Genomic DNA, 72,089 nt, shown 5'->3' on the forward strand with positions numbered 1-72,089 from the left:
AACAATTTTTATCCATTTTTGTAAGTTCTAAGGAGAGACTGTGAAACCCCTCATGAAGGTTTACAACCTTGACTTCGAAATGCCCTGGGACATCTGATGAGAGAGCAATGTGAGAACAGTCTCACAGGTAGGTTGTATATTTATTCTCTATACCAACATGTTCTGTTCTAAATACCTGCACAGTTACAATACAAGAGCTTTCTGAGACAAAATCCTAAAATTTCCTCCCCTAGGAAAGTGACACAGAAGCTTCAGATCTCCTGGTGTTTTGAAACCCTTTTGAAATATTACTGTGCCTGTATCTTCTTTAGCTAAACAATAAAACCATCATAATATTACATGATTAAGCGTATCTTCTATAAATTTAACAGTACTTGCACTTCATATTTCAAACCCACCACCATAATAGGAAAGTCCATGTCCATTACTTTTATTTATTAATCAATTATGGATTTATTTCAGCTGAATTTAAGGCACTTAGGCTTCTGCATGTTTCAATTAAGCTAAAACTAGAGAGGCAATCTCTATATAAAACAGCCAAACCAGTTTGTTTTCAGGGTTTTCATTTTCTATTAGTTCACTACTGATGAGAGATAAATACTTCAATGGAGCCTAGACTAAATGTATTTTTAGGAGCAGTGGTCTAGAAAATATATATAATTAACAAATTAAGAAGCCTGAAATAGTTCTACATAGCAGCCCACGATACTTCTTCAGCTTGTCACACGTTTGTTGCTGTGCCCAGCTACAACTCCTCACCAGCAGCATTTTGCTCAGTTTTCATAATTATCTATAGAGTTTGCACTAATTTGCTTTCAGAGCAGCTCCCATCAGGCACAGAGGAGAAACACTCCCAGTTTACAGGATGACATCTACATCTGTTCCTTAGTTTGTGCTCAGGGGGGCTGTGCTCTAAAAGACACATTTATGTCAGAAAAACACATCTTTAACCCAAAACTAGGGAGAAAAACACTTGAGATTTAAGTGAAAACTTGCTAAACTTAGAGCTTGATGGAATTTCACAGTGAGATAAAACTTCTAGAGGCATTAACTGTCAGTCTGTGGATCTCTTGTCCAAAGTATTTTAGATGCAACAGAAATGGACTGGAACAAATATGAGTTAATGATTACTTTAACAACTTACCGCTTTGACATGTACAAAAAAAAATATTTGTAAAACTGTGTATTTACAGTATAGACTTAAAATAAACTCATTAAATCCACAACTTTTTTGCTCCCAAACAAATATAAAAAGAAAACAATATGGCAGTTTATACCCCGTTTATTAAGACAGAGCCATCTATTACTTAATACACTGGTTGGGTAGCCATAAATCACATTATTTTCTTACTCTATTAAGATGCAAGACAGTTTGGCAACCAAATAACAAAGACAAATTAGGCAGGATGGAGAAACATTTAAGCTGCAGTGAGTTAAAGAACATCTAGGCTAGGGAGACCTAAACCAGCACAGTTATACAAGGTGCTGGCATCGGGTGACGTTCGGCATGGTGTGCTTGCCAGCCTACTCCTCGAGTGCCCAGCGGGCCTGCCAGGGCCCCTGCAACTGGAATGTCGGAAAAGGTCCAGGGACCGTCTGGATGCTGCTTTTTTGGCCACCTACCAAAGAGCGCACCACCAAAGCTACAGTTTCTGTGCAGGGATCGCATAGTTCTCTGTAAGAATGAAGGCTTCTGGTAAGAAAGTTTAGTGCAATCTGAATTAATTTGTGCCCACAGTGTCATTATTCATTTTCCCAAAACAGTTTAAATATACTTGCTGTAGGAATTTGCAATCTCTGTAAAGATATTACAAAGCAGTTCTTATACAGTTGGTGACTACATAGATTCAACTTTAATAAATACATCTCTTCAAGCTTTTGCAAAACCACAAGTACGAAAGCAAGAAGTGACAAAGCAGCCAAGTGCTTCTGTATCTTCCCAACGTTATTAAAACTGCCGTGGCTCTAAGAAGTTGACATACCTTATCGCACAGGAAGCACACACTGTGTTCAGTTTAACAGCTGCTCAGAGAAGAACAAAACCTAATTCTGCTTCCTCTTTGCCAACGTGTCACCAAGTTACAGCTCCTGCTGAGAAGTCAGAGAGGTTGCTTTACTCCATACAAGCAAGTTCAGATATGTTTCTGCTTGTCAGTGTAGCTGTGTGCTTAACATGGAAATCTGTAACACGAGCTATAATCGCAGAGTTATGTACTTTTCTTCCTACTGAAGACAAAAAAGGGTCAAGCACCAGGAGCTTCAGCTCATAAATACATTATGTTGGCCCTAGAGAACCCAGCTGGTAACAGCTGTAGCCTTAATGCAAATTTACAAAGTGAATGCTTACTCAGCTTGAAAAGCATACACACAATAGTTACCTTGATAACAATAAATACAGTATCAGGTTAACATCCTGTTGATACACAATTTTTGTAAATTGAATATTTTATAAAAATAAGAAATGGCAATGCTTCATTGAAATAACAGATTTAATTTGCTTCTTGAAACAACTGCTCTTAAATCAGTCTGGCAACATGCAAGCAAATTAAGTAAAAGCACCAGATTTCTTTTCAGTCTTTAAATGATTGTAAGGTTAAAGTCATCAAGAGGTTGTTTGGTTTTTTTCTTTTTTAAAGAGTCTTGATTTAAGACACAGTAAGAGGGGGAAAATTTCTAAAAAGCATCTTCAAGAGATCCTTACCTCATTGCAAAACATTTACTTTATGTATATTGGCATAAAAACATCAAGCCTTTTTCTTTTCAAAGCCCTCATCAGTAGCATTTTCAATTACAAAAAATAAAGCTTAGAATTCAGACATTAATCAAACGCATTTGGCAGACACAACCCATGGTCAAGTAAATGACTCTCTGTACATCGATATTGCAAAAAGGGAGTGCAATTAGCAGTGTTATACCATGCTCCATAGGAGTTAACACTTTAAAAGCCAACTAATTTGATTTCTGTCTATTTTAAAAAAAATAATGATGAAAAATCTCCCTTGGTCACAGTTCGGAGATGACTGTTTAGCAAGCATAACAACAGCAGGAAAACACACACCAATCAACTGGTCATAATACATAAATATAGATGAAGATACAAATAAAATAGTCCTTTTATTTGCAAAGCATGCCATGCATAGAGAGAAAACTGAGAAAGAATTTTTAGAATTCCAATATATTAGTGCTCACCATATTGGTGTACTTCAGTAGCTTCAAAAAAGACCATGAATGAAAACGTGCTAAGAGGCATCTTATTAACATATAAATATATATGTGCTAGATTCCTGCAAACTAAGGTTCAGCACATGTGCTCATTTCACAACAGTTTAGGAAAATTAGACTCAAAAAGCACTTTCATAATTTTAAATGTGAATGGTTTTAAAAGGAGAGACATTGTTATTTTAGAAAGAATCAACTAAGATTCAGTTCATATTTTTCCATTAAATACTGTATTTCAAGATAGCTTTGAAAAAAAAATACCTGCAGATACATCCCTCTGGTACTTCTGACATGACAGCTTCTGTCTTACATGCAACTCTGCAGCAGAGACAAACTTTATAGCATTCTGCAAATATTTTGGCTTCCACAAGGATACAAAAGTAAACAGGTTTTTTATCACAGAAACAAGGAAAGATCCTGAATTTCTAAGTAGTGCAGAACTTTAAAGTTAAATATGGACTTCAGGATTTGAGTGACTGACATCTAAGAGGCTTGACTTCATCTTATCAAACACTGTGGATACACAAACATGTCTTTCAAAGACTCTATGCTTCTGATTTAAAGACTAATTTTGTAAGCAACAAGCCTCCAAATACACCTAAAATTTAAAAGTAGATAAATGCAAAACATGGATTTGCAACTTATTTTCTTCAGAAATTCCTTTTTGACAAGTAAATTAGCTGGACAAGTATCTACTTGCCTTGAGAGTATTTTCAAGAGTTATGCCTTTAAAACTGATTCATAGACCCTCCTATATACTCCAAATATACTATATTTTCTTTTCTCCGATTCCACGGGGACATAAAATATCTGCATAAGATTTCTCACAAAATCCTCCTACAGAGTACACCCTTTCTATAGCCCTTTCTGCAGAAATGAGAATCACCTCAAAAGAACACTTTACAAGACTGAGGCTCAAAACCTCAGGCATCTGTCATGTAACCAAATTAGATGAGAATAATACAAGTGTACCTTATTACACTAAATCCTACTGTTAAATTAAGAAAAAAAAAAAATCTGTGCTCTGTGCCCATCTGTAAGAAGACACATGGAAGATTTTCTAAACCAAACCAGAAGGTCAAACAGAAACTGAGAAATCAATTATTTGCATTCTCCCCACACTAGCGTGTTAGTGCCTTTAGAACTGGAAATGCATTCATTCAGAAATACACTGCAACTTGAGTAGTCAACACTCAAGTCCAGCATAATTTAAAGTGATTCATTTTAGCATAACCACATTAGCAAATTATTCTGTATATTTCAGTGAAGCAAAGCTTTAAAACAGCTGTAGAGAAATAGACCATTCCTTTTTTGTGTGTTTTAAGGGAACACTAAATCTCTCCATAAAGATTATTTACACAAAGGCAAGAGCAAACTTTCTGAGATAAGGGTTCGGGGTTTTTATTTTTTTTCTCCAAGGATTCCACCACATGATAAAAAATTAAACGAATGTGTATTCCTGACCACATTGACAACGTCACAGCTAGTTTATGACAAGCAACTGCAACAGGTGTAAACAAAAAACAGGTCCCTACACCGGGACAAAGCTTGGTTGCAGGCTGACTGTATGATACTATTGAAAGCAAGATTTTAAGTAAACTCATCTGGCATTCAGATCTGACTGAGGGAACAGTGAGAACGACACAGTGAAGGTACACTTAGGTGCAATTTCATGCTGGTGACTTTTTCCTCTTTTTATGCTTAGAGCAGATTTTAAACCAGGAGTTGCATATCCAATGACACACATACAATTCAAAACTTAAGAGACCATTAGCACAGTTGTACACATAATTACATAAACTTAGTATTTACATATTCTAAACAAAGTTCCATTTTAACAGTGGAAGTCTTTTAACACACGAAAGAAGATAATCTACTACAAAGAATGCATAACGGGATCACAAATTTTCCACAAGCATATAAACACATGTTTTAAAGTGCTTTCTGGGTGCTTCAGATTAACCCCTCGCAGTACGAGCTTTCATGTAGTGCTGTTCCAGTCATTACAAAATTATTTAAATCCTTCCTCTTCAGGTGCATTGTGAGTTCAGGAAAAATGACGACACCGTTGATGTAAAAGTTTTAAGCTCTACCAACATAAACGTGTACATTATTTAAGTTCAGATGAAGTTGTCAAATACTTTGGTTTATCATAGCTTGGGATAAATATTTGATAGAACAAAAATTGCACCTCTCCACTTTTGAGTTTTTTTTTTACTAAAAAAATACCCCAACATAAATTGACAGTATTCTTTGGTAAAAACAGGACATTTGGCCAGTTTGCGTGTACATCTATTCAATAAAATAGCCTAAAAGTGAACAAATGCCACTGCTGTACTGTCAATTTACAGGAATAAGCATTCCTTGCTCAGTGGGGAGTATCAAAATATTAACCTTAGCAGTTAGCTATATAACAAGCTGAAACACCTTCAGCAACCATTACAGGGGATCAATTATGTTTTAGAACACTTTTTGCTTAACATTTATCCTTTACATTACAAAAACCTGTAAAACGCTCTATGCCTGCAGACAAGTCCACTACTTTGCAGTGACTACAGAAACATTATTCAGTGGTGTACACTGTCAAGTTTCTGTAACAAAAACCAGGGATACGGTGTGCTGACCAACCAATATTCAACTGCACAGTGCTTGTGCATTAACTATACTAAGTACTAAGAAAAGCCTATTAAAAATTCAGTTAACTGCTACAAGTTACGTGAATATATAAAAACAGAGCAGATATACAAGTATAACACTGAACATACTGTACTTTATTAGCACAAAGAGCCAGAACAAGGCACAGCAAGCAGAAAAATTCATCAATAGAAGGGTTAGTGTAGCATACAAGAGTAACGTTTATTGTACTTGCAGCCAAAATGTTCCCTACCTCACACAGGTCACTGCCGTAGAGAAGTAAGAAATAACATACTGTAGCAGCTGGTAAAGAAACTAGGGAGCACTCAATTGGTACAAAACATTAAACAGGGGTCAGGGCATTCCAACAAAATTTTAGTGCAAAATGTCTAAAGACAGAACTACTTTAAGTTCTATCTCCACTTAAATAAGCAAACAGAAGTTAGAATCCTGTTTCTAAGTAATCTGTTGAAACTATAATCAGTGCATATTACTTTAAAACATTTTTAAAAGCACAAATGGAAAGATATTTACAAATAAAGTGTAACAGTACCTTTGAAACCTGACATTTGTTTCAGATATGTCAGATTTTGTACTCTGATTATAATAATTCAACCACTTGTCATGTTCTCCATAAAAATATCAGTCAACTTTAAATAATTAAAATTTTTTTTCTTGTCACTATTACCTTCCATTGTAAGTTACTAGCAGTCAGGTCACCAAGTTCTTTTTTATAAAAAACCCACAACCTTATGTTTTATGGCAATAATCTAATCCTGTGTCCTGCCACTGAAGCAGCAATTCACACTGGAAGGTATTTTTAACTGTCCAAGACAGTTACTTTTGCTAACAATGCCACTTAAATCTCCAAGTGTTTATAATAGAATTACAGTACTGAGCAGGCATATTCAAGTTTTAATGATTAGGAAACCTTATACACTGTGAAAAGCATGATTCATCTGTTAGCATCAAAGAACCATCAACTCTTAATGGACTGCTTCTAATGAATTGCTCTTCATGAAAAGAAAATATTCACTAGTATTTGGAAACTTGTTTGTGAGCTAAATTAGTACTTAGAGTAGTGGAACCTTTTCAGGAAGAGAATTTTAAAAAAATACTTCAAATATTAGCAAAAATGCTCCTCTGATAAAGCCTTTCTTTATTAGCATTACATGAATGCCCCATGGAAAATGCCTCATAGTTTCTTCATCCAATTACTACAGCTATAAAAGGGAAAAAATATTTAGAAATTAGCAAAAATATTTTCATTAGGCCTTAATGAAAAACGTGCAGAATTTGTCTGCTTATTGTTTCCAAGAGGCATCAGAACTTAGTTTGATTAACAGCAGGCAGCATCTGACAGGATACTAACACTTAGCTTAAATAGGATATTGCAGAAAAGCTAGACGTCGTTGGTGTGCTCGCTGCAGTTAAACTGTAATACACAAAAAAAAGCATATTCCAGAAGCTTATTTTGATTTCCATTTACTTTGTTTTTATAGGTTCCCGCTCCAGCCATCGCACCCTGACTTTTTGTTTATAGTGATACTCCTTTAGAAAGTCTTGCAACATTGAGGGTAGAGGAAGGTCATCAATCCCATCATATGTAGTGCACCTGCAGATTACTGCCCGGCAGATATACTGCAGACTAAAGGGGAAGGTCCTGTTCAGAGATACAGTAAGTAATGGTTCAAAGAACATGCAAGAGCTGGGGTCTTTGTAGTGCTCCAGAAGCCCTGTAACAGTGGAGGAGTGAAACACACAGGGATCATGGGCATCGAAACTAAAGTTGTGATTCCACTGCTCAATGCGTGCGTGCAGCGAGCGGTTGTAGCGACGGAAGCTCACGGAGAAGAGGTAGTCCTCCTGCGCAGAATCCCTGAGCAAAAAAGTGCCTTCGGGTTTACCCTCCAGAAGTGCTTCTGCTTCATAGCGGTCCATCACCCCCCAGTAACACGGGTTACCTGTAATCTGAAGTAAGTCTGGCACGAGGCAGTGAATGTAATCGATCTGAGTGTGCACTTTCCAAGCCCCCTGCCTGCTGATATGGCCGTGGCTCTCTCCAGACATTTGACGCTGCTTCTGCCTCCGTGACTGCAGGCAAAGCGTTGTTGTGTCCTCTTCAGAGTCACAGTTCCCTGGAGGTGTTATGGTTTTGTCCCCAGTCAGCTCAGTCATACCAGGGGCTAACTTTGGTCCCAGTTTATACAATGGATTAACCTGTGCTGTAGCTTCAAAAGTATGTATTTGGGCATTGGGAGGGGGATCAACCCCTTCTTCAATACTAAGTCTACGTCTCTCTCTGAGCCTATCTTCTTCATCTTCTGTGGAAACCAAGGAAGGATCAAATGTGTCAAAGAAAGTTGAATGAGGGCTCACAGGCGCTGTGTGTTGTTTAATCAGATGCCACTTCTGAGCCAGATCGGAGCCTGCAGGAAAAGGGCATTTCTCAAGCATTAGTTCAGAGAGATGGATCTTTCTTTTGTTAGAAAACAGAGGTTTGGACTGTTTGCTGTAAGTTCTCATGGGAAAGCACAGCCCAACAGTATCTTGTAGACGCTGCCGCAGAGAACGGCTACCGACTGTCCTGCTGGATACTGCATCCATATCATGGACTGAGCTCACCCCGTACCTTCTCTCTCTCCTCTGCAAGCCGCTTCGTGTTCTACCAAATCTTTTTTCAGTATCCAAGGAGCTCTGGGTTTTGGTAGAGCAGGAATGCTTCTTCTTCCCACCCCAAGGAGCATGTCGAGAATAAGAGTCCCTTCGAGCAAGCCTGGCTCCCGTGGTGACACATGAGTCATTCTCTTTCTCAATGCTTATTTCAACAATTTGAGGAATTTCTGTGACACAGTTTTGGTTCCGCCTTGCTGAATTCTTTGAAGGACTTAAACCTAATTGCAAAGCAATGTTTTCTCTCAAAGGGCTGCTGGGTGGTTGTTGTTGAGTCAAATCAGTTATCTGGATAGCTTTCTCTTTAGCAGATGAGCAATTACTGGAGTTCACAATTATATTTTCATTTTGGCTTCCACCCTCATGACTAAAGAGGTTCTGGCACCTGTATTTGAAATTGTTCCACATCTTCCCCACTTTATCCATGGATTATGTTATCTAAATTCAACAGGAGAAGAAATATTGAAATAAAAATATAAATTAAAAACATGAGGATACATCTTCAGTTATCAATTAAGTTACAAACACAAGATGACTTAACTGAACACACTGCATTTGAAAAAGTGCCTTAGTGTTTGTAGGGTTATGTGGAAGCAACATGCATTACACCACTCTGATATTTAGAAAAATAACTATGAAGAAAATTTTTGGGAAATTACAAACATTTTATTTACAAGCAGGCCCTCCCATTCTTCTGTAGGCACGTAGGTGGGTCTGCATAGTTGTATCTATATGTTGATGGACAGGAAATACAGTCTAAAATTCTTCCTTTTAGGAAGAATTTGTAAGTCATATGTAAGGTATGACTCCCTGATAAGCTTCCAATAAGCAGCAGTAAAACAAATCCTAAATAGGAACTGTTCAAGTCACTCCAAACTATTAGAGCAGTTATTGAAATCCAACAAGTGCACTGCAAATGTTCAGATATGCCATCTAAAAGCAAAAGCTTCAGCTGCAGGTCAGATAAGTTCCCAGCTATAACTTGACAAGGTTAAAAGGCAATAGCACAAAAAAAGAAATTTAGGGGGAAAAAAGCATTTATCATTCTTAGATGAGGCAATCACCAAAAGACAATTTTAGAATTATGAAGTCTCTGACACATTAATATAAGCCATTTGAGACAAATGAAAAAAAACCAACCAACCACCCAACAGTCTGGCTTTATTACTTAAGATATAAACGAATGAAAGAGCCCAAGGAGCTTTTCTGTCTTTAGTAAGAACATCTAAAAAGAAAGCAGGTCCACAGCAGAAACATGACAGTGAATCATGAAGATACAGTAAAAAGATAAAAACATAGCAGTATGTATTCTGAAACTACGTCTTCAGAAACACAGTTTAATAATTGGAACAAGACTGCCAAAAACACAGGACTGCCCTAGGACAGAGAGAAACAGGCTAATTTTGTACTAAATAAAGTCAGGCAATGCCAAGCTAAATTAGATCTAATTAAGTTCTGAGAGAAGTGCTAAACATAAAGGACTAAAACATGTCATCTCATCTAATTTAACTCTCTCTGGAAACTGCTCTGTTCTTTGGAAACATTATTTTGAAGCAAAACTCCTCTGTTGCTGCAATTCTTTTCTGTTCACAACTAGAAAGGGATCTGAAGCAGTGCTTGAATGCACTAGGGCTCATGAAATAAAGTGGATGATCAACAAGTAAGCAATACTCTAGCAGTCCAGCCTAGAAGTCCCTTAAGGTAGAAGCACAGCTGTAAGCCCATGACTTTACAGAAGAATCTACTAAGACTGGGGAAGAGACAGAGGCATCATTTACATGAGAAACATGAAAGCAGAATGAAAGTGAAACACCTGACTGTTACAGGATCAGAAAGCAAAAGTTTTCTTCCTCACCCCATCATCTGATGATCCAGCAAACCCAGCAAGGTAGGTATCCACATCCAACTGCATTAAATGAGACCTTACAAATTTAGTGCAGATGAGGAAGGTGGGGGGGAAGCAGGGAGATCCAGTCCTAATAGTCTTTGGAGATTACTGGTGCAAGTTACTTAGAACACCGTGCTAATGACAACCTGCACAGCACCCAAGCAGTAACTAAGGAGGGAGACACTTGCAGAGCAATGTTACATATAGAAGATGCTACAGAGTTTCATACTGTGCAAGCAAATCAGCAAGGAATGTCTTCCCAATTAAAAAAAAAATAATTCCTAAATTTTTTTTTTTTCTGGAGTTGTCTGGATCAAACTGAGGGACTGGGGGAGTTCTAAGCAGAACTAATAAGTCAGATCACATACAGATTTGTAGGAACCATTCAAACACATATCCTGCCATGGCAGCTATGGCAACAACCATAGCTGTTGTTGTGTCTCAGAATATCCATGCTGACCATGGCAGAGCACATGTTAGCTGGCTGCCAGTCTGCCAAGACAGTCTATATAAGGTGGACTGCTACACTTTTTCCTCACATGGTACATTTTTTTTTCTTCCTCGTCAGACAGATGTTTAAAATTTTTGGGAAGGGAAAGGAATGAGAGAGTATATAAACTCCAGTCCCTTGGCAAATCAGGCTAGAAACTGTACACATCTTTGTGACAACAAACTGGAGTTACTTTTCTAACCAAACAGTCACATGCTATTTGGCAGTGTCTTTATTCTAGAATTGCTCTTTATTGCTCTTCCTTCGCACTATTAGTCTAAAATGTCTTAAGACTGTTTGACAGGTGGAAAGTTGTCTACATGTTCCCAGAAGCTTCAAGAACAATTAAAAAAAAAAAAAAAACAACAAAACCCTCCACCGGCAAAACCACCACCATACTGGCTTGACAGACTAATTTTCAAAAGTTAAATTTAAATTTAAAAGGTTAAGTACTTTTTTCACACTCAAGAGAATACAGATACACTTCTTACCCAGAAAAGCATATGAGTCACTGTGTCTTGTCTCAAGTATATACCTCACCATGAACTTGCTACATGCCTTCTCTCAGTTGTGGACATGGTTACTACAAAGGAAAGAGAAATTTTGTTAGTTGTTAGAATATTTTTTAATTTAGATATTTACTATTAGTCACAAATATCAAAGGGTACTTTATTTATACCTGAAATGTGTGCATGGAACTGCCTGTTCATTATATATTTTTAGTGCATATTAACAAACACAAAGCTTCACAGAACTTTTTTTGTATCCATTAACAACATTTGTGAAATAGAGTCATGGGGAGGACCCTCAAACAAAACATTTGATAACCAAGAGCAAAGCCACAGCATCTGGATCACTGAAGTGCCAGGCACAATGGGCATACTCAGGTTTGTGCAATGTTTTCCCCACATGGAGGTCTCAAGTCCAAAGCAGTGGTTTCCAAGCTGTGGTTGGCAGTGCTGTCAGATCACCTCCTACTGTCTCTTCCTTGTTTCCAGCTGCTACATCACATCAAAAGGCAGCTAAAAATACACACTTTTCTAATATTACTTTTCCAGGTAAGCAACTGCTGTACTTGCCACAAGGATGTTATATGATTGTGAAGCAAGAGCAGTATGAACCATGATTCTAAAAATGGGAAAGTGGAATGCAAGAGAAGTTCTTTATTTAAAGAGCAGGTCAGCACTTCCCTGAAATAATCATTGTTTTTCAGAAATCCAGGAAGAGCTGAGGGATTTAGCATGCTCACACCACTGTCAGACATCTAACAGTAACAGAATAGAGGAGAATAATTTGCTTCTTCATGCTAGAACCAAGCCCAGAAGAGCAGTAAGAATTAACAGAAAACACTGAGAACTTATGTTAAAGCTTTACATGCAGAACAGAAAGAAAAACATTCACATAATGCATATCTAGTAGAAAAAAAAAAAGCTATAGGGTTGAGCAATCACTAAGTGAATTTTAGAAGTTAGTATTCCTAGGCAGAAACTCCAGGGCAGTGTCAGAAAAGTACAAATATTATTAGTTTCCATTCACCTCTGGAAGCACTAAAATCACTGAAACATTTTTAAAATTAGGCCACATTACTGCTATTGAAAGATTCCATAAAAGTAACCTTTTCAGAGAGCAACAGTTACAAGTACAAAATCTTTGTACGAAATGAAGATTAAAGCAAAAGTACAGTTCTTTTGCAACTTCAACATTTACTCTCATTTCTTTTTTTCTGCAGTATGGTCCGAGCAAGCCTACAAACACAAGACAGTAAAACCTACTATAACAGGTTGAGAGCAAGGCCTAAATAGAGCAAATGGAAGGGAAAGTAACTAGAATAAGGGCTATCCAATATTCAACAAAGCCCTACTTAAGACACTAGGCCATTCAGGCCTCTGAAGAGACCTGCATTCCAAATAAAACCAGTGATGTTGTTTTACTGGATACAGGTGGCAAAGGAGTTGCATGCTAACCATTTTACCTCATTAAAAATACAAAAAATCCCACATGGATGCTCACCTGGAAGTGTCATGCTTAATGGTATTAGTGTTATGTACCACCATTCTTCCTCAGTTCTGGTCAGTAACATGAGCAGTCAATGCACCACCTATCTATCACATCACCATTGCTATCCAGCTGACACAGCCTAGAAAATCTGCCCCTGTGGCTCCAAGAGGGAGTGGTTGCTTTGGGAACCAGCCTTTCCTAATGGAAAACAGCACTTTGATTATGGGCGACTGTCTCAGTCAAACCTCTCAACCTTGTGTTAGATTTAAACTTGAGTCATAGATAAAGTATTTCATATTCAATCTAGTAATTTTAAATTAGTTTAAATCAATGTGCAACAGATGTGTGGTTTCACAGATTTCTTGTGGCAGCACTAAGCTTGACAAAACACAATTGCTTCTGAACTGGTCCTAAGCCATCCCAGTTTTACAAAGAAGCACTGCCAATAGTTATTCTAACCTAAAAAGGAAATAAATTCCATTCCACCAAAATTCACGAAGTAAATGCAACAATTTGTAGATTTCCTAAGAAAAAATTTTTTAATTATTTTTCTAAGAAAAATAAAAGTTCTAGTAATGTTCCTGAAACAATCTCTTTTAAACTAAAAATTATTTCTGCCTACTTTAAACTGGCATTAGTTGTCTTGAAAAATAAGAGGTAATAAGCACTCTATAGGGACTTCAGAAGCAATGAACACTATAGCACTATATTCCCATTTGCTGTAAATTTAGAGACATTCAAAGCTATGAAGTTTGCATGAGCATAGTCTTCAAGTATTCTGAGTGCACAAATGATGAAACTACAAAGAGAGCTAGGAAAACCATTTGTGCAATATGATATAGGAAACAGCTACAATCTGTCTATAGTCCTAATATAACATATATTATTGGATTACTGTGAAAACTCAAGACTCTTTCCAGAAGTGTCACAAGATCTATCTGGAGTTTTTGCCTGTTACTGCCTAAAAAGAGTAGCCAAAGTCAAGGTCGTGCTTTCCATAACAGAATCACAGAGTCACAGTATATCCTGAGTTGGAAGGGATCCACAAGGATCATCAAGTCCAACTCCTGGCCCTGCACAGGACAGCCCCAAGAATCACACCACATGCCTGAGAGCATTGTTCAAACATTTCTGGAACTCTGTCAGGCTTGGTGCTGTGATACAATACACTCATTTCACTCTCATAACTTACCTAATTTAAAAATTAGTCCATATGGTATGTTATATTCAAAATATTAACTCCTAAAAATGTACCATCTTCACAAAAGATGATACACTGCCCAAAGTATGACACCTTACAAAACAGGTATACTATGATTATTTCACGAACAAGAATCTACAAGATTATTTGTTTTGGTGTTTTCATAACATGATAGCTTCAAAACATTAAAAGATAACAAGGTCAAAACATTGAAGGAAAACAAAACCAGATGGTTCTTCAAAAATCAATACTCTGAAAGGAGAGAGAAAAGAGAGGAGAGAGAGAAATCTCTCTGCTCCTTGCACACTGTTTAGTTCAATGCTAGCAGGCAAACAGGCCAACATTCTGTGACACTGGTACACACCACCATGGACCACAAAGGCAGAAGCAAAAAGATTGGAGGGAGACTATACTTCTATTTGTATCATCCCTTACTTTAAAATTGTTCACTTAACAGTGACGAGACTGTGTTATTAAAGATTTTGCTTCCATTAAGGGATGCTTGCTGAAGAGGTCACTGTTTATTTGCACACTGCCAAATGTCCACGACAAGCTCCTGTTCCTAGGGATGCACTAACAGAGCTGCTCACATCAGCACTCCTCAACCTTATTCAGTCAAAATGAATAAAGCTGGCAAACCCCTACCCTTTCAAGTAACCCACTCAAGGAAGGAACAAAGGGCAATACTAAGGATTACAAAGCCATTTCCTCCCTTCCAATACACATTCCAGAAATAATGAATTACTACTGTAATACTAGAGATAACATTTCTTTAAAAAAAAGGAATATGTTTGCTTAAGTGGAAATATATATTTTTCTACACACACAAAAATGTGCTCACTGCAGACAGCTCAAAGAACTGATTTAGAGGGCTGGAAGGAAGAGGTGGCTTGTATTTTTTTAACTAGACAAGGTAAAGGGGCCCATAGTCTCAAGTGCTCATGAAAGCCCTATTAGGATAAAGTACTACTGTTTTCTTCCTAATAGGCTTTGATAAACTGGAAGTGCAGTTGCACAGCAAGACAAATCTGAAGGTCTGAACCCCCAAACCAAAAGTCAAACCTGCTGAGAAGAGGTAAAGAACACCAAGCTGCAATCCCAACAACACAAAATTGGCCTAAGTCAGCACTGCAACCAGAAGAAATGGCATCAGCCTCTTCCTGGCCACCTGTGCTGGTGCAGGAGGTGGTCTGTACACCATATGGCTGCTCAGTCAACCAGCTCAAGGATCTGATCCAGACTAAAATGAATTATCAGAAAAAGTCTCAATCATTTACTCCATCTGGTTTATGACTTCTGTATAAACATTCAAGTTAACACACAGAAGGAACAGATGAGGAGGGAGGAAACAGCAGCCAGGGCAAGGCTGCTTCCTTCCACAGCAGCATTAGTTAGTTCTGCTGAAGTTATTAAACCCTTAGATGGCTACTTTGAAGAGAAATCTCCATTTGAAGCCTATATATTAATCAACTATGGGGCTCTGGCTGCAAAGAGAGAGATTAAGACTATTTAAGCTGATGCTTTGAACATTTGCATTGAAAGTTCAAGCCACTGAAAACCCTTACTTCAAAAACAAAATGCTGAGTTGGCTTGATGGTTTGAAACTGCTAAAACACAAGGAATGCTACAAGTTTCAAGGACTTAAGCTGGAAGACTGTCAAATCAAAGAAAAATAATGATATTTTGCCATTGTTCCAACCTGAAGTAAGAAGTAATCTCCACCCCCTCCTTGGTACAGATTCACAATGAGCAAAATGCAGGACAGCTAATGTTCTGCCAGTTTCTTTCCAAGCAGCTACACGTTGGTAACTTCAGTTCAAAAATACTGTTCCAAGCCATTTTGAATAGTGGACTATGTCCTTGTAGCCCCTTTCTAGGCTTTGGTGTTCAAAAAAGACAATGTCAGGGCTACATGTGTTCACATTAGACTAGAAAATACTGTTCAGAAAATCTAAAACCCCTGAAGCAGCTAAACCATCAATGGAAGAACAGAATGTGAATACCACTGAACCAAAAATAGAGACAACTGTTTCTGAAGTACTCCTTTCCCTGTACATGCACAAGTCTAGTGGGTAATGACACAACCATCATGAACAAAGCTCATCTTTCTAATGAGGATCACAGAGCTACACACAGCAAACATCAGTTTCAGATACTAATACAGAAATAAACCTATACAGATCTACCAAGAACCCCACATGCTGGTAGATCTCTATGGTAGAAACTCTGGAAATTCAAGAAAATGGTATATATTCATTCCAAGTAAAGAAACCTTCAAATAATTTAGGCAGTATCCTGATGGCCACTTATCATAACGTGTAAATCCACACAAGCAATAATAAACAGAAGCAGTTTCCTTTAAATTGCCTCCCTACACCCTAATCAGGCAACTCATAACTTCACCTTACCATTTGAAAAAAATAAAAGAAAAAGCATTAAGTTAGCAAAGTAAGGTACCTGCTGTGGAAGAGAACTCTAGGTGACTGGCTGTAATAATGTTTTCTGTGCTGCTATGTTTAACTCTATTCAAACAGAAGCTGCCAATATACTTTTTTTTTTTAAATTCATGTGGGCAGCCCTCTTGATGACCTCTGCAAAAGCTGTAAGTACTCTGAGAAGTTAGGGAGCTCTCCCCTAGCAGGGTAGAATTTGTTTCTACCTAATGAAGCTTATCCTGCTCTATAAAGTTCTAAAATATAAATAGGTCTCAAATTGATACAAAGAGTGATCTAATGGTTATTCGTATGTAATTCCTGGGAGTTCTGAGTTAAGAAAAAGCATACCTTAATAGCTATGCCTCACTAAAAGCAAAGGAAATTGGAAGCAAAGTTGAAAAGATGAGTCAAATCACATCCCACACCCTTGACTAGCTCAGTAGAAACATCCAATTTAAGATATTTTGTAAACAGAGCATTTCATTCAATTGCAAATGGCCTATTTTGCAAACACAGTTGTTCTGTTCTGGGATCAATTTATACTGGTTTAACAGTCCTATTTCTTCTCACTACATTTTTTGAAACCTCAACAGCCCGCCTAATGCCTCTCTCTCACCTTGCCCCCACCACCTTACAGGCATCTCCTTTGCACAGAGCTCTTCTCATGCACCCAGACATTTCCCATATGTCCTTTCTACCTGACCAAGCAAAAGATCATATTCTCCAGTACAAACTAGCCAGCTGCCACCTCATAAAACTGACAAAAACAAAGTTGTACTTGTCTTTCTCTAGAGATGTATCTACAATGGTGACTGCATAGGAAAAAGCATTATTGCTATTCACGCAATTAACAAGACATAAAAAGTAGTCCCCCTTCCTTCAAATTTGAGTGAAATGGACCCAGAAGTTCAACGGTTTCTAGAACCACAACAATTGAGAAGAGTGACAGCCCAAGCTATGATTTCTTAGGAATTGCTACTAAAAAAGTTAACTGAAGACTAGATGTTGCCACACGCGCTTAAAAAATTTAAATCTCTCACACTATGGATTGCTCAGTGCATTAATTTGCCATTTCTGATGAAAATAAACTCAGTGAGGTTTAATGGAGAGCACCTGTGTATTTTGTTCACTGCTAATACTACTGGAGCAAAGGACTTGATATTAGCAACAGCATCCACACATGTAAAAGACAAGAAAATCCAGAAAAATTCCACAACTAAAAATGAGATTGTCTTTGTAGCACCGTTAATTACTTGAAATGTTCAAAAAACATGAAACATTTAATTGTAAACTGTAGTTCAACTACATTAACAGATCACCTGGAACCTGATCAAACTCCCTTGCACCACTACAATACTGGAAAGAGATTAAACTTCAAGCTACCAGAAGGAAAATTGTCGGAGCAGCCTGGTGTGTTATCCAGCTACAGCTACGCTCTACAGCAAGGAGAAGGTGGGCTGGCATGGATGGCTCCAATAGCATCCACAAACTTATAAAGTGACCTTCATAACGACTTAACTCCCAACTTACATTCTTTCATGACAGAAGTTTGGCACATAAACTCTATCACTACAGCACCACTGGAAGTCTAGATCAGTTTCTGTATAAAATATGCTTTCATAAAATAGAAGCGTATTTGAATAACTGCAGAATGAGACCAGGGGATTTAACCTGCAAAGCATTTGGCAAGCAAGGAGTTAAAATCCTGCCCAAGACTACCCCACAGCTGCTGTCAGCAGTCAGGCTTTTCAAGAGAAGCTCTGGGCTGTCTTGACAAGACTAATTGGCAGCAAGCACCTGGTTCCCTAGGCTGGGCCCGGGTAGGTAAAAGAACATAAACCCTGCAAAGAAGGAGAAGCAGCTGGAAGGCTGCCAGTAGGTCTAGCCTGTTTCATGCTGTTTTCACTTTGATCCACAGGCAACTTTATCCTAGACTATACCCAGTTAGAGCTATGAAACATTTTTCTGCAGCTTTCTAGCCAAAGAAAACCTGTGTTTTGTGGTTCTTTGCTTGCAAGTTCTGCCACTGAGCACCCACCAAGCCTTGCTGTGCCGGGTCACACTGCAGCACAGCCAAATGCAACATCAACACTATTATTAAATCGCAGTGGAATTGAAATTTTGGTTTTCAAATGCCACCAAAAATCCACTTAAAGGTGTTACTGTAACTTTAAAATTACAGACTAATATGCCAGAAAATCAAAACTAAGACTGTCCTGGTTATTCTGTATATTGAACACAAAGCACGTGCAATGACAGCTTATGAATAGCAAATTACAGTGCAACTTAAAGACAGTAAAAAAAAAATAGTTAAAAAATCCCCAACATTTTGAAAACTAGCTAGAAGTAGGATGCACGAGGAACTTTGAGTGGGAGTTCCATAAAAGTGAAAAGACACTTTAAACATATTTTGACCTCTGCTAAGAATTATGAATTTCAGTGAATGTGAAGCTTTCTGAAATTGTGCCCTTGGTTTTTTTCACATTATTAAAACTCAAGTAGAAAAACTTAAAAGTCTTGGCCTTGCAGGCTCAGCCCTTGAGGTAGGGAGATCTTTCTTAGGAGTAAGGGACAAAAAAACCCCAAACAAATCCCTTTGTTAGTTTAGCAGAGTTTATATAATTGAACCAACAACTGTCTAATTATATATACACAAAAATGAATATATATAAAATATATATAACATCAATATACTTCAGATTTTTTTGTACAAGATAGTATAAGTATAAACATTAAAAAGTCAGAACTAAATTTCTTCAAAGCAAAGTATTCAGCAAATACATTAACTATGCCTCTGCTAAGTTTCATGTTTTAGGTGCTTTACTGTTAGCTTGCTAGTCAAGAATTCCAAAAACATACAGTAGCACCAACATTTCCATATCTTAAAAACTTGGAAATTTAGAAGTGTACTTGTACACAGTCTCAGTATGAAAGACATTTCAATCAATAAGCATTTTGGCAGAATTATGGTATTTGGGAGAACAAGAGATTGCAATGGAACCGCCAGATAGTCAAACCAGCAGTATCACTAGATCAAACTCACCCCGAGTGCCGCAGAGAATGCCACGCTGGTTTTACTTGGACACATCATATAAACAATTGCAACATTCTTTTAACTGGTAGTGATGCTAAACAGTACCAATACAAAGATCCATTAGCAATCTTTAAAAGAAAAAGCTCAGGGTAATGAGATTATAAATTCCCATGTTTAGAGTTACCACTCTAGCAACAACAACAAAAATGTTTCTCTCTGTGGAAGCACAGTAAAGGATCCAGCCCTTTACAACACCTGCTCTCCATTTGTATTCAGAGACAACTAATGAGTAAATCTAGAGGCTCTCTTGGTCTCTACTCACAATCAGGGAACCTTTAGTGTTTTTAAATTAAAAAAACAACCAAACAAAAAAGCCCAAACCCACCCAACACCACACTCTCCTTGTGCCATGCAAAACAGGAATGCCCATGATTCAAAACATAAGATCAGGATGTACCATAAAAGTTTCAAGCAAAAAATCTGACTTTTCACATGCTCAAAAATGTAAGACTGACTATGCATAGAATATGCATTAGAGACACTGAACAAAAATTGATAAGAAAATCAGGTCTGTCTTCACTCTTAAGAGCATCTACTGCCTCAGTCCATTACAACTCAGGTGTTAACTGGATTATTTCATTACTATCTTATCTTTATGGAGCTATTGCATAGTAAGATGAAATAAGAGTAAGATTGTCAAGATGCAGCTACATCTTTCTTCTTGATCTTACATAATGCTATCAGTTACATCAAAACTATTTGAATAAAATGCTTATTCTAGCAAAGAATCACCCGTGCATGTTAAGTAAGTGATACCCCACAGGATGAGAATTTTTTGAGAAAAATACATGTTTTAAGTTAGCTCCTAAATTCTTCTGAAAATAAAATATATAAATGTTTTGTCTTATGAAGTCATCTATCCAATGAAAAAGATGACTCCGGTTTTCACTAATGATTGTTGTGCCAAGACCTAGTCATAGACAAATAACCCACTGGTTAGCTAATGTGCATTCCTATTAATCAATAGGAAAATGGCCTATCTAAAAAGACAACTCACTAACCTGTGATACCACTCTAATACCCACATGCCCCAGCTCATTCAGTATTGGAAAGCTGCTAAGTATCCAAGGGCTCCTATCTCATATGGATAAATATAAGTTATAGGCTGCAGGAGGTCCAAGAAGACACAGCAAAAGAACAGGCTAGAAGAATGAGCCTTTACAACAGCATTACCAGCTGTATGCAACTAATAAAACTAATAATGCTCTTTTGCCCTTAATCTGATCTATGAAAACAGAGATTCAGTTGCATGAATGGTTTATCTTGCTTGAGCAGGGAGGTTGGACCAGATTACCCACTGTGGTCCCTTCCAACCTTCCCATTCTGGGATTCTGTAATGGTCTAAGACACTGCATTTCATGCAGAAAGAGCCTGCAGCACCACATAAAACTGAGCAAACCTAAATCAGACAATGATTACCAAATGATGAGCTTGTCAGAGAGCAGGTATTTTAAAAAAAAAACCACAAGCACTAAAAACCACACACAAAACCAAACAAATCCCAAGACACAACAGAGACAAAGGGAGCGACTGCTGCTATTTCACCATATCAGTTTGAGATGATAATTTACCATCCCTTGCATGAAAGGAACAGAAGAGTACAGTTCTTTCTAGGTTGTTTCTCATTAACAGAATTTAGCCACAGACAGGACACCCTAAGGGTGATACTCCAGGATAACTAATCTACCATTACTTTGCTGCTATGAAAAGGGTTATTCTTGCTTCCCTCCCATCCCTTTGCATCAGTCGCAACATTCATCTGACCTCCATTTTCACCATAAGCTAGTTAATGGAAGCACCAGAAAGATAAACTTCAGCTAGGAAAAAGAAGCCAGAAGAGATAAGTGACAGCCTGAGGGCAGGAGAATCTCCTGGGTCTTATGCAAAGAGGGAAAGGGAGAAGAACCATGTCTACCAGTAACAGCGAGCTGTTAATACTGGTTTAGCCCCTTCTGTGAAATCCACTCCTTAATGTTAACCTAGGATCTCCTTATATTCAGAAACATGTTTTATTAAATGAAAGATTAAATAAAAAACATAATTGTGCAGCAAAAAGATAAAATGAAGCTTTGAGACTAAGACTCATCTAGAAAAACACTACACTTCAGAAGACCCTGGAACTGTAACACTGTTAACAGGAAAAATTATTAATGTAAAAATATAAGAACTATTAATCTTCATTTTTTCAAAAAGATGGTTCAACTGGTTACTTAAAATACCAGATATTTTCTGGTATTTTCATAAATATTTTCAAGAAGACAGGGACAACCTGTTCACTAAATGATTTCAGGAAGCTGTGATCCTTAAGTATCCTCCTTGATGAAAAAGAATTTGATTCTTGATGTAAAAAAATAAAATTGTCATTGGGAGACGGCAGTTTCCACATCTAGCTACTGTCACACAGTGATCAGGGCTTCCTGATGAAAAACACGCATGGTGATCACAAGAATAAGAATTCCAGATTCTCATTCACAGATGAAAACTAAGAAACTTTCTTGAGATACCCATGATTACTCACAGCTTGAGCACATTTTAAACCATCATATAAAGCTGAAGGGTCCGAAAAACTAAAACCAGTTGTGCAACTTCACACAGATCTCAAACTCTTCTGCTACAGATTGGTAGGAGTCTGCCACTTAGGCAGGGGGAGGGAGGGGAAAACCAGGGAACACTGTCCAGTGTTCAAGTGTGCATAAGGCTACAAATTTCTGATAGCACTGGCATCAGTGGCACACAGACATACAAAACTAATCTGTAGGTATTATAAAATCTGTCATTATCTGAAGAAAACCAAAGATTTAGCTTCACAAGAGTTCTGATAATCAGCCAGACTGGAACATCTTGCAGCAAAATCTGTCTGTTCACTCCTATACTGAACAAACATGGAAAAGAAAATCCTGATCCACGAGGTACTAACTTCCCAAGAAGTTCACACCACACAGGGGCTCTGCTGCTAGTTCAGAGAAAGCACAGCAATGAAACTCAGTGAGGGTTATCTCACTTCAAGTGTCTACATAATTGACATGGATTTTGCTACAGGGGAAATGCATTTTAAAAAGTATACTTTCAGCTGTACAGTGTCAACACGCAAGGCCATCTTTCTTAAAGTCTGAACTAGCCACCTCAAAAACTGCAAAGAAATTCAGCCTACCTGGTGGACTTATTCTTCTTCTCAACAAAAGGGACATGCTTCTGAAAACATTCTTTTGCTTTTTTTCTTCTTTTAAAATAATTTATTTATTACCATCACCTAATGCTTCCCATTATCAGACCACATTCAATGGTTATCAGGAGTTTTCTGATTTGGTCTGAATTTCATAGGCTAGGTAGTTACCTAAAATAGTTCTTCAAAGTCGAAGTAGTTGTAGAAAAATGTCAAAAAAATTACATTTTGGCTATCTTTAAAAAAACCATCTGTTCATCTAATAAATTCAGGAAATGTGGACTTTGTGTAGAACACCTTCTGTTACCCTTACAGAAGTTCAGCCACATTTGGTCCAGCTTCGAACTCCTAAAGAAAAAAAACTGTTTAGGTTCATTGTCTCAGTAGCCTTTTGAGACTTAATCTGTTAAGGGATCCCATGGAGCTTTTCCTGGCTTTCACAGCAATCAGTACTGAAAAAATGCATATACCCTACTTGTATGAAGTGACTGAGCACTACAACCACAGTTACACATTAGTGTGATGAGTGACATCCCTGTGATGCTCGGAAGTAACAAATCTGTTCAGATACAAGAGAAGCCAAACTTTACCCAGCATGGATACTTCAACTTCTCTGAAAAACAGTCTTAACACTGTCAAAGTCACAGTCAAGGGTACTCGTGTTGGTAAGAGTCTGAAGGTATTGCAGAGCTGATGGGACAGGAAAGAAAGAGGAATGAGTGCACCATTCTGGAGCTGACACGTGCCAGGGCTATCTCAGAGATTTCCCACCTGGCTTTAAGCCATAAGATCCCCCTCAGCCCCCTAATTAACTTGGGACAATTGTGTTCCCAAGCTCTGCACAGCTTATTGCAGTCCAGAGGTATTTCAAACAAAAACCCTGCTGAGCACACACACAGTGCAGACAAGTCTCCAGGGAACACTACCAAAAAAAAAAAAAGCCCAACCAAAAACCACTGCCATGTCAAGATCATAAATTTTCAGAAAGAGAATTGGCTCAATTCTAACCTATTTTCATGTAAAATTAAAACAAAGCTCAGTCAGAGGCTGCCCACTGACAAATTTCAAATAGATGTTCCAGTTCAGAGGTGCACTACAATGTTTCAAAGAAGAGACCGACATAAAAAATTGGCACAATTATTCTATAGTTTTGTTTATGAAAACAGACAAAGAACTTTGGCTGAAAAATTTAAACAAAATTAAACTCAAGGCAAAGAAAAGGCATAAAGTATTTCAGTCCAGAAGATCAGAGATCAAGAAAGTTGTAAGCAACTGAACATACCATCTCTTAAAATGTTTCTAACCCTTCCTATTATCTACAGAAGAAACAGATGACAGAGGAACACCAGTGGGAACAATGACTCATGTTTGAACTCCCATTCTCACTTAAGCAGCAATATATTTCTCTACAGAAGTTTACAGCTGTGCAACAAAACAGGATACTTTGTCAATGATACAGAACCAAACCATTCCAATTGCCCATTATGAGTCTGCAAACTGACAGGTGAATAACTAGACACTCTTGGAGTTATTTGTGTAATGGTCAATGTCAAGTTCAGTGAAATGACAGAGCAGGATGATCCAGCAACACAAATAAAAATTTTTCTTTCTAAAAATTCCCACTATTTGTTTATTCATTAAGATCAGGTAACATTAACACTCTATGCCATTTTGTTTTCTCCAGAAAACATTTGAAGGTAAATCCAGGTGACCTTTGCAAGCCTCAGAGATATTACAGTCAACTGGAAAACTTCACAGCCTTGACCTTGTACAATGGTATACTCCATTCTAAGAGTACCAAGTGGAGGCAGTGAACAAGAAAGTGAAACAACACGGACATATGCAGAAGACAATATTCTCTAAAGTTAATACTGAAAACAGAGGACTTTTAGGCCCACAGTAAGCAGGAGCTAAAGTCCATAAGGACCAGATAAGATCCCTCAGAGTCTGAAGAGGGGGGAAAAAACCCCACCTCAACCATAATAAAATACAATGAACAGGAGAGGTTTTTCTTCACTCTTCTTATTCTCTTCCAAGCAGTCCTGGACATTCTATTTAAATTCAGATGATATATAAATAGAACCCAAAACAGCCATGACCACTAACTCTTTACATCCAGTTACCATTTTTCAACTCTGACTAAAGGCAATTTCAAGCTATTTGAAGTCTCATGAGAAGAGCACTACATGTACCCGACTTAAAAACTGAAATACCTTTGAATACAGCTACATTTGGTACAAAGTTACACCTTTGTCTAAATACCAGTTGGTTGTTGTTGGGATTTTTTTTCAGCTTGTTTGTTTTAAAGAACAGGCTATTTTAGTTGGGAGGGAAAATACTGATCATCTAGTCCAAATACCTGACCAATTCAGGGCTGACCAAGTTAAAACACATTGTTAAGGCCATTGTCCAAATGCCTCTGAAATACTGACAGGCTTGGGGCACTGACCACCTCTCTGAGGTGCCTGTTCCAGTGTTTGAAGAAATACTCCCTAATGTCCAGTCTGAACCCATGGTGGAGCAGCTTTGAACCATTCTTACACATCCTACCTTGATCCCAGAAAAAAATCTCAGCACCTCCCTCTCCACTTCCCCTCCACAGAGAGCTGTACAGAGCAATGAGGTCACCCCTCAGCCTCATTTTCTCCAATCTATACAAGCCTAAAGTTCCCCAGCTGTTCCTCACAAGACATTCCTTCCACCCCTTGCACCAGCTTTGTTGGCCTCCTCTGGACATGTCCAAGGACTTTAATGACCTCCCTCAACAGATCTGCCCCACAACAGATTTCCATGGTCATATGTCCTTTCTACATGACTAGTGGGGAGAAAGATGCAAAAGCAAAAATAATTATTTTACCAGGCTGGCACTACGTTACAGCCCAGGGATCACACACAAGTTTGGCATCACGACCACCTGTGGCTGTGCTACTGCTGACACACTGCAGCTTCACTTGGCAGAGTGCACACACAGAACCCACCGCCCTCACTTTATTATACACTCCTTTGCTGCTGTTCCTCATCCAGATGGCTCAAGTCTATCTTCTTTCTGTTCACTCCCACACAACAAGCAGAGTGCATGAGTACACAGTTTACTCCATCTCCTTGATTCCTGCACACATAGGACAGGTATGCTTGTGCAAAGCCTGAGTAGCAATTTTACATATGTTTATTTGAGCCCCAGGCTTAGCTCCTGCATAGAGGCATTTAACTACCTCAAATGTTGAAGTACAATCACTTCCCATTAGAGCTAAATACATGGTTCAGCTCCAAAATTAGTAAAAAGATAAAATACACATGCAAAGCCAAATGAGTAGGAAACAAAGATCAGGAGCACTGGATTCAGTTATACTTAAGGGATTTGCAAATGGTGCTGACAGGCCTACCTAGTGAGATTTTGTAACAGAGAGGTACCTTTGTACATTGACATTCTCTTCCTGATTTGGCTTTCATCACTGTCCCAAATTAAAGACCAGAATTTTTTTCTACATAACTGTATCTGTAACACCGTAACTCCTGCTATATGCAAATCACACAGGTTTCCAACAGCAAAGACCTAGACTATTTTTCCATGCTAGTAACAAACTCAGCTACATTTGCAAAATGTTTCCCTCTGGATCATTCCTTTTACCATGATGTATTTATAAAAGAAAAGTGCACCCTGAGCATCAGGAAAACTTACAGTGATTAATGAAACCACAGAACTAAACATCCTTCAGAAGAGAGGTATCAGCTGAGTACTATCACACGCTATGGAATGACTGAAGTACGTCATCCTGATGCCTCAGAGCACCCCTGTTGCCTCTTCAGCCCCTCCAGGACACTAAAGGAATGTGCATAAACTAGCAATGCAGAAGAGAAGAAATTCTGTTAGGTATGTCATCTATGATGCCAGTGTATTCTTAAATCAACAACTGCTAACTTACTGTCCTCTCTGAATTCAGAATAACTTGAAAAAAGACAGGGTACCATGCTTTAGAGATGACAGCCTTACAAGTTGGCAGGAAGCTTGGAGGCAGTAGACTTTAAAAATGCCTCAACATTGACCTGTTTCTAAGAGTGAAAACTAAAAGACTTACAGAGAATTGTTATCTATTTTACAGGTAAGCTGTACCCCAGTAACTTTCTCACTAAATTAAATCAGTTTTACACTTCTTTGGGCCACAGCTCACACTACATCTACAAATTACCTAGGTAACAGAGTTTTGAAAACCTTACTAGCACCTACTCCTATGTTTGCCTTTGGCAGAAAAAAGTTTTTTGACTCATTTTTATGTTCAATTAATCCACAGTCACATTCTTCATAGAAAGGCTTCTGGAAAAACTCAACTTGCTGGAAACTGTAACTATAATTACTGACCCTCTTCAAGTCAGCCAAAATTAAATTGCGAAGTAGATTTTTTGGCATTAGAGCTATAACTTAATGGTACAAAGAAAAGCAAGTCTATGGAGTAACAGAAGAAACCAAGCCCAGCATTTGTGAGAAACCCAGAAAATGAGATACAAGCAGTGAGTGTATGGGGAAAAATTGAGAATGGACTCTGAACAATCTTTTTCTATATTTGTACTGCATAACAAAAAGGACAAAACTACTGCTTTGTTCATCTTCGTGGTATCAAACTTCTGTCAGACTCATTAATATTAAAAAGGAGGAATATAATTTTATGAAATTTCATAGTAAGAAACAAGTTATAAACTGTAACTGCATGGCATTTTATCTCCTTTCATAACACTATTCATTTTTCTCTACAATTTTCAGGATTGATTTTCTCACTGCTCTCTGGGATTATGAGGAAAGGAAAACCAAAATTATTAGTGCCTCTCTATTTCTCATGAAAATGGAAAACACCATGGCAGGTGTCCCATTAAGAAACTTAAGTGAAATTATATATGCCTCTGTCAACGAAACTGGAAAATCAATATTCTTTTCATTTATTACAGGTTTTAAAGCAAGTGCAGGGATGACATATTCCTCCACCATGCATAGATACACTGTTACTATGCCATGTTAACTTTATTAGCATTGAGACAATCGGCTTATCGTGGTGCAAAACTGACTAATATATGATATTTGACTGAAGTTTGAAAAATATAGAATTCATGGGCTATGTAGATATTCTGCAGCATTTGCTTTTACTGATACACAGTCAAAATAAGGGAATTATTTGCATAACTGAAACAAAATGTGATTTTGTAACATGATAATTCTTGAGCCTTTAAGCAAAGTAATTTCTATTTTAAAAAGCATTTACAAAATAAACTGAAGATTTGCAGTTACTCCTATCTGTGATACTCCAGGACAATATCTTCTACCCAAATAAACCGTATTGCTGAAAACAGAGATGTAACATTCCTACAGAGCTCGCTACCAACAAGGATTTCCAAATATCACAAATATGGACAGTCTCAGAAGAAACAACTCATGGTACATTACTATGCTATTTTTTCCATTCTTAAAATTCTGATCAAAACTAGTTGTGAAAAAAAAGCTAAACAGCAGTCACAAAAAAAATACAACAGTCATCATCAGATGTGGGGAAGCGACAAACCAAACAACACAAAGCAAGATTTCAAACTTTCAGGCCACTGAGGAGTTAGCCCCTAGAAGCCAGCTTTTGAACTAGTCCTGAAAACGAGTTTAAGTTCAATCAACAAAAAGTCAGTTTTGTCTGAATTATATACAACTCCAGAACAAAATGTTTTTCCAAAACCAGTGTCATACTGAATCTAAGTCCAAATCTTATTCTAAAATATAAGATGACTACTACTTTTTCAGACGCTAATTCCTCTACTGGTCTGGACCTTAAAGACCCCTAACCCTATTTATTCTGTTCACAACTGTTAGACAAGTACCAAAATAGAAGATTTGTTCAACGCAGTGGTCATCAGTCCCCCACATAAGCAACTCTGAGCTACAGATGAGTGTAACTACTTGATAGTTTTGAATGTTAGTCACATTCATTCCGACAAAAACACTGAAAATCCTTTAATAGACACTTTAATCCCAAAGGAGTTTGAGAGAACAAAACCATGTCATATGCACATAAGGACTAACAGTTCTAATGACAAAATGCTAAATCCTCTAAAAGATGCTTCAAACCCCAAGGAATTTGAGAGAACAAAACCATATCCTCTGCACATGAGAAGTGACACTGGTCAAACAGATTCTTGAGGCAAAGCAGCTTTCTCACTTCTTATAGCATAACTGTTTTAGCACTATAAAAATTAAAACTTCTGGTCAATTCCCAGATTTTATCTTTTTAGTTCCAGTAAAGGCAAACAGGAGATTAGCAGGTCAATCTGAGAGAGTCCTTGTATTTATTAAAATAATTTTTGCTAGAATAATGTTCAATAGGCAATAAAAATACCTCTGTAATATACACTATGGTATGGATTAACTGAACTTGGAAACATTTTAATTGAGACATGAAAGCCATAGAAGATCTACGAGAATTTATTTTGGAATTGTTATACTGGAAGACTAATTGCTAAGTTATCTTTATGAGAAAGAACAAAAAATGAAATTTTCCTTCCCAAAGAGATTAAGTGAATAGGGATTTTAAAAAAATTTAAAAAAAAAAAAATCAGTATTTCTACAATTTTACCAGATCACATTACGTTAAGCATCCAGTATAAAGGTAGATTTTCTGTAAAAGACCATTTCAAACATTCTCTTCTAAAGAGAACTAAGTTAATGAAAGAAACAATGTCATAACCAAAGATGGGAGAGGATCTTGTTAATTGCCAAACCAGGCTATATGCTAATCATGTCAGCAAATACTAACAGGCAGACGACACGCTCCTGAAATACAGTAATGGGATGTAACATAAGAATAGTCCTGACCATCACAGGGTACACCTAATAAAAAGCTTGTCTTTGCTGCTCAGCAAAGAATACAATAACACGTGACCTATTTATTAACACATTCCTGATATCCTCTCCCAGAAGAAGGAAGGTTTGCAATTCAGAGTTTTAAACCCAGAAATAGTACCTTTGAATTCTACAAGATTATTCCATCAGTAATTTTAATCTCACAATTTTAACATAAATTATTACACAAGATTTGTCCTACATTGGTAAAGGACAAGAGTTCCTGTTGCCAAATTTCTTGCTTCCATAAATAAGGTGTCCAGATCTTAAGGACAATAAACATAAGAAATTTCGTCAGTGGATAAACCACATATATTTTTGAAGATAAAGCAGGTCTGACACTGAAACTCCAATCTACCATCATTGTGACAATATGCATTAAGACCTCAATATACTATTAACAAATAAAATTAAAGCAAAATCAAAGCAGATTATGTTTGTTGCCAAAGTTTTAAATAATGTCAAATGTCCAAATGGATTAAGCCACTGGCGAGAACTTGCAGAGATACCCAGTGAGATCTTGGCAGCAGAAACTTTGCTCTCTGGATTCAAGAGACTTTCCTTACATTAAGAGGGTGGCTAGATGAGACAGACTTAAGAACAAATAAGTCACTGCAGTCTGAAGGGACAACACAACACCATTACCCGTCCGCACCCCTATACTCTTATCACACATCCCAGTACACTCTTAGCACTCAGAGTTGGCCTCCCTTAACAACCCATTAACAATTAACCCAGAGGAGAAAAGAGATAAGAACACTGTGGATTAACTGAACCAGTAGAATAAAAACTGAGAAACTGTGTCAAAGAATCTGGGGACTCCAAGTGCATAATAACACAGGTGCAATTTAAGACAGGTCAAACAGAAGCTTTATTAACTATGATCAATTCACACCATCTTTTCTGGTTCTCTGCCAAGCGATTGCAGAGACCCATCCTATATACTGTTTCAGAAAAAAAGGTAAGGAAAAGCATTCATTTCCATGTTAACAAAGCCAGGTACCCACCCCTGGAGGGGATGGACTCCTTAAGTCCTCTGCTAAACACCCACAATTCTAAGGAGGACTCAAGCAGTAAATAACATGACAATATGGAGAGATGGTTCTTGGTGGAACCCACAGGAGTGGCACACCCACCACTAGGTATTATCCTAGCTCCTAAGTAGAAAGGTGGAAACAACCACAGACTGCTAGCTTTGTGTTAAAAGGAATGTTCTTTTAGTAAAGAATGTCTTAGCCAGTCCTCTCAATCTTAACTGTTAAAAATTTTACCACCACAACTGTTCGACAGCTTAAAAATACGTAGTTATTTTCCTCTTCCAAGCCATGAGTAAGACCAACAAATGAAAAATTATATCTACCAAGACTAAATACTGCAAGACACAACTGAATAGAAAATTTAACTCACTGAGCAAATTTTAAATTAAAAAAACGTATTTTGATAAAATTGCTGGGTTAACTACTCATCTAGTTCATCTGAAGTAAGCTACAAACCAGTTTTAAAATTCTTGTATATTTAATTGACTTCCACATTCTATCCAAGTGAGATTTAACATATGCTTAAAAAATAGTACTTAATTCACCACTCCCCAACAAAAATGTAAAAATTAAAGACTTAAGAAAACAAAGCATCAACTAAGCAGTGTGTTTAACCAAACATCACACAAAGATACAAGTCAACTGAAGATTAAAGATAATTTGCAGACTAAAATTAATTCACTTTATCCATATGCCACTTCAAAAGAATAAGATCTCTTAATGCACTACTGGAATGATTAAAATGCCTCTTTCTTCACAGATGACAAATGCAAAAGCTCCTCTAAAACAAAGTTTAGTACTAGGTATTTCTTTCATAAGCGAATCAGTCAGTAAATCAGGCTCTCCTGCACAGGTCTTACTGCAAAACCAAAAACTCAAGGTTCAGAGGCAGCGTATATAGTTAGATATAAAAGCATATGTACCTAAGCAGACAAAATTCAAGATATCAGAAGTTAGAGACATCTCAGAGATGGAAGCCTGGTGTTCAAGTTCTTTTCAAGAAACAAGGTACTTGCAGGTCAGCCCTAATAAACATGTTCATCCTTAGCCAGCCAAGCTCCATGAAGAAAAGCAATCACTACAAGATAAATTTTTGTTATTAAAGGCCAAAAGGTCTAAGACATTATCTAGAATCAGTTTTTATCACAGTCTTGATCAAGCCTAATTCATTCAACTGCAGTCCTTGAGTCTCTACCAGCCTAATGGGAATATTAGGTGGTAAAGTGCCAGACATTTTTTATCCCAGAATTACAATTCTTAATCCTATGATTGACATTTGGGTCTTGAGCAACAAGGCCCAAGTTATTTCATCTGGGAGCCAGGCTGATTGTTAAATTACTATCAAAATTCATTCTGCTGAAGAAGAACAAAAACGTTATCAGATTTATTACTGCAGAAAAACTATTTTCTACTGCTTCTACCCTACTTAAGTTTTCACACAATCTTTCAAATATCACCTCTGTAAATGTATTCCAATCAGAAGTCACTGAAGCACTTACAAACACTGTAAAAGTTTCTGCCTGCAAGAAACTGGTGCTCACCATAAGTATTGCAATATGTATTGCAATATAAGAGTATCTTAAGAATGCTCTGGGCTTCTTCAACAACAATGAAAATATTTGTTACAAAAACCTTGACTTTACACAGAGTACTTATGTACTGCACTGAAATTGTTCTTATTCTGCTGCAGTAAAACAAAAACCAAATTCCTGACTTCTTTGATTCTTCAACTACTGTAAAGACCCAAACTTTCACAAGAAAGGAGAACTGGTTTAAATACTTCAGCTGATAACGCAGAACATAATCAAGGAGTATCCAGCTAGCCATGAACACACAGTATACAGCTACATAATGAAAATACTCCAGAGTCCTCAAGAAGTATTACTTATCTGGGCCAGCCTCCACCTCCCCCTCCTTATCGCAATCTTTCAAAGATAGGCTTTAAACGTTTTGCAGCTGTCCAACATTAAGGCTGAAGAATTCAACAACCACTGCCGTGTAAAAGCACAGGGTGAAAAGCAACTACCACGTTATCCAAGAATTCAGGATCCATTACACAGCTAGAAGAGGTTCCTGACTGCAAACTTTTTCAGCAAAATCTGGATAAGGTCCTGAGAGCAGATAAACATGTAAAATTATTCTTTCTTCCTTCCAGATAATTCTTCAAGTGAATTCCTATCATATAAACTAGTGCAGACTATGCATAACTGCATTGAGTTTTAGCCAGCCTCTCTCACAGCCAAAAATATCAACCACCACCACTGCACACATTTTCTTACTGAGATTTTTCAGAAGGTCTGCATAATCTTATAACTACAAAGTTAGTGAGCCATTTCATATTTCCTGAAACTAAACTACACATTAGATGATTCACCAATTAGTGTATTCATGGAGCTTTAAAAACCAATCAAAATCTCATTTTTGTTGAAAAATTTAACAGAAATGTCCAGCTGTATGCATGGAGAGAGCATGTGGGCTCTTCTCCTTTATTTAACTTAACTAACAGCTATGTTAGCTGGTGAAAAATATTCAGTGTGTCAAAGTTAATTTATCAAGCTGACAAAGTATAAGGGCTCCAGAAGGTATAGCATACATTTACTAAATTTTAAATACATTTTAACTAGATATAGCTCAAAGATTAAAATAAGCTGTCCAACAACCAAACCACACAAATATGTTATCACTTCAGGGCACTCCTTATTTAATGGAGCAATTGCATGTTTGTTTCAAACTCATGCATAGGTCAACATATCAGAAAAGTTGGAAATCCTTCAGACCCCAAACCCCATAAATCAAAATGCATTTTTTTAAACTAGACAGGTAGTTTTGCAGGACAGACAGCTTGTCAGTACAATACAGGCCATGATCAGATGGACGGGAGGCACTGCATGTTGCTCAACACAACCAAACCTTGTGCCTTACTGAAGCCTCTAGGCACAAATACCACAACATAAAACTAAGTGCTAATTTCCCCCAGGGTTGAAGAAACTAGGAAGCATAGCTCTTGGGGAAAAAAAGGCAAGGAAATCAGCCTAAAATAGACAGCTACTTAAGGATTACTCAATATTTTAGGAGTTTATGACAGAGCCTTTACATCTTTCATTCTACAAAGTCAGGAACGTACAGCTTAGTAAACAAAAAGGTGTCCTGTTTAGATTTTACATTTCTTTGCACTATTTGTAGCAGTAAACAAAACACCACCACTTTAACAAAATCTTAAGAATAGCTAAACTTACTGTAGGAAAGTTACATGGAGTGATTTGAATCCATGAAGTACCAACCAAAAATTGAGCTACTTTGCAACAGGCTATCACAGGACAAGGTGGTTTACAACTATTAACAGCAAGCATCACTGTTGTTTGATTAGACTAAAACACATCTCTTAACCTAAAACATAATGAATGAGACCAAAAATTGCATGGTACACCATCTCGGGTCATTAGTCCATCACAGAACCATGGGAATTGCCACATCTAATTTGATGAACAATCACTCATCTCTCCAGAACCTTGCTGCAGAGTGACAGGTTTCGCATGTTTCAAAGAAGATTAAAAAAAAGCCCTTTCTGCTAGAACACAGTTGATTTCTAATCCCTTCCATCTGCTCTCTCTTTCTTAGATGTACCTGCCATCATTAAAAGAGCAATAGAAGAGAAATTCTAGATATTCCTCCAAGGACTAACCCAGGCATTTTTCCAATACTCTCATACATATGAAGTCATGTCAAGCTATTGCTACCCAGCTGTCTGAACTTACTGGCTGGTTTATATTGCTAATGCAATTCCAAAACGAGATTAGATGGAGGATATTTAGACCAACTAGAAAATCAGAACAGATTTCATCAGCTCAGTCCATCAGGTCTCAAAATTGTTTTGGTTTCTCTTTTTTGCAGTTTGCTTTGGACTGACAAAGATTTCACCCTAGAAGTATAGTTAATTCACTCCACCACACTTACTCATGTACAAAAATGTAAAGAAATAAACCTCTTCTGACAGAGACTCTATTGCTAAGGCTATTGCTTTGATACCAGGTCCACTTGAGTATCTTGGTTTACAGATTGACAACTGAATGAAGTAGGAGGTTGCTAACTTGGTAACTTGCCTCCTTTCAAATCTCTCACTGCAGCAAACTCATCAACTGGGGATATTCAAGGTAACGGGGGTTATGCTTGGGCTGAGAGGTTCATGGCATCTTCAGCAGGAAGCCTTTAATGCCACAAACCTGCATGACAGGAGGTCTTGAGGTGCATGGACCACATCTCGATTTCCATGGACATAACATTCCCAAACCACACTGGCATTAGCTCCAGTGAAAAAGTGTCCTTGGTTTGCATGGTACTGCCAGGGATCACACCTCACATGATGGGATATGGTACCCCATACAGCATAAAATTTACAGCTTACAATCAGAAACACTGCAGAAAACTTCAAGAAGCTCTCAAGAGGAGACAGAAGGGGGAAAAAATGAAACAGAGAAGCATTCTGTAAACATTCAGGGAATGGAAACATAACTCCTGTACATGCTGCATTCGTAAGAATAGAAGATCAGATGATACACAACCCTGATGAAATAAACATATCAGAGACAGAAATGTATTCCGTGGGATTAAGCTACTGTGGTTCAGTGCAAGTACTGAAGTACAAAGTTAACAACAGCAGCAGAAATAACTCGATTTACTGCTTCTACAATTCCAAGAATCCATTCATAACTCCGAGTCAGACACTCATAACGACCACTTCCAAACTTTTACGAATGCTCACGGGAGACGCGGCCTGATGCTCAGCGCACCCCCCTCCGCAGAAGGGGTTAACAGGAGCTTTTGCGCCCCAAGGGCTCTTCAGTGGCAATTTTTCCAGCGCGATTTCCATACGGAGAAACGCGCGTGCAAGCCCAGCACGGCGGGAGACAGCCGGCCACCCCCTGCTCCTGCACAGCCCCACAGTCACCTCGGGAGCCGACACCGGCTGGGGGCAGGTTGGACACCCCCACCCGGGGGCCCGCGGCGAACGCTCCGGAGGGCGCCGGGACCGAGCGGGGCCGCCCCCACACACCGCCCCCGCCTCCCCGCCCGGGCGCCCTTCTCCGGGCCGCGGGCACCGCCGAGCTCTGCCCGCCCCTTCCCGCGGCTCCCTTGGGCCGGGACACGGCGGCAGCTCCCGCCCGCAGCCGCGGCCTCAGCGGGCGGCGGCAGCGGGGCCGCGGCCGCCTGTGTCCGCCGGGGGGCGAGCGGAGCAGGCGGGTCCCGCCCGCCGCGCCCGCGCCCCGACCGGAGGCAGCACCTACCGCTGCGCCGTCCCGGGGGGGGCAGCGGCGCCTCAGCGCCGTCCCTGCGGGGGCAGCGCCCGCAGCATCCCCGGCCCGGGCCCGCCGCCGGTGCCGCTCCCGGAGCGACCGGACCGAGCCCCCTCCCTCCCTCCGCCCAATGGAAAATAGTTCCCCGGGCCCCGGAGCGGAGACACCGGGAGAGACACCTCGCCGGCCAATGAGAGCCGGCCTGGCCCCCCGCGGCGCCAATGGGAGCGGCTGGCCGGAGGGGGCGGGGCGTCACCCAGCCAACCGGGGCGCGGCGCTCGCACTGACCCGCTAGGATGTCTCCGGTTGCCTTCATTGACCACCATCTTGGAGTCGGGCGCGATGCCCGACCTGTGCAGCGGCTCGCCGGGAGGCGGCCATTTTAGGTCCGGGCGGAATCACGTGTAGGGGTGGGCGGGGAAAGGGCGGCCAAGCGGAGGCCCCGCCCCGCCGGGAGCCGGAATTCCCACGGGACGCTCGGCGTCAGAGCCGGAACGGCGGTAGAAAGATGATTTCTCCAAGCGTAACTCCCGAGGCGGCCGGATGCTGCGCTAAGCGATGGCTCCGAGAGCTGCGCAGGCAGGGACCGCCCCGGCACTGCGTTTGGAGCAGTCAGGAGGCTCCTTGTAGGATAAAGGGAGCAGCGAATGCTCACGCGTGGACACCCTTGGAGACACGGATGTTTTCGGAAGGGAGTAATTCCCCGTTCCAAACAGTTTCCTCTGCCTTCCTCCGTAGCAAATCCATTGCTTGGCTAAAGTACAGGTGAAGTAACATCTGATCCCACCGGGCAAAGGAATCACTCGTTGCTGCACCGGGGCAAAAAGACACCCGGTATTCCAAGTAACAGAGCACACCGCAGCTTTCTGTATTTGGCAAACACACACTGGGACACCACAGAGCGGAGGGTGGACAGTTAGATGGGAAAAAATATCCAGATGTCAAGTTGAGAGGGAAGGGACCCTGAGTGGTACCGCAGTGGAAACCCGCAGCAAGCAGGGAATGGCGGAGGACAGTTCTCTTTGACATCCTCAGTGACCTTTGAGGAGGAGATGGAGTGTGCACTCAGTAAGTTTGCAGGTGATGGTAAAGCAGGAGCACTGGAGGACAGTGCTGCCATTTAAAGGGATCTAGAGTGGTTGGGGGGAATGGCCTTACAGAAAGTCCATGAAACTCAGCAAGGACAAATGCAAGGGGATTCAACAAGTCCAGCACTTGGGAAGGAAGAGCCCTCTGCAGCAGTACAGGATGGGGACTGCTGGGCTGGGGAGCAACTTTGCAGGAAAGGATGTGGGGTCTCAGTGGACAACAGGCCATGAGCTAGCAGTGTATCCTGGCAGCAAAGGAGGCCAAGAGCATCCCAAATCATACCACCAGAAGCACAGCCCGTAGGCCAAGGAAAGTGATTATCTGTTTCTGCTCAGCTACATGTGAAATAGTGTGTCCAGTTTTGGGTCCCCAAATTCAACAAAAACCTCAAGAAACTAACAGTGGAGACTACCAGGGGAAGGTGCAGTGCTTGTCCTGTGAGAAGAGTCTGAGGTAACCAGCATGGTTTACCTTGGAGAAGAGACAGCTTCAGCACACAGAACATCCCCTAGCATATACATTACCATCAGAAATCCCAAAGATGAAATAATACACTGTATAAGCAATTCTGCACCTTGGAAGAGGATGAAAAATATAATGAAACATACATAATTGATGTTAGTTGCATTCAAAGTGATACTGATGAGGCCAATGTGTGAATTTACATTTGTAGAGCAGGGTAGCACTCATGAAGGATTCATGTGCACCCCGCACAAATGCTGCTAAATTGCCACTTGGCAGTCCTACGTAAACAGCACAAGAAAGAATGAGCTAACAAGTAGCAACAATAAGCAAAATAAATACAGAGCCAGCACAGCCAGCATCTAGTCAGCCTTAACAGTTCAACATGGGGAAATGCAAGGTTCTGCACCTGGGCAGCAGCAGCCCCAGGCACCTGCACATGCTGGGAACTGACCCAGCAGCTTTGCAGAGAAGGACCTGAGGGTTCTGGTGGGCACCAAATTGAACATGAGCCAGCAATGTGACCTTGCTGCAGAGAAGGATAACAGTATCCTGGACTGCATCAGGAAGAGTGTTGCCAGCACGTCAAGGGACTCTTCCCCTCTACCCAGCACTGGTGAGGCCACAGCTGGAGTATGGTGTCCAGTTCCGGGCCCCCCAGTAAAAGGAAGATACGGAGCTATTGGAGAGAGTTCAACAGAGGATCGCTAAGATGATTAGGGGATTGGAGCACCTCTCCTGTGAAGAGAGGCTGGAAGGGATGGGATGTTCCAGCTGTAGAAGAGAAGGCTCAGAAGAGGATCTTATCAATGTATATAAATACCCGAAGGGAGGATACAAAGAGAATGGAGCCAGGCTCTTTACAGTGGTGTCCACTGGCAGGACCAGAGGAAATAGGCACAGACTGAAACACAGGATGTTCTGCATGAACATTAGGAAACACTTCTTTATAGCAAGGTGACCAAACAGTGGAACAGGTTGCCCAGGGAGATTGTGGGGTTTCCGTCTTTGGAGATATTCAAATGCCATCTGGACATGGTCCTGGGCAGCCAGCTCTAGCTGATCCTCATCAGGGTGGGTTGGACGAGATGAACTCCAGAGTTCCCTTCCAACCTCTACCATTATGTGATTCTGTAACATTCACTATCACTGTATCACCTGAGAGCTTTTGCATCTAAAGCATCTTATCCTTGTGCTGGTTTTGGCTGGGATGGAGTTAATTTTCTTCATGGTAGCAAGTATAGGTCTGTGTTTTGGATTTATGCTGAAGAAAGTGTTCGTAACACAGGGACTTTTCATTGCTGAGCAGGACTTACACAGGGTCAAGGTCTTTTCTGCTTCTCACACCACCCCACCAGCGAGGAGGCTGGGGGTGCACAAGGAGCTGGGAGGGGACACAGCCAGGACAGCTGACCCCAACTGACCAAAGGGATATTCCATACCGTATGGCATCATGCTCAGCATATAAAGCAGGGGACCAGAAGGAAGAGGGGGGACATTTGGAGTGATTATGTTGGTCTTCCCAAGTCACTGTTATGTGTGATAGAGCCCTGCTCCCCTGGAGATGGCTGAACACCTGCCTGCCCAGGGGAAGTAGTGAATTAATGCCTTGTTTTGCTTTGCTTGTGCTCAGGGCTTTTGCTTTACCTATTAAACTACGTTTTTCTCAACCCACAAGTTTTCTCACTTTTAACCTTTTGATTCTCTCCCCACCTGACCAGAGGGGAGTGGGGCTTAGCTGCTGGCTGGGGTTAAAGCACAACAATCTTTTCTGCAGTTATCAAACAGTGACTCCACTTGTATAAAAGTTACATGAGTCATTTTTAACTTCAACTTTTAGGCCGTTTCACTTTTTAATTAGCTCTATAGGAAAATGTAGGATTTTCATTTCCAGTGTGTAGTAAATAATTTTATGCAAAATACCTAAAATCTTCTCAGAAGTATAAGGTTTTAGTAACATAAACCCTTATCATCTCTTTGTAGAGCAAGTCCTCTTGATGTTAGCATTTTTGTTAGGATTAAGGTTCAACAACAGTCTTCATCTAATGAAAACACCTGGCATTCTGGCCTGCTACTTGGGCAAAGAACCAGTAACTGGATAGAGGGAAATAATCAACCACTTTGTTCTTTATACCATGTTTCATTTTGGGGATTTGATTATAGGACGGAGAAAAGAAAGAAAATAGTCTTGCTACTTGCTATAAACAAGAAGAAAAATTCATAATACCAGCAGAGCTAGGCTGGAACCAGAGCTTAGCAGGATGGAGGCTGTGCAACTGGTGGTTATCATGCCCAGGCTTCACCAGCCTAACCCACGCAATTGTGGGATTTACTTTGATTTTGTGAGGGAGCATTGGTGCAAGGGACCAGCACTGAGACCTCATGTGCATGACGCTACTTGCTGTGATTTTTCTATACTAGTGTGCCAGTGTGGACATCTGAAAAGCTCTGTGAGTAAGACTGAGAAGAATATGAGAAAGCCATGGGCCTTTGTTGGTGCTCCAGACTATGAGGATGCAATGAGCCTATTGGAAGAAATTAGATCACGTTCTTTCTCAGGATGTGCACACCCTCTTGAATGAAAATCAATTATCTTGGAAAATATTTGGGCAATTCCTTCTTTCATAAGTCATTTCATTTTCCTGATGGAGGGGAACGATGCATTTATTGTGGTAGGACAAGGGGTCGCTGTGAGGAAACACCACTTGGAAGAAGGTGATCAGAGGCTGGAAACTGAGCAGGCTGCTACCTCCCACACTGGCTTGCTTTCATCTTTCAATGTTTATTTCCCAGGCATGCTGCCAGCCTGGGGTGTGTGCTGCCAACAAACAGCTCAGCACTGCTGGGCATGCTGTGCACAGTGCCCTCAGCCTGCAACTCCTGAGGGACACTGCCCACTGTGCTCTCAGCCACAGTGGTTAGTTACTTCACCGGCCTCGAGCTGCCCCATTAACATGTGTTTCCTTAGCCCAGTTCTGCTGAATCGTTGTTTCCCAGTGTGTCCCTGGCTGATCTGCTTCTGTGTTGAAAATTGTCTGACCCTGGCAACTTCTGCTGCTCTGACCCTGAGCACTTTCTCCCATTCCCTTCTCCAGAGTTTATCCTCTCTCCATTTGATGCTGCCTCCTTACTTCCAGGCTTTTTCCCTTCAGAGTGGAACTAGATGACACTCCTCTCTCCTTCAGCCAGGCAGAGAAGAATAATTAGTGATGGAAAATCTAAGATAATAACAAGTTAAGAGAGCTGGAGCAAAACAGTAACCACTTTCATTGTCCTGCTGAGGAAATCTTGATGTGGATAAATCCTGTCAGCAAATGACACCTTGAAGCAAAAGACTGATGAGCACTAGATAAACCACAAAGACTTGGGAACAGGGACTTGCAATAGGGACAGAGACCTCTGCAAAGCAGAAGTGGACAATCCTGGGAAAGGTAGAGCAAATGCAGAGTCTTGTCTGTGTCTAATCTAACAAACATAATCCCAACATGGTACAAATTTAGGATTAGGAACGGAGGAACCCCCATCAGCAGGCCAGCCAGCTCCATGTAGCTGGTTTCACCTACCGAGTACTGCCCTGCTTTGCCTTCGCTGACCTCTAACAGTTTTGCTTGCATGTGAAATGAGCCACAGCACAGTGATCTGGTTGTTCACAAACAGACTCATTGCTAATTTTGCAGGACCAAAAGTTCTATCTTGCCTAAATGAATAGAAGGCAAGTTTGCACTTAAAAAACCCATGAGAACCTCAGATATCAGAAGAGAAATGTACTTTGGAAATGTTGACCTGAACATCCAGCACGCCTGCCCTGTCCAGAGACTGCCCTTCAAAGAAAAGGCAAGGTTGCTAAAATGACTAGACCAAGCTGGAAGACATGGGTGCAAATGATTTTAATCTGGGCTAACTGAACATGACTAGAAGTAGAGGGGCTTGAAATAAGGATATCCTGGTGTAATCACTGTGGTGGAGGAAGAGCTCAGAAAGTTACTTGCTTTCTCATTCAATCCTTTGCTTTCCTCTGCCTGCTTGTCTGCAGCTGAGCTGGGGAAAAGACCTAAAGCCTTCCTGTTTTTTTTCTGAAGCTGAGTCATTTGGGCAGATGAAATAAGAACATCTATGATGCTCCTTTCTCCATCGTTCCATACCTTGAATAAGCATTGACACCAAGGCTGAAACATCACCTTTCTGGTTTGGTTTCAGGTTCCCCACTTTGCACAGATGTTAATAGTGATTTGTCCTGCTGGAAGAAGGACAGCCAGGCTCCAGGACAGCTTCAGGCAGGCAGAATGCATGCAGTGACTTTCAAAAGTACTCTGACATGTCCAAGCACCACCCAAGACTGTAGTATGTGGTCTTGATCTTTCTTTTACTGAGTAATACAAAGCAACTGCTAGAACCGGTCCCTCTTTTGCTTATATGTTAGTTCATTAAGTAGCTTCCAATCATCCCAAGAGTCGAGAAGTCTGTTCTTGCAGGTGCAAGGAAGGTATCATTTAAAAATATTTTCCTTTGAAATGGATTTATTTGTGATCTACTCTGGTGCTCTATTACTAATTTATGAACTGACATACTTTAGTTACCAGTAAACAGTAGCTACCATGATCTTAAAATGAAAGAGTCTGGAGGTTTTAAGAGGAAGGTAGACCCTTTACAGAAAGTCAGTGCTTAGCATTTTCTGAAAACCAGGTCCCTCTTTAAGATATTTCAAACTGAACACATAAAAGCAAAGAAACCCCATATCATTAGTTCCTTTTGAAAATTTTAGCCAGGAAACATTTTTTTTAGTGCTGGTTGTGGAGTCATTAATTATCATTGCACAGAATGTAATAACAAACCAGAGCTTCCCAATGGGCAAAAGCAAACCACTTCTTCTCTAGTTCTTTTTTTTTTTTTACAGCAATAATAAAATATATTATTATGAACTTCCCACCATGAATGTTCTCCAAAGCAACTTGATATTAAACCCCAAATCATCTAAATGGATGACTTTTTACAGATTGTTACAGCAGGGCAAGCCAGGAATGTTATTAGAGTGGCCTGAGGCACAGTACTGTTCCATGGAAAACGAGGAACAGTTAAAAATGTAAAGTGTTCCAAAATTCATTTTCTCAAAAGGGATTTGTGGCACTGCTAACATTAAAGCTGTTCCTATTCAAGCAGCTATATTCCCGATGAGACCTTTGTTTGTGCCTGTTTAGTCTGAAGGATCTGGTTTATTTCACCAGGGCAGAATACTAATGTGAGCTGGTGGTTCTGTTGTCTGGACTTGTTTCATTTTCCTTCCTTCCTTCAGCAGCAATGCATTTGCATAATTTTTTAGGCTCCAGCAAAATTATGAAAAGATTGGGTTGAATGCCACCCAGATGCATTCCAGGTTGGTATTTTTGGTGCTCAGTCCCTGTGGCTGCACACTGTACTGCGGAATTGGCAGACCACACCTTCCGTGATTCCACATGGAAGACTGTTTTTCAGCACCTGTAATAGCACTTTTCATTGGCAGAATTCACTGCTAGTTAGAAAGAGGTGAAGCAAAATGATGTGTAACTCTGACATCTGACACCAGCATCAACAGGGTTGTGTTACGTGGACCAGGATTTTTGAATATAGGTATGAGCAACCTAAAAGTTGCTTTAAAATATCGCTTTGTTCTCCAGATCTTGAGTATAAACTGAAGCAGCTGAACAATCCCCAAGAATATCTGTGCAGGCTGTATTCTTCTGTGGCAGTGCCTCCTAGGAGGTAGTTTGGGAAACATTCTGGTTGGTGGCTTCACTCCACTTGGAGATTTCCACACTTGCAGCAAAGAAGTTTTGAACTTGTTCCGTGTTTTCAAAGTACTGAAGATCCGTGATGTAGGATTTAGGTCTTAGATCTCTTGCTCTCATAAAAATCTGATTTATATTCAGTAATGTTTTGTGTTAGTGGCTACTAATGTGATTTCTGAAGGCTGACAGCCAAACTTAAAGAATGGAAGAAAGTATTGGAAGAATGCATACAATGTCAAAACAAGTGAATTGTTTATCTTAAATGATCTTGTGTCTGAGCATGTGCATGTGTATGCATAAATATAAATATAAATATAGATTATCAATCAGTAGCAAGCTACTAAAAAAAGAGAGAACAGATCTCAGATTTTCTTTACTCTCAGTCAAGAAACAGAAAATACAGTGTGTTTATTTCTTTGGGTTTGGGGTTTTTTGTTGTTGTCGTCAAGGGAAGAATATAAACTGGGAAACACAGCTAAAGCCATAATTGAAGAGAGCTGCACAAATGAAAATTATAAGAAAATGAGAGTGAAAGGGATAGAATAATAATGAACATAATAAATAAAACTCGGTTTATGTTAAAATTAACGCCTATTTCCTGTATCAGAGTTGTCTGGATTTACTACAGATTGGATATTAAAAGATATTGTCCTTAGAGCACAAGCTCAATAAAGACTTGAAGCTTTCTTTTTCTTGCAGCAAAGTCACAGAACAACAAAGTCATGTAATAGTTGAGGTTGGAAGAGACCTCTGGAGGTCATCTTGTCCAAGCCCCTGCTTGAGCAGTGTCAGCTAGTACAGGCTGCTTAGAACTGTGTCCAGTTTAGTTTTGAATATCTCTAAGGATGGAGATGCCACTAGCTCTCTGGCCAACCTGTGCCAGTGTTCAATCAACCTCAGAGGAGAAAAGCATTTTCTTGTGTTCAGGTTGAATTTCATGTGTTTAAATTTCTACCCATTGCCTCTTGTCCTGTCTCTGGGCACTACTGAGAAGGTTGCCTCCTTCTTCTTCTTTCCCTCCCATTAAATATTTGTACACATGGATGAGATCCCCCTTCACCTCCTTTTCTCTGGGCTGAACAGTCCTGCCTCTCCCAGCCTCTCCTCCTACAAAAGATGCTCCAGTCCTGTAATTATCTCTGTGGCCTTGTGCAGGCTGGACTCTCCCCAGTAAGTCCCCATCCCTCTTGTTCTGGGCAGCCCAGAACTGGACACGCTACTCCAGTAGTAGGCCACCGGGGTGTGGCCTCACCAGGGCTACGTAGAGGGAAAGGATCACCTCCCATGGCCAGTGTTCCTCCTAATGGAGCCCAGGATGCTGTGGAGTGCTGTTTTCTGGGCACACACCTGCGCTCCCAGCTACCTGTGGGGCTGAATCTGCCCAATGGCCTGAGCCCAGGATTAGCAGGCTGCAGTGTGCTATGAGGAACAGGTGTCCATACTGAGGCCAGCAGCAATATGGTGATCCCCAGGGAGCTCAGGCTGCCTAAGGAGGAGTGAAATGGGCTAGATAGGAAATGGAGAGGGCCAAAATTCTTGACAATAGACAAATTAAAAAAATTGAGAAGATTTTAGATGTTAATTTTAAACCTAGAAGAGAATTAGATTGTCTTAAACATGCTATATTTTAAAAATATTTCAGTGAGGGAAAATTTTATCACATGTTCAGCTAACCAAATAGTAGTTAATAACCTTCTAAATTAGTTTTCTAAGCCTTATCTCCTAGGTCAGAACAGGGAGAAAAAGGGGAGCAGAGGTGACTAAGTTTAGTCAAGTTACCTGGTAACAGAGCCAGGTAAGACAACTCCTGGATCTCCTGCCTCACACACCCACATACACATACATACACACCGTGGTTTGTTACTGTAATTAGCACTGAACAAAGCACATCTGTCAAGCACATACCTCTTGCCAAGCCCGCACAGTTGGCAGCAATACACCACCACTGTGGCTTTACTTGCTCAAGGTAAGGCAAGGCACCGCCTCCTTTACCCCTGTGTCATCCTGTTCTGTTGGGGTGACAGTGAAAACAGTGAGCTTTGGGGCACTGTCGGTGTTTCCCACAGGCATACCACACTGTTGGGGATCTTTCCCAGTTGCTATTCTGGACTTCAAATGCATTCTTGGGATTGACTTTGGTTAAGTCACCCAGGTTGCAAAATGGGCTCAACAACAAACTGCGTGTCTCATCAGACCTTCATTTCACCAAGTATTTCCGTGAGTGCCATGCTTCATTGCCAGCTACACAGACCACTTTTGCATCTAGGATGGAGTCTGCTTTCGGGAAATGTCCATCAGGATCAACATGGACTCCAGGAATGCAGACATAGACATGTCTGAGAAAGCAAGCAGCAAGTTATGGTTGTTTCCAAGCCTCTTCTGAGGTGAGAGGAGGCCTCAGGGGTACATCTCAAAGTGTAAAGCAGTGACCAGATTAAAGGAGATTTAAAGCACAGATTAAAGGAGCCCTTATTAGAGAACACATTAGAAGAAGTAGGACAACTAGAACATTTTCTCAGGATGTGCTCAGAACCACACAGGAATTGTTTCAAAGAGCAGTGGCTTATGACTAAAAGACAGCTTAAAGTGTTTTTGGACATCATATGTCTCATCTTTACCACAGGTTTAGCCTTGCATGGGCAAACACTCCAATTCCAGCACAAGGGGCATTTCATTTCTTACTAAAGGATGCTATTTAAATGTTGGCAGTTCGAAGCAAGGGTGCAGTGCTAGATTTTTATGCTCTGACTCTTATGACCCCTCTTCTCCACCCTTTTTGCATTGAAAGCCCATTGGGGTTAACCCGCATGTATTGGCTGGGTGGGAGCACAACTTATGGTCAAATACTACTGGTGCCAGTGCTTATTTTCCTAAGCAATCCTCTTGTCTCCAGTCAGGCTATTTCCATTAATAAAGACCATTCTTGTTGTAAAGGAATGTACTAGTAGGTTTTTTTATTTGTAACTGGCAAATACTTGGCCTTTCGGCTGGCAACATCCCTAAAGTGTATGTAGCTGTATGACTAGAATAAGATTTAAAGAAACTCAAACATTCATGCTGATCTTGCCTTAAAACTTAAATATCAGAGTTTCCTATCTTTGAAATATCTAACTCCCACCAATTCCAGTGAAATAGATATTAATTACCCTTGAGAATTTGAACTTGGAGCATAGCAGAAGGCAAAATATAACTCACAGAAGGGCATAATAGAAAAATAATTGTATTATAAAAATAACTTGTAGTGCTATTGCAGTGGATATTCTGCACTTGGATTTCTCCTTTAAAAGGATTTACAAGGTTTATAAATCTGGTTCTAAAATGTTTTAGAACTCAAATCTGACATAGATAATTTTTTTTAAATTGCCACAACCACATGAATGGGTTCAGCTGAAGAGGTTCAACTTACAAGAATGAGTATGATTTTTCTGAGAGGCTCTATTTTCTCCTGTGTGTATTTGATAATATAAGCTACAGAATCACTCACATGTTCCAGTTAAAGACTATACCTCTGCAAAGTTCTAAAAGTAGGCTCTCAAATCAGCCTGTTAGAGACAACAAGCCATATTGATTCTTACTGGGAACAAGATATGTATTAAGCTTTGATGTTAGCTACCACCTGTGGGAAACATTAAAAGAAATTGGCAACAGTCAGAATTTAACTCTGTCTGTCAGGAAATGTAAGCCATTAGGCTAGTCCTAAAATCTAGGTGATTTTGGCCCACTAAGTCAAATTTTTATTTTTAGGCACAAACCACTGTAATTATAACCAGGCAGTTTATACCTGAAGACAGACAATGAACTGTCCAGTTGCCTAGATGACACATAACACTTCTTGTGTGCTTTTGAATGAGATGCTTTTTGATGTACTGAATCTGGATATGCTTATCTAGTGTTCAATAGAACATAACAGGTTTTCGGATGCCTTGTAATCTCACTTTGTGAAATTAAAACATTCAAGTAGCTTTCCACTTTCATCATCTGTATTATATCTCTTATCAACCATCTCAAGGCTCTATATTTTAATCCCTGGAAAGACTGCTACATCTTATGTTCCTCAGAATCTCCCCATGCCACCCAGGTAAAATGTAGATGGTAAATCTGAGCTGCCCATTCAGAGCTGGACCCGGCTCCATCATTCCCTGGATTTGGCCTATGCTTATTGAGTGAAAATTACTGTAGTGCCATCTAGTGCTACTCTGCTGATCCTTGCATTTGCTGTATAGTTTCCAAGGACATTGTTCTGGATTCATTACTTATAGCTCTAAATACTCTGAAATCTTGAAAATGCAATTAACTTCTTTGGCAACATTAGCCATCCCCCATTTTTTTTTCTCAGGCAAGACATGATATATACTATATACATTTCTATAACAGGCTTTCCAGCAATGCATTAAAATTGACTCTGAGTAGTGTGACAGTGTGGAGTGGGGAAAGAATTGGAGATTATCTTGCGAAGACCATGTGTTCCTGTATCTTCCAAATGTGCAACTTTTAAATATAGGAATGCAGAAATTGCTGAGGAAAATATGCCTAGAGAAGGGGAGGAATCCTTGCTTGCAGAGATGATTTTGAAGCATCAAACCCAACCCAGTTGGTGAAGAAACTATTCTTTTCCCTATATATATAGGGTGTTATCTCTGTTGAAAAATCCACAGGGATTACCACACCCTAGGAGATGAAAAAGACTTCCAAGATTTTCTATGCAACTCTGTTAAGTAAAATGTCCCTTGTTCATGTAGCAATTGTCCCTGTTAACTCGAACAGGTCTCTAGACTGGGAGCACTAGAGGATTTTGGTACTGATATGGGACAGCTGCCCTAACAGTAACTGCAGTTGAAAACCAGTTACCCAAAAAGCAGCATCTGGCTGTCTGCAGCCTGAAGTAGTGTGCCTTGAGACACCTAATGCCATATTTTCGAAGTATTTTTAAAGTATTACTACAAAGACAGTCCTAGTGGGAAACCAGTGGGAAATAAGCACTTGGGGGCTTGTGAAGATCCTGCTGGGTTCCTGTCTACATCTGCAGAAGTTTTTAAATCTGACCTCAAGACACCTTGTGGTCAAGTAAATGTGCTTTGCTAAATGTGATGCCGATTTTGTGAGCTGTGGTACAATGTGACCTGTGGCCTGTGTGATTAAAAAAGTAGCTGCTTTTGCCAGATGTTCCACGTGTCTCCCTAGGCCGCTTATTTAGAGTGTTGGCAGCATCTACCCCCAAGCAGTCCAGCACCCCCGGGGCCAAATGGCTATTTCTGTTTTCTTGAAGAGCTATAATGTCAAAACATTTATCTGAAGCAGTTTGAGGCCATGCCCATGATAGCAACTGGGGAATGAATAATTTCAGGTATGTAACAGGTTCCACTTAAACCAGTAAAGCCTATTCTATGACTTCTTTCATCTCACAATCATTATATAGTTCAAGAACTATACTGGGCTTGTTCTTGAAAAGTCCTACCCAACCTTTTCATCACACCTTCAATACAGATCTAAAATTAGACTCTGTTCCTGAAATGAATATATTGCTCTTCAGTACACAAGCTACACATTGAACAATACATTCTTGTCTTAGTGTTGCATTAGCTAAAGGTAAGATGGGAAGTTTTAAGTTTTACCACACCTAAGATAATCAAATAAATAATAGAAATTGTTTTCCAAGTAGTCTGCTTTAAAAAAAGTTATAGCATTTTATTAGCTAACAGAGCAAATTTTGCCTGATAGCAGAACTATAGGTAAGAGAGTAAAATAGGAAAGAGAGGGAATATTATAAAACTCTAAAGAAATATTTATCAAGAATTTAACCCAGCACACAAATCTAGAAGCATTATTGCTATTTTATATAAATGTCTAGACCTTATTTTATTTGAGTGAATTCATGCCTATTTAATAGGCAGGGTGGTGCCAACAATTTTATAGAAAAGCCCCACACGTATTTTTCCTCTGGAATGTCTCCAGGCAAGTCACACTCTTAAAAAACAATTTTTAGCTCTCATTCTGCAAAGGCTTGTGTATGTGTCAAGTTTTACATGTGAGAAGAGCCTTATTGATTTAAATGGAGCTACTCACAAAGTAAAATGTTAAGCCTCTGCACAAATTTCATCAGGTTCAGGATTTCTGTTTGAAATACATTTACATATTCTCAACCTTCCTTTTGAAAGGGCCCCTACTGCCTGTTGTTCAGTTTTTGTGTATCCAACACTCTGTAGCTGTTCTAGTATTACTCCAGCCTGAATTTGCTGGAACATTTCACAGGATCCTGCAAACTGTGCAAGAGGAAACTGCAAGAAGGAAACCTATACAGTCTATACTTTGCTCAGATCAAGACTGCAATACATGATCCTTTGAACAGTATTCATAGATCTCTGTGAGTTAGTGAGAGATGGAATTTGATCCAATAAAAAATGTCTCAAATACACTCAGCAGGAGTAAGGATGCCCCCACTCCGCCCCATGAATGCCAATAACTTTGATTTTTAAAAAAAGTTTCTAGTGCTGTTCCTGAAAAATAGTCAAATGTGATTTGAGAATGACACAGTTTAGTACCATCTTCTGTGGAAGGAGTCCACAGAAGGTAATTTCAGAGTCTCCACTGCTGTCCAACACTTTCTCAAATTGCAAAGGGGTGAAAAAACCTGATGTGAGAAGACACTTTTCAGATTTTGCCATGTAAGTTCTACAGAATGACAGCAAACCTAATATCTTCCTGAAGTCTTTGAGGTGACTGTATAAGCTATTTCAGAGGTGTTCACTGTCTATCTTGGATCATGCTCAAGTTAGAAAACTGAAAGCGGTGATTTATAATTACCGTCTGAGTGGCATCCATTTGGAACATATCACAGGAACTGTGGGAAAGACTGATACGGTTTAATTTAGGAATTTTACTCTCCATTCTGTTAACTCTGATAAGACTTTCAATTTTAAGACTGTGCTAAATATGTCTTAGCAGTAAAATATACCAAATGTGCAAATGAACTATCTAAATTTTACCCTTTTTTAAAGGTTAGGATTACATTTCCATTTTACCTAGAAAGGATTTCACACATTTTGTGAGCACAGCATATTACACAAAATTGAGCTGATTGACAGTGTCACAGCTAAAGACATTACACAACTGTCTCATTCTTTTAAAACGTCAAATAGATATTCTGCTCTGGTATTCTTCAAACTGTGTGAGAGATTTACATATAACAGGTATATTTCACTGTCAAGCAATAAATATATCTTAAGAAACAATATCGAAACAGACAGCTATAAATACAAATATTACCTTCTCCTAGGAGTTGTACAGAGGATACCAACACATGACTTCTGAAGTGACATCTGTCTTCACATTTTTACCACATATGAGGTGGTATTTGGCATATAAAGTTCTCTCTGATACTGTTCTGACTGCTAAACCTTTGACCTGACCTGATTTCTGTCTGAGGCACTTTTTCTTATCTGCTTTCTTTTGCATGTTTTGTTTTGTTGGTTGATTGGTTGTTTTCTTTTTTCCTTGTTTTTTTTTTAATCTCTTTGTGCTGCTTTTACCCTTGGGACAGAACTGGTCTAATTTGTACCTTCATGGATGATCCTGAACGTGGTATCCAGCAACAGAATAGGGAACGCACCACTGCTCCAATACAAGTGCTTTTCAAAGACCAGGTACCTGTGTGAATAAATGACCTTTCTCCACTCAACCTGATGAATGAATGTAACTAAACATTGACTTCTATATTAAGCATGTATTTAACATGTAACAGTCACATAATGGGTGTGTGCATATCTACATGGAGAGGTCAAAACATTCTGTTCTAGGAGATATTGATGTTGGACATTAGACAGTAATGCGGGGAGGCACTGAGGTTTAGGGTAGAGAAAGGAAGGAGCAACTGTGTAGGAAGGAGGCTGGAGAGAGGAGGATGAGAGTGAAAACCAGGATGTGCAAGGAGAGCGAAGGGTGAATGGACTGGAAGAGAAGCAGCAAACAACAGCAATGGGCCAGGCAAATGGAGGCTGGTGCAGAAATAGCAGAGCTCAAAGTTTGGAGTTCAGGACATGGTTGTCTCCAGAAGGACTAGGCCCTTACCAGTTGTTGCTGTGCATCTCTTCAGACAGTGGGAGAAACGAAGGTGTTGGAAGGCTATGGCTGTTACTCCCTGATCTCAGCCTTAAATGAATGCTTTGAGGAAGAGTAAGATTTTAAAATGCTGAGGGAGAGAGAAAGAAACAAGGGAAGGTGAGATCTGAGTCGAGCCTCAATGTGACTTGTGATTTTATTTCAGGCTGCTTGCCAACACATATTTTACTTATTTTTCTGGTTGCTATTGGACAATATTAAAATGTGTGTCAAGTTGTGACCTGTCAAAGGTGTTCAGAAGGTGTTTCAGTCCATAGCAGGGAAAAGATTTTGTCACTCCCCACTTAACACTCCCCAGGTTAAATATTTAATGTGGCCAAGGGCTGTCTGTGAGTGCAGTGGAGAATCCAGCTGGAGCAGAGAGGCGTGGAGGTGGTCTTTGATAAAGAGACCAGATAAAGTGAGAGCAAACTGGAAACTGAGCTGTGCAGAAGTGTGTAAGTGTAAATGCCATCTGTAGCCTAACATCACACTGAAATCAAATACATTTCTAATGAACTCTTCCAGCCTTCAGAAAGATTCATATACCATGATGCCCTTCAATATGGCAGATCAGTGCCTGGGATCCTTTTCTCAGCTGCTGCTGCTGCTGCTCCTCCAGTGGGATGGCAGGCTGTCTGATTTGCACTGACTGAATAGTTGAGGCACAGAAGTTTGGAAACCCTACTAAGCCCCTGAGACCTTGACTACGGCTGTGATGGCAGCAGGAAGCCCCTTTCAAACTCTATCACCCTGCATATCTTCTTTGTCCCTTAATCCAGGACCTTTAAGAGAAGAGAAAATTGGTGAATGCTCACTAGATCCTGTCACTAAGCTTCAGGACTTAAGGCTCAGGTGCAAAGGTGCTGCAGCACCCATCTCCTCAAGGCGTGGGGTCCTCTATCAGCCTCCACTGCTAAAGCAGGAGACTCTCAGGGTCAGTACTGCAAAGGAGCTCTGCTGCAGGGCTACGGAGCAAGGGAAGGATGGAGGGAGCCATTTTACCCCTTCTCTGTTCCTTGTTGTCAAGTAATAGTGCATAGGCAAGTCAGTTTTCATAACTCGCTATGGGTTATCTGATATTTAGTAAGAGTTGCAGGGTTTACTTTGAAAAGAATTGACATATTGCAGGATTGCTCTGGAGCCAATCACTTGCAAAGAGTATCGCATTTCACATTGCTGACTAACACACCCATCTCTCAGTGGCACTGTTTCCTATCCCCTCTGTTTAACAGCCAGATTCATTTTCATCCTTTATTACCATTTCTTTAGTTTTACACAGTTCACTGCTGTAACTCCAAATAATCTCCATCTGGAATATAACTTTGGCTCTCTTTTTTCATATTACTAATTTAGTTTTGTCGATGTTTCAGTTTAACTCTGCCTTTTTTGGGGGATTTTTTTCAGTTTTAGTAGTGAGTTGCTGGAAGGTTGTTAACCAAGTTTCTGGGTGGATTGCATTAGCTTCTCATTCTTATTTAAAGGTACCAAATGCTAAAAGTTAACAGATTGTGTCACAGCAGAGATTTCATAATTTTTTTTGAAAAGCCAGGAATAATGCCTGTAATGGATTCCTTTTTTGTCCTCCTAATGCTTGCTGTATACTTATGATGAACTCTATCAAGATAGCAAGTTCAGTTGTGTTCCCAAGTCTCTATAACTACCTCTTGGTAGTGGAATGCCTTTCCCCCCCTTTCAATATTTATGTAGTTTCATGTCTCAATAAGTCTAAATATATTTCTGTTTAATAGTAATAGTGTGTACTTTATATAATGTTACTTGTCTTTCTGGTAGATTGGTTTCTTTCTATTATCCTTTTCTCTTTTATCCCTACAAATGTAAGAGGTGTGTTAGAACAGACTTGCCTCTTTACCAAGTGCTTGATTAAAATCAGTTAAAGGCTCCTCTTTATGATTTCTGCACATGCAGAGCAGAAATCAATGAACTCATTCAGGACCAGGCTCTGTCCTCTTTTTCACAGGAGTAGATCCAGAGATCTCTGCTGACTGCTCTGGAGTTATAGTGCCTCAGTTTATGCGACCAACATTTCTGCTTTAATGTGTAGCCAGCAGCATAGTTCTCTCATTGTCAGGAAGATGCTAATTCCTATGAGTGTTTAAACTTTGTTTTCAGAATGGTTAGAAAGTGGGCATATCTTTTTTCAGCATTCTCTGAACTTCCATTGATAATAAGGTGTTTTACAAAGTACTGCAGAAATTCATTACACCATGAATAAAGACAAGTGGTTTTTTTCATTTTCCCTTCAAATTTGAATGCATTTGAAATCTCTGACTTTCTTGGTCTTCCTTTCCCACTGTGTAGAATTATGGTGCTATTGCAGCAAGTTGATGCCTATTGGTGCAGCAATTGAGCTCTCTCTGATCTGAGGGATTATCTGTAGATCTCTCTTAACATTTTTCCCCTTGCTTGGACCTAAAATTTGGCAGATTCCTACTCTGCTCAGGGGCTTTCTGTAATATGAGTGAAATGCATTTTATGATGAAGTGAGCTAAGAAAAGGACACAGAAATTATTCTTTTTCTTTTCTACTCATTTAGCTCTGCTGTGCAATTTGATATTCTCTGGCAGAAAAGAAAAAAATCCTCAGTTTGCTGATGTGACTTCTATGATCTGCAGTAAATATTGTCAAAACTGAAAAGTTTGGAAAGGAGTTTTCACTCTCCTTGAATATTCAATAGATTACCCTTATCCAATACTGTAGGTTTCATTCTAGGCTTCTGCATGTAAGTTAAAGAAATTCTGTCCCAATAAATGGAGCTTCCCTTCAGCAGGAGATGCACACAGAGAATCCTTCCCACTCACTCCACACAGGTAAGCTCCCCTTCTTTTGTGGGGCCAGAGCTCTTGGGCTTACCCTGAGGGTTTTGGAGAAACTGGAGTAGGCTGCCTTGTGGACCTCTTTGCATTTGCCATTTCAAAAGCCAGGCTGGGTATCTTTCTACCAGAAGTGGTGGGCTTGATTTGTGAATTCCAGCTGCCTCTATTATGTCAGAATAAGACAAGATGATCTGCAATGACTCTTTCTGGCTGCAGGGCTTATGAATAAATGAAGTGTTCTTGGGGAGACCTCTCCATCATGAGGAATGGTAAATATGTTCATGTGCACAAAAATCAGACTTAGAGAGGCTTATATGGCCATCAAATTATAATTTCCGAAGATCGGCAAACTTTGCTTTCTAGTTTTTTTAAGGTAAAGGTTTTCCATAAAATTCCTTTGTAATTTGAACACATCTGATACCTCTTGCTACATTTAGGAAATCTGAAAATATTTATAACTTTTGTGTAGTAATTGCCTTCTGCTCCTTTCAGAGCAGTACTGACAGCACTGTAACAGCACTGACCCTGTGGCTGCAGGATTCCCATGTGTCATTCTTTCTGTCACAACAGTTTTTTCTACCTCTGAAATTTTCTTCAACTCTTCTTGACCGATCTCATCTACAATAGAGAGACACTGAAAAACAGTTGCAGATTCTGGTATGATATGTTGGCTTGCTAGAAAGATTTTCTCTTTTTGTTGAGATATTTACTAAAACTAATTAGGTTTTAGAAAACATATGAGTTGCATTACTTTTTTTTAAAATTGCAATGATTTCAAGAAAGTATCTTTTTATAGCTTCTAGGCTCTTAAGGAGCATAAGTTTTCCATAAAATAATGTTTTATTTTTCAAAAAGAGTTGGTTTTACTCCAAATGCCAAAAGCTAAGACATTTGAGAATGTGAAAATTCTTTTCTATTTTCATTGGCAAAAAGTTTCCATTTCTGATGATATATGATCTTACAGCTTTGTAAGGTGATATGAGCCTCTATTATTGCTAACATTTATTTTGTTTTAGAGGGAAAGCCAGCAGGGAAGACTATGGGGCTTTGCAAGAGAGTAGAGAGCATTATAACTACATTAATTATACTGGCACCTCTAATACTTCTTCAAATAAATTTGTCTTAGTGTTACAGCTCCATTACAGTTAAATGCCAGTCAGCTTTTCAGTGTTCTAACATGGGTTTTAGGATTTAGAATGGCGTCATATGAAATTGTTTCTAAGCCCACTGTGTTTTTCTTCAGTGAAGCTCATTGTTTAGATAATTGTTTACTTGTCTACTTGTCTGTTCTTAATCATTTGCCCTCAATTTAAAAAAACATCCAGCCCATTAATTGAACTAACGATGTTTGCTCAACTGACATAGAACTTCAATAGTTCTTTTTAAATGTACAGATCCTTGAGAGTGACATAGTGGCAACATTTAGGTGCACTGTTGTTTCACACGCCCGAAGAAGCTCACCCACGTGTAGTTCAATCCATTTGTGCAACATGTTGTTTCAGTGTGTGCTTCCTCCCTCCTCCCCTTGCCTATCCACACAGTAAATGGAGGGCTCTTGGTCATGCACTAACAGTGACTATGGAGGAGTTTTTTGCAGGTGCATTTGCCCTCTTTGACCACCTGACCTTTACGGTCATAGAGAGCAAATTCCACCTTGGAAAGCTAAGGATCTAGAAGAGCAAAGCTATGAATAAATTAGCAAGGCCACACAAAAAAAAAAGGAGATGAGTCCTAGAGCTCACCTCTTTGAAATTTATTCCATAGATTCCCAAAATCAGTCTTTCATACTGATTCAAAAGGGACCAAAACAAAGCTCTGAGTTTGCAGAAGTCTTGCATCCTTCTGAAGTAAACAATTCTACCTGTCTCCAAATCTCTTTCCTATGGTCCTGCCCTATGTCCCCTCGCTCCTCCTGCTCCACCTCTATTCCTTCAGTAAGTCCTGTGATTTTGCACAGGTCCTTGTGTCTCTAGGCCTGTTCATGCCCTTCCCTGCAGGAGGGAAAGAGCTTTTTGAGAGAGAAAAAAATGTGTATGTGTGCTATAAAAGGCAAGCCTGGTCATAAGGAAGCCATTCCATAACTTGTTATGTACAGAATTTAATTGCAGATTCAAACCCTAGGTTAGAGGAGAACCCCAGTAGTTTGACAAAGCATGCATGACTTGAGGCACAAGTAAACAAATCCCACACTTGCTAGTTTTATTATCCTTCCTCTGTACACTGCTCTGTGAAACAGTGAATAAAGATGTGAAAGTCAGCTAAGTGACTCAGAAAATAAGCTTCCAGAGATATGAAGGCTGCAGAATTAGCCTGGATATATCCATGACTTCAAAGAGTGCCCTCAAATTCACTTTTCACAGTTTGTCCACAAGCAGTCCAGAAGCCACTATGCAGTCAGACTGGGGTCTGGCACAGCCCAACTGACTCGCTTTGCACTGAGAAGTGAGATTTTATCCAGAACTCATGAAACTCCAGAAGTGTGCATGCCACATACACCAATCTAGCTACACTCTCAGCCTTCCCTGATACTTCTGTTTCAGGTATGTCCACCCAGTGTGACTAGACTTAGATGATAATATATCTGGGCAAGCTCAGTGCCTCTTCTGGAAGGCAGTAAGTGAGAAATAGCCTGGTTCTTCTCTCTTTTCTTCTGGGAGTCCACAGCCCATCACAATGCCCATCAGAGTGTTTCTAAATACTGCATAGTAGCATATCTGTTCCAAGGCTCAGTTCTGGGTAATAATTTTCAGCTTTTATATGTAATAAGCCAGGTTTTTTTCTTTTTTCTCAAGAGTTACATATTCTTCTAGGCTTGTCATAGTGTGTACCACAGTTTAAAGAATGCTTGGTTACCTTATAGGCATGCTGTCTTGCCTAATCCTTTGTGTTGTGTCTTCCACCAAGACCAGCTGAGGTGGAAGGTTCTCAGTCCACCCAGGCTGGAGGAAGGAAACCAGAACATATTGGGATCCCAGTGGGAAGGTGCTACAACAAGTACAAGAGGTTATCAAATTTAGGAGTGCCCAAGACAGGATTTGTCATGAATGATGAAACCCACCAAGCACAGCAGATGTAACACAGGACACATAAGCCTTGATGGAAAGCAGAGAAGAGGCTGCAAAAGAACTGAAAAGGCCTTTGACTAATTGGAGCCTCCCTGTGTCCATTCTTTGTAGTCCAAGAGACGGTAGAGAATCAATATAGGCTTGCTAGCTGGCCAGTTAAAAAAAACCCCAAAACAACAAAACCACAACACAAAACAAACAAACAACAACCCCCCCAAAACACCAACAACACAAAAAGATGTAAATCCCAGACACCCGTGCAGTTGACTGCTGCTACATGTGTGATAGCTTTGGCTACAATTGTAAAATATGGAATAAAATTATGTGCTTATAGAGCAACGATTAAGATTTCAGGTTATTTTAATTTTATTTCATTTCACTTCTTTTATGAAATTGTTTGAGTCACATGGCATGAAGTATATTTAAATAATTTCTGGAAAGAAACCCATAAATACAGAAAACTGCAATGAAGCACTACATACTTCTTATCACACAATAAACTTGAGTTCTCACAAGAGTCTACTCATGCTTAAATAGTTACAGTCTTTAGTGCCACTGAAATCTCATAAATTTTAATCAAACCATCCCAAAGCCTTTGATTGCATGAAAACAGTCAGGTGATATCAAAACCAGCACTTTCACTGTAGTTTACATACAGATTAAAGACAAACTTACAGTTCTTCATTGCATGTGACAGCTCACGACCTTCTGGGTTTCCTTTCATGCACAGAAACATGGACAGCTTATAGTCCTCCTAAAAATCCATTTAATTTAGGCCAAGGAAATCTTTTTATTCTGTGCAGAAAATACAAGCTTCAAACTTCAAATGTGTCCCATTTTCCCAGCTATACAGACATCTTGGGAGTGATCAGGATAGATCTGAGCTAGGCTTCTATGCCATTTTAGATGACCTAGGTTGTCCAAGATACCTGCACTGGTCTGGCAGGTGTGATAAGGACTTACAGGAGATCTAAGCCCTTTTGCAGTAGCAGCCAGAGACTACTCAGGATCAAAGAAGACACTAGATGCTCCTAATTAGGCAACTGAACCTCAGTGGTTCAGCAGCGGATGCTCAGGAAGGAGTCTTTCTTTCCTTGAATTGGCCAGAATCTGAACTAATAAATCTGGAAAGTTACTCCTGAACTTTGAATACATCCTTATCAATTCTAACTAATTTTTTGCCAGCTACAATCTTGTTGGGTGAACAACTTGAAATAGAGGGCACAGAAGGTAAGATGCAGCCACAGTCAACCCTTTGTTATACTTCTATTTTTTTTTTTTCACTCATGAACATTCATGTTGCCTGTACAGTCTAAAGTGCTGAATTCCCTGAGTGCACTTACCAAACAGTCTGGGTGTATGAGGGGTGGGGGGAATGCTACAGACATCTGTTGTTGTGATGGAAGGATTTAAGTACTTTGCTCTGACTTCAGTTTCCTGATGACAGGAGTGGAAAACAATTACCATTTTTCCAACTGAATTCTAAGTTTATTGTCTTGGGAACATTCCTCACAGATGACAGAAAGAGAAGAAATTATCCTACCAGATGTACTTCTAGCTATTCCACTACTTATCTCTCCTGCCACTTGGAAGTCTGTTTATTTGGTTTATTTAATATTACAGCTTACTGTTTAAAATACCATACAGCAGGACTGGAAGGACTACTATGTTATCCTCTTTTGTTCAGCTCTTATCTAACAAGGTCATTATTTAATGACCGTAGGCACATATAACCTTCAAGACACAATATGGCAATAAACTGTCCTCTTTTTACTATGAGCTTTAAAATCTGCAGGATGACTGACAATTATGAACATCTTAGGAAGTGGTGTATGAGATCCTTTTTAACACTGAATTCTGCTATCTATGTTCTGTGTTGGAAGCATGGTCTCTCTGCCAGGAGATTAGTTAAGCAAATAAACAGGAACATATGAAATATTTCAATCTTAAGGCTCAGTTGCATCTTCTTCTTGCTAAAGGATACTCACCATTAATAACCTCTCCCCTCCCCTTCTGTTTCTGCATTGGATAGAAGAAACTAATTATTGTCTTTGAGATATCTGGGCAGCTAGAGGACTTCTTAAGCACTTTACAATAAAGTACAAACTCTCACCCCTGTGATTCCTAGATGGCACACACAATTGAGTGAGGAATGTATCTTTCACAGGACCTTACATTCTGTATTGGTCTGTACTTTAATAATATATGTGATAAAAATATTTAAATAGGTTCACTGCATTTAGTTTTTACTGTCCCTTTAATGAGACAAAACATTACATTGATTAAACCCCTTGCCATGATCTGTGTATGACACAATTCAGAATACAAGTGCACACTTCTGAATTAGCTCAGATTACCTTTGTCCTGATGAGAATGAGTGCAGTGGTCCAGGATAGAAGTGAGAAATGCGTGGAAGGAGGCATCACAGTCATTGTCCAGGATAGGTACTCACAGGTTGGTAGTCAGGCACAAGGAAGTTCCTGCCTCCGCTGCAATTTGCACATCCAGAGGCAGCCAAGGAATGCAAGCTCTAGGGTGGAAGGTGGGGGGGGGGGGGGGGGGGGGGGGTGGAGAGGAAGGTAGGCACATCATTAAGTTGATAGGAAAGGTCATGCATATCAGTCACTCCATCTAAGCAAAGTAAATACAGGTTTTCCTGAATTTTGACATCATTAACAAGACTAGAAATATATAGCTGGAAGGGATTTCCTGGTATCATTCACTCCATTCCCCAGCAACAGCACAGAGTGACACCTGTCATGCTATTCCTGACAGATGCTTATTTTTTGACAGCTTCCAATTAAAGTGATTCCACAATGACCACAAGCAGCATCCTCTCATGCTACTTCGTTGCCCTTTTAATTAGTTTTTTTTTCTAATTGCTAATCCAAATTACTCTTGTTACAAACTAAGGTAATTATTTCTCAACCTTGTAGCTGCACTGGCCATAGCCAACTGTTGAATCAGCTTCACAACAACTGAAAACATACTCAGCAGACTGCTATATTTCCTCTTCCCTCAGTTTCCTTTTTTTTCCCAGCCTAAATTCCTTCTATCCTTTCTCAGAGCTCAGGATTTCTGAAATGCCTGTCAACTTTTCTCTCAGTTGTCTCTAGTTTTTCATTCTTTTAAAAACACAGTCCCCAAAATGGGACTCTCTATTCCAGCTGTGGAAGAAAAATAGGGTACCAAACAAACCCCCAAAAATATCTTCTTTGGCTTATGTGTGGTCCTATTATTGAAACTTCCCAGAACATCGTTTGTCTGTTTTGCAATCCAATGTGACTCATGCTCAGCTTGTGACCTGTGTAACCCAGAGTGCTTCACTGCAGAGAGGACTGTGGCAAGCCCAGCTAAAGGGTCTTGAGCTGACTGTGGGGGACAGATGGGGGTTGATCACAGGGTAGATCATGTCATGTTGTGACAGCTGTGAGGAAAGAGGGCCTCAGGGCCTGTATCCACAACCAGACTAGGCACAGCTCAAGTATAATGATGTCAAATAGTTTGTACAGGGACCTGGGTGCAATCAGCCCCAGAGGAACACTTGTTTCTGCCGCTGGTTTTCTGAGTAGATCCTTGCATTGCACTGCATTTGTCAGATCATTTAGTACGATAAAAATGTACTGAAATAAATGTAAATGGAGTCCACAGGCAGAGGGCAGTGGGGAACAGAGATGTCAAGCACATGCAGGTCAGTTTATATAATTACTGGCTGTGGGTTTCGAGACTGTCGGGCCTATTACTTTTGCCCTCAGTGTGCTGAAAGAAGACCAGAGAAGGGAGTTCACTTCACTAATGGTGTGCTTTTCTTCAGGTGTCTTCTTCTCACTTTGCTTCTACCTCCAACTTAGTGGAGGATTTGTCCCACCTAACTGATCTAAAACTGGTGTCATGTCTAAGCCCCTTTCAGTCTCCTCTGGAGTCTAGGAAAAGAAACCTACCTTCTGAGCCCTGGATTCACCCCATTCCAAAACAAATGTTTTAGAGACAAAGTATGAATCGTCTTCTGAATGTGTTGCCTCTCTCCATTGACCAACAAGGGAGTAACTAGGTCAGCCTTAGGCCAGGTGTCAAATTATTTGACAGCCACAATTATTTCCTTAATGGTGGGCCAGACTCTCTAGTCCAGCTGATTACTTTTCCAGAAAAGCCCTCATGATCTATTCCATGCATAATAAATTCACTGTATGTATGAGAATCCATAAAGTTTAGTTTAAATGCTGAATATCCTCTCTGTTCTCTGTCTTAGACACATCCTCTCCCTCTAGTTCTGGTTATCTATAGCAGATTGTCTTTTCCCAGCCGTTCCTGGCAATACCTCAATAACCAGCAGCTGGGTCACATTCATGGAGTCACAGAAACAGGACAAAGCTATCAGTTAAAAATTGTATCTCCTCTCCCTGGCTTTCATTTGACTTGGCGTAAACTGACAAAGGGATGTCATTTTTTTTTGCCTGCTCACATTTCTCATAGCACGTAGAAGGAAGTGTATTTTGCTATCACAGCATTTTTTCCCTTTCATACTTGGCTAGCCACACTGTGCATTTCACACAGATCTTTTCACTCTGCTGCTGCAAGTAATGGTCCCGAGGCACCAGAAATCAGAGACTATGCTGTCTCAGCTTTGTTAGAAGCCTTAGAATTATATGCCAGAACAATACACACCTTACTGACCTTATTAAAACAAATATATTGGTAGCAAACTCGTGAAATGCAAACTGTTGACAGAAAGGTTTTGCCGGTAGATTTTTGGAGAGTAGAACATGTAATAATAGATACATATAAAAGTGGTTTTGGTTCTGTTTCTGCCAAACTTCATGCAGTAACTGGAAGAGCAACATAAATCCATAGAAAGAGGGATAATCAGCAGCTAAATGTGGAATGCAAAGGGCTGCTTTTATGGCTCTGTCAGAAGCTGCCACTAATCTAGAACAGGAGCAGAAAATAATTTTCTCCATCCAGACTATGCTTGAAGATTTATCTAATATCATACTTATTTCCATGAAAAGTACGGTGCATTTGCCACTAATGGACACAGAGATGTCCATTTCTAACACTGAACTGATCTACTAGTTCCAGTGTAACATCATGGGAGAGACAAGGGACTGGAAATCACGAGCACAGAAAGTCTTTTCTATATCCTGGTCTGCTATATTTGTATTTTGTAACTGGAAAAACATAATTGTGTGAAATTAATAAGGTGGTGCTTCAGAGCACCATTTGTTTATATTATGGCTGAAACATATTTGTAGTAATGTTCTGTACCCAGTGGTGTAGAGTTGGTCTATATTTTCAAACACTAGATGGTGCCAAGGGTCCACACATAGAGAAAAGCTGACAAAAAATATTCCATTTACTGGCAATACTGGCATAGTTTGGTCTCTCTGTAGTTATGTGAATTAGTTCAAAATCTATTGTTAAAATGTCTCATTACCTAGGAAGTGACAGGAAAAAAAATTTGTACAAGATGATACCAACCCAAGTAACCCAAGTCACACATAAATTAGTGTTGGAGTCCCCAGAGAGGACAGCAAGTCAGAAATGAAATTTCAATACAGGAATGTTATCAGCATGGTCAGGTCCAGATTCAAATAGTTCAAAATCTTTTCTCTTACAGTGACTGGTACAAAGTGCTTCAAAGAAACTTGGCTGTGATGCCTACACAGTGCTGTCTCTGTTTCTTTTGTGTCAGCATCATGTATATAAACTAATTAAGTTATTTCTGGATGACTGGCCTGCAAGACTACAGGTGCCTCATCCCAATAGGCTTACACATTCACAGAGTGAGGCCCAGTCAACAGGACTTAAAAACTAAGTGCTGTAGCACACCGCAAAGCTGACTGAGCAAACAGAAGGCACCGTGTCTCTGTTATTTGTACATCTTGCGTTTACCAGAACTATGCTGCCTCAACAAACTTGACAGACAAACATACCCACCATAAACAACAGCATATCTATGCCCAACATATGACGATGCTTACAGATACAACAAAGCTTAAGGAATTGTGAAGAGTGAAGACGGATCAATAATACAGAATAATCTGGGTGGCATGGTCAACTAGACACAAACAGAAAATGTAATCAAATATAAGGTCATAAATCTAGGATGAAAGCATACCCCTCATATTTAAGACAACGGGTGAAAGCTGAGCAATCTGTCCTGTGAAGATGTGACATTGGAAAGGATTTGACAATGAGTAATGTGGATTGTCTACTGAGCATTCAGCTTCTGCTCTGATTCTGTAGCCAACAGTGCTAATGCAATCCATAAATGTACTTATAAATCAAAAGTGAAGGGGCCTATTTGACATTAGTATGATTCATCTCCACTAATTTCAGTGTGGACACTGAGAAGTTTTAGAGAAGACTCACAATTGCCATTAAAAATTGGAAAGAAGCTTGTAGTGAAATATTTCGGGAATTTGCTTTGCTTTGCTTATGAAACAAACATAAGTTTATAACTTCTTGTACAGTTACTCAGAGAAGCCCTGAGTACACAGGCGAGTCCTACTGACACATGACTACAATTCATGTGATCTGGGAATGAGCACAAGCTGGAGAGCACTACTGCATTTGTGGGCCAAATGCAGCCTTGTTGCCCAGATGCTGAGCAGTTCTGCCCTTAAGCACTTCTTCACAGCCAGAGTCTTGTTTCCTAACATTGTCATAGTAGATCATCTGCCACAGACTGAAAAGCTTTAAAAGGCTAACTTCAATTTCTAAGTGTCCTTGCAAAACCACCTACACAGCATTAAACTCAAATCCAAAGCAAGAAGTCTTTAAACTAAATGATCCTTCTGCAATGCTCAATAAGCAAAACTTTCCCACTAGCAAGCAAAACATCAAATAAGTGGTTTTAATTTAGCCCTTTTTTATAGGAGGCAAGAAAAAAAGGAAAAATAAAACCAGATCCACTATATGGATATGCCTGAATAGTACCTAATGCTAGGTCAATCCCATCACTCCCAGTATGAGGTTAGAAATAGATCCACCATACTTCTTCTCCAAAAGCGATCAGGAATGGATGAGTGTGCTGGTTTAAAAGTTAACCAGCAAGGCAAAATGAACTCAATTCAAAAGAGAGATTTATAAGTCAGAATAACAATTTATTAAAATAATGCAATAAGTACAATTATACAGACAGACAATTGGTTTTAACCCACAAAACCCAAATGTACAAACCCAGGACCCTGGGGTATGAACAAAAGTGGTGTACCTTGGCCCACCCCCCCGAGTCCAAAGCAAAGGGAGACGGGATAAACCTGCTGGTGGGAGAGCTGCTGCAGTCTGGTCAGAAGTGGTGATTGCAGTCCAGTTGAGGGTGGTGGTCTCAGCCTGGTTGGGAGCAGCGGTGGTCTGCTGTCTTCCTCTGGGTCCCACGAGAGAGAGAGCCCCAAGGCTCTGAAACTCCCAGTTATATACTCTCCAGTTCAGGCGGGAGTGCTCAGTCCCTCCCTCAGAGCAGGGAATTCCATAAAAGGGCATGCGGATGCTCAGTCCCTCTTATCAGAGCGGGGAATTCCATATAAGGATATCAGAGCGGGGAATTCCATAAAAGGGTACAGGAACATCTTCCCACCTTGCAGGCCTCTACTGACAGCAGTTTTTGGGAAATGGCATGGAGGCCACAGAATACACAGCCCTGGGTCACACCCATCCAGGGATGAACTGGTCCCAGCCGTTCTAACCAGGACAATGAGATAAACAGCTACTGCTCACAGATTGATGTTCAGGGTCAAAAGAATGTTCATTCTCTAGACTTGGCAAGATGCTGACAGAAATAAAGACATTTTATGATACAGACATTGGTATTTTCGACGTACAATACAGTATTATTATAGATCCATAAAATGACCATGGGTGTCAGAACTGTGTTTCCTAACTCTCTAACTTAAATTTAAACTGGTTATGTGATACAGACCATGTCACAATTTTCACCTCTGGAAGTGTGTTTTACATACATATTCACCCAAGAAACTCTGTTTATGTACCGAGTAATTAGGAGTCAAGCTCAGGCTAAGGAATAAAGAGATATTTAACCAGATCACAGCTCATCTACCAGTTTATAACCATTAACAAATTTTATAAGGTATCCATATCTGAATTTTCCATTTGAAAAGAAGTCTTAGTATTTACATGCTTCATAGTGAATTTACAGGGTCTGATCTATTGAAACTGTAAAGTATAATGAGGTCCTCAGCTAGAAGATGTTAGGAAAAATAAGATTTATTTGAAAGTACAGAAAGTGGTCTGAACAATTAATAGGAGGCAAATACACTCCGTTTCACTCTATTAGGATGAATGGCATTTTGCCTGGAATATGAGTCATGGAGAACATTATATTCTGAGTGTAAGACATGGCTAGGCCAGAAGGAAAATGGAATAGTAATCTGGAGGATAAATTTCAGGAAGAAATAACTAGGAATACACTGAGGTGATAATATTACTGCATTAATAACTACTTTAAAAGCTAAATTTTATCTTATCACTTTGACAGCCATTCAAGTTAAAAGGCCCAAGGATTCTGCTGAGAGAATGAATCAGATCTTAAAGCCTGGCAATACAGTGAGTGAGAGCTCAGGACAAAACATTCTCAGCCTGGGAGACCTCGCTCTGAAAGAATTTTCTGCAGAGGTTAGATGAATCACGTTCTGAGCTTTCATGAGTCATTGCAAAATCTTCATTAACACTTGCAGACCTGAATAAACATTTGCAATAGTAACTGAAACTCCCAGCTTTCCCACAGAACAATGAAGGATTAGCAGAAACAGCCTGGTCCAAAACAAAGCTTTGAAGAAAGTGAAATGTGAGGAAAGCCAGACACTCAAATTTGAAACATTATTCATTGCTTCTATAAAGAATCCCCAGAATTATTGGTGGCATACTCATCTTCTCTGGTCACACGTAGACATTTTATTGGTACTTAGACATTTTGGCAAATGACAGTAGCAATGCTGGCACCTATCACCACGCACAGTAGTATCTTAGTTTGTGGTGGCAGCAGTTTCCATTTGCCCTTTTTTTTGTGGACTAGGGTCACTCAGACCACATCTACACTGGAACCATATGGTACTGTTGTTATCATCACCATTAGCTCTGTTTAAAAGGAAGGACACCAGAAACAAAAGGCATGTCAGGACTGAGATGAGGAAAGCTGTGGGCATATCTGAGTGACAGCAGGACAAAGCAGACAAACTGCCAGTGCACAATCCCTACATTTTATCTGTACTGCTTGCCAAATGCAGCCCTATGCAGTGTCATTAACAGAATCCAGTCTTAATAAATGTAATTTCTGTAGAGTTTTTGCAAGCCCTGATTTGACACATCTATTACTGACATTACACAAGTCCTGCTTTGAGTCATTTTTGGTTGACTGTGGTGATAGAGCCTGCATCCAGAGCTGCTGATATAATTTCCATAGAACTTTCAGAAAAATATTTCTTGCAGCAACAACCTGGACAAAAAGATGCATCTAGTATTTATTACACATTATATAGCTTAAAGATACATTTGATAATTTAAGTTTGATTTACTGCTGTATTCAAATCTACTCATTTAAGTTTTCAGCATCAAAGTAACTGTCCCAGGCACTTAGATGCACTCTGACTAGATTTTTTTGTATTGCTGTGCACATGCCCTTTGAATTTTGTCTTGGCAATGTATGAAGCTTATTACCTATGACCTCTTTCCAAGGCTATCAGTTTTATTTAGATTACATTCAGATTTTAAATTTATGGCTTTGATTTATCTGGCTTGATTCAGTGCCCAGTAAAGTGACTGGAAAGTTCCTATTGACCTAAAAAAAAAAGTTGATTGAGGCACTTTTGTGTGCCTGGTTTGATTTGACATTAAAGTTCTTTTCTTCCACTAGGTTGCCCATATTTAAAATGCATTAGGAATTGACACAAAGTACTGAACCTTTTCTGAATACAGAGATGTGACTAAAGAACATTACTATAAGGGTCTGCCCTAGGTCTTATTGAAATCAGCAGAAGCTGTTTCATTTGCTGCAGTGGAAGCTGAGCTAGAGCTGAACATCAGAACTAGATTTATTCCAGGATTTATTCCAGAAAGTGAAAACCTAATGCAAAAACCAGATGGTTTTGCCCTTTCTGGGTCTTTATTGAGTTGGAGAGAAGGTAGGATCCTGATGCTGGTCCCAATTGCATGAATTTCATTAAATGAAATCTCTTGATTTAAATTTCCAGAGTTCTCTGAAACAGTCCACTTCCATCTTAAATTTAAAAAAAAAGTAAGCTAACTGCTTTTCAAACTACAGAAAAAGGTAGAAAACCATAAACCTAAGAGCTCAAAAATAAGAAGGCCAAGTCCCCCCTCCCAGAATGATGGTAAAATGTGGTAAAATGCTATGACTTTTAAATCAGCTTCATAGTTTGGAGGTCTGATTCACTTTAAAATGCTGAGTATTGTTAATGCCTCTGTTCCACTATGCTGGATAATTATTCTCTGCACCATGACATTTCTCTCAACAGAGTCAGCATTCCCATCAGATCAGAGGGTGTCCAAGAAGTCGAAATTTAAAATGGGGAAAAGTCATGTAAGAATGTCAACAAAATTAATTTTACCATGAACTGATATGCAAATGGATTAAATATGCTGTTTAAACTACAACATTATAGTCTGCCTTGTTCCTTGTATAAAACCAAAGTGGAAGAGCTTTTAGAAGACCTTCTGCAAAAATATCTAAGAATGCACCAACTAATGTTTTTTCTAGAGGGAAACCCATGTCATATACAGAATGTAATATATCTCTGGCAAACATTTATATATGCAAATACATATGCATACATGGATAGCTGTTTGAAATTCCGAGACACTCTTACTGGTACAAAAATGATTACTGACAGCCCCATCTAATTCTGTATGTGATCTGCTGCTCATCCACTGTACCCTGATTTCTTCAACACAGAAACTATTGCAAAAGCAACTACATCATATACTGCCTATAAAATGTCTAAGAAATTTATTAGCTGTGCATACATCATTGTCTTATGCTACTCTGCTGTTCATAAGAAAACTGCGTGCTGTTTTCACAGGAATGAATTTGTGGTATCACCTGTGAATTTCCAGCACATTCTAATACATAAGGGCCATGTAGACTCTCCCACCAAACCAGGGATCCATGGATGAAATTTCAGGGAATTTCTTTTGTGTTATTCATATAATTCTTTATCTGTATGTTTAACACCTTAGCACACAAGTCCTAAGACAATATTTTAGGTTGATCTTTGCTGGAAAACCTTGATACAACACTAGTAGAAAAAGGAACTTTTGTTTATGGTATGTACCCTGTTTTGTGACTAGGGGGTTTTCATTAATATTTTCATCTCTGGAGTCAAAACAGGCAATAGTCAATGTACTACAAGTGCACTCCTACAGCCCATTGCCATCTGATTTCACTGTCTGGCCACTGACACATGCACGAAGTATGGCAGTACTCTCTAAATATTCATCCATGACTTACTTTCATTTTCTGTACATCTCTCCCTACCATCTGCAGTCTAAAAAGCATCTGGTTTTATTTCTCAAGCCAGACAGGGTATGAGAAGGGAACATGAGCTGAATTCATGAAGGTGTAAAATTTCAGTTTGAATGTTCCCCAGAAACCACAAGATTCTCATTTCTGTCTGCAGTCAGCATCTGAGTTTCAGCCACTGGCCATGCACTGAGCCACCTTCTTGAATGAGTTACAAGGGCACACTCACACTCTGTGTTTCCAGCCTGCAGAGCCATGCCAGGGGAAGATGTGTAAGACACACATCTAAGGTGGGATGAATCACAACCTGGAAATATCTATTTCTGTCCACTGATGGTAAGGAGGGTACAAGGTGATTAGCTCAGAGTGGACACGAAACTTCCAGATGATGTGTGATGAATCACTGTGTTGAGTTCGAATGGCAAAGTGTGGGGGGGATGGGCGATGGGCTACAGGGGTGGCTTCTGCAAGAAGCTGCTAGAAGCTTTTCTTTGTATCTGAAGAGCCAATGCTGGAGAGCTGCCACTGGCCAAAGCTGAGCCCATCAGCGATGCTTGGTAGCACCTCTGAGATAACATAGTTAAGAAGTGGGGGAAAAACCTGCACAACTGCAGTGAGAGAGAGAAGCGAGAATATGTGAAAGAAACAAGTCTGCAGGCACCCAGGTCAGTGGAGAAGGAGGAAGAGGAGGTGCTCCAGCCACTGGAGCAGAGATTTCCCTGCAGCCCGTGATGCAGACCATGGTGAGGCAGGATGTGTCCCAGCAGCCCATGGAAGTCTGCAGTGGGGCAGAGACCCACCTGCAGCCTGTGGAGGACCCCATGCCAGAGTAGGTAGATGCTCTAAAGGAGGCTGTGACCCTGTGGGAAGTTCTGTGCTGAAGCAGGTTTTCTGGCAGGACTTGTGACCCCCTGGGGGACACATGCTGGAGCAGTCTATTTCTGAAGGATTGCACCCCATGGAAGAGATCCATGCTGTAGCAGTTCATGAAGAATGGCAGCCCAAGGGAAGGACCCATGCTGAAGAAGTTTGTGGAGGACTGTCTCCCATGGGAGGGACTCCACACTGAAGCAGGGGAAGAGTGTGAGGTAGAAGATGTGGCAGGGACAACATATGATGAACTGGCTACAGGCCCATTCCCCATTCCCCTGCACTGCCAGGATGAGAGGAGGCAGAGAATTTGAGAGTAAATTAAGACTGGGAATAAGGGAGGGGTTGGGGGAAGGTGTTTTTTAAGATTTTGTTTTATTTCTCATTACCCTGATTTGACTGTCAATAAATTAAACTAATTTCCCAAAATTGAGTCTGTTTTGCCCACAACGGTAATTGTTGGGTGATCTCTCCCTGCCCTTGTCTTGACCCATGAGCCTTTTGTTCATATTTGCTCTCCCCCTGTCCAGCTGATGAGGGGAGTAACAGAGTGGCTTTGGTGGACACCTGGCATCCAGCCAGGGTCAGCCCACCACTACCACCACAAAGGAAAAGGAAAAGAGACAGTAGTGCAGCAATCTATTAAATGTATAGGAAGACTAGGTTAGATAATTCATGTGCATGCCCCTTGACACTTAAGATGTTGACATCCGTAGTTACTCAGATGCATCCCAACTTTCTAAACAGACAAAACTTCCTCCAGTTGACCGTCCAGTCTGTGACTCTGAGCAAAGGCTCTTGTCTTAGCTGGATTTTTGCCTGGAGGTGAATTTTTGCCTCTCAGAGCAGCTTCCCTCTCTTGAACAAGACTTCTCCCTGTTCAGTTTCCAGGCTTCACACGCCTGTCAGAGTGGCAAGGTTTATGTCAACAGTTTTTTATGTAGGCTCAGGACTTTTCACAGCCTCTGCAGGTGTGCAATGAATCCAGCTCTTCATGTGACTTTTGCAACTTCTCTCATTTCTGAGTTTGGAAACACCCACACCTCTGCTAAATTCTGTGACCTATGCCTCTGCTAGAGTTGGGATTTTAGTAGAAATAGTAATAGGTAAGCAAGAAAACTTTTCTAAAACAAACCACTACTGGTAATCCACATTCATAAAGCCAAAATCCCCAGGTTAGAAAGCCTAGTAGGTCATGCTTACTTTAACAACTAGGCATGAGTTCTTCATGGATTGCTCTTCTCCTTGTGGACTGTCAGGTTCTCTCCATCTGTCTTTCCAACTGCTCTGCTGTAAGCACTTTCTTACATTTTTATTCAGAAGGTGTTGCTTCCACCAGCTGGAGGTGGCAACCAGGCCCTTTTAAAATACAATACAGGGAGCTTTAATGTGCTGGTCTGATGAAAACAAAAGAGGTGTTCCTACACAAGTACCCTTCACCCAATGTGAGTGCAGTAAGCAGGAAGCTGTTGGGATGTTGGGAAGGGGTCCTACTGTAGCATGATCTTCCTGTAGGGCTGAAGGTGTTTGCAGTTAGTTGGTTAGGGGTTTGGGTTTGCTGTGAAAGCTGGTGGAAGTTTCATACTGTGGAATAACACTTTTGTTGTTTGTATGTTTTATGAGACAGGAAAATTCTCTGTACCCAGCTCTAATCATATAAGGTTGGATCAAAGGCTGTAGGGAAACTTTGGGAAAATTAGAACAATTTTGTTTTCCATAGCATGCCAACCAATTAAATTAGACCGTTGCAAAAACATTGTTAATAGTATTATGCTAGCTAAATGATGATAAAGCCAAGAAAAAAAAAGAGTTATACAGATTAAGACAATATAATATAGAGAAGATCTGTATGTGTACACATCCATACCTGAAAATATAAGCAAATAAACATAAATATATTTCTTACTTAGATAACCACCTTAGGTATATACACTTCACCTTTTACAGTGTTCTACTTGCCATGACACTGGCTTTTGTGATCTGCAGCATTAATTCTCGACTACTCTCTAGATAATTCTGCAGACAAATGTACTATATAGACATAATTGTTACAGACAGTGCACAAACACAATGGTGACATACTCTGCCTCAAAGAGTTTTCTGTCTAAAAGATGTTCTAGAATAGAATTAAAGAAATGTATGACTGCAGAGCCGGAAAGGACTTCAGGAGATAGTATAGTCCAACTCCATGTATTAAAGCCAGCTAAAGTGGTTTTAGACCAACCACAATGGTATTTTCACATTTTCTTGAAAAGCTTTAATGAAGGCAATTATACAGCACTCTTATACATATATATTTTTTATATATGCAATATATATTTATATGTGCAATTGCAGATTATCTACTGGTTGATCCAGAACAGCCATTGCTATACATAAATCGATATTTTTAAACATAAACATTTATATAATCAAATTCTGA

General features: G+C 39.8%; 1 protein-coding gene across 2 annotated transcripts; it reads right to left on the reverse strand.

Moving 5' to 3' along the window:
- Positions 1-4,595: 4,595 nt before the first annotated feature.
- On the reverse strand, positions 4,596-49,470 carry SOCS5 (suppressor of cytokine signaling 5). Of its 2 annotated transcripts, none has more exons than XM_027681803.1 (3): positions 49,368-49,470; positions 11,396-11,487; positions 4,596-8,964 (listed from the first exon to the last, which is right to left on the reverse strand). In XM_027681803.1, exon 3 carries the CDS (start codon positions 8,950-8,952, stop codon positions 7,339-7,341), a length of 1,614 nt encoding a protein of 537 aa, XP_027537604.1. In that variant the 5' UTR covers positions 8,953-8,964; positions 11,396-11,487; positions 49,368-49,470; the 3' UTR covers positions 4,596-7,338. The 2 variants fall into 2 exon arrangements, with proteins under 2 accessions (XP_027537604.1, XP_027537603.1); XM_027681802.1 differs by lacking the exon at positions 49,368-49,470 and adding an exon at positions 35,983-36,072.
- Positions 49,471-72,089: the final 22,619 nt, after the last annotated feature.

Source organism: Neopelma chrysocephalum, unplaced genomic scaffold, assembly GCF_003984885.1.
Source record: "Neopelma chrysocephalum unplaced genomic scaffold, ASM398488v2 Primary Assembly neopelma1_61b, whole genome shotgun sequence".
NCBI classification, from domain to species: Eukaryota; Metazoa; Chordata; class Aves; order Passeriformes; family Pipridae; genus Neopelma; species Neopelma chrysocephalum.

Bases quoted from the DNA above. Each gene is read 5' to 3' on its own strand.
- SOCS5 (XM_027681803.1), bottom strand. From the start codon at position 8,952: ATGGATAAAGTGGGGAAGATGTGGAACAATTTCAAATACAGGTGCCAG.